A 72,089-nucleotide genomic window follows, 5' to 3' on the forward strand; every position below is an offset into this window, starting at 1 on the left:
ACTCTAATATTACTAATTTTATTTGGCATTATAGATCACATAGAATTACAAAAAAACACTTATGTAGACCAAAAGAGGTCGGGGGACTTTCACTTCCGAATTTTATGTATTATTACTGGGTAGTGCATATTAAGAATATAATTTATTGGCTGGATAGTTCTACCCAACAGACAGAATGGATAAAAATGGAGAAAGAGGATTGTCGTCCTTGTAATATAGGAACGATCCTCTTCTCCCCGAAAAAACTGAATAACACAATATATAAGAAGAACCCAATTATATATGGTACAATAAGAATTTGGAAACAAATAAAATTATCTTTAAAATTAAGAAATTTATCATTGTTAATGCCAATAGCGAATAACCCTTTATTTAAACCATCTCTTATTGATAAAACATATAACCAATGGGAAAGTCTTGGAATTAGAAGGATCGGGGATATGTATGAAATGGGAAACCTACTATCATTCCAACAATTACAATTAAAATTTAAACTGAAAAACAACCAATATTTTAAATATCTTCAGATTTGCGATTTCATGAAAAAATATGTAAAAGGATATCAAAAAATAACTCCTGAATTACTGGAAGAAGCAATGAATATTGAAGCTGACTCACAAAAATTAATATCATATTTATATAATAGTATTCTAAATATAGACCTACCATTGACAGAGGTACTTAGAGAAGAGTGGGAACGGGAACTAATGATAAAAATTACGAAGGTTACATGGGAAAAGTACTTGATATATATTCACAAATGTTCGATTAATGTAAGACATAATCTAATTTAATTTAAAATTTTACATAGATTATATTATTCAAAAACAAGATTGAACAAATTTTATCCAAATATATCCCCCATTTGTGATAAATGTTTATCCCAAAACGCAACTATAACACACTCCTTAGTTTCCTGCATAAAACTTTATAGATTTTGGAGTGATATTTTCGAAATATTTACAAAATTATTCAAGATAAGAATGGAACCTAATACTGAAATGATTATATTTGGAGTAATGGAAGATGGGAATAAATTGAACACATCTCAATATTTATTTTTTAACTATGATAACAAAAAAATTAATACTTAAATTTTGGAAAAATACATCAATACCAACGCTTAAAATGTGGATTGCAAGTATGTTGGACACCGCACATCTTGAGGAAATGCGATTCCTCCTAATGGATAAATCAGACCAATTCATAACGAGTTGGTCTCCATTTGTCGTCTTTTTGGAATCATATGGTGCAACACAATTGTAAAAACTAACTGTTTCAGGACTGGACGAGGGTTGGTCAAGATTATAAACAATGATCTCCTTACCCTTTTTTTTTAATTTTATTTTTTTATGTCTTATTCTCTTTTTTTTATTTTATTTTTCTCAACTTTCTTCACTCATTCGTCTTTCTTCTTTTTCTTCACACACTATATATCTCACGCTTTTCTATCCTTTACTATCTAATTTATTTTTCGTATTCTAATGTTTCTTTAATATAACAAAAAAAATAAGAAGCTGTACATAAAATGTATTATGAAAATATATATTAGGCACTTTGGTGCCATATGATTGTACTTACTTTTAATAAAATCAAATATTTAAAAAAAAAAAAAAAAATCTCTCTCCTGGCCCAGGGTTCGCAAGTTATCAATTTGTTCCTTCTGTTCACGAGATTCATCTTGTAACATAATCAGCTTGTCTTGAACTTCCTTCAATTTGCTCGAAATTCCTTTCACCATTTATTCCAAACGGCAAAATCTTGTTTGCATTTCATTTTTCAGTTCATTGTTCATTTTCGATATTGCTTCTAAGATACTAGAGTCAGAAGCTGTGCCTTTCCCACGTTCCTTCCTTGGAGAAGCTCCTTTCCCTCTTGTCTCCATCCTTTACACGATTAAAGTGTATAAAAATGTTATCAGCACTTTAAGAAAAGTTAGACCGTGCCTTGAAGTCAAGTAATAACAAGCAACATTGAAAGAGTGGTATGTAAAAGTTAATAATTAAAAGATAAGGGAGCAAACAAATTTGCAACCTTACAGCATGCCGCCACTAGGAGAGTCCGCATGTTACCTTATAAGTGAAAATTGGTTCAACTATCCCAACACTTCTTGACAAGATGATGTGCAAGTTTCTGTACTGAATGTATGGAATCAGCAGAGAGACCTTGCTCCTGTTTCCACTGGTGGGAGAGCAGTGGAGAGCCAAGAGATAGCTGCAAGCTCCTTGGCGCACTCACCTCTGGTGATCTATACGGTACGATAGAACTTTATTCATCCCCAGAGGGAAATCGGTCTGGCGACAGTCACAACACACAAGGTACACAAAAACTTGAAATTATAATTTAATTAAATTAAAAAGACAAGCGACTGCTGACTGGCGGCCGTGTGCACGGCATCTGCTCCGGAACGAAGATTTATGCCCTGGGCAGAGGATTCTAAACTAGAGTGCCCCCCCCCCAACACACACCAGTTCCCCTTTGTTCTCCCGCCGTCCCTCACGGTGGTCCCACCACGCCGGGTCCCCATTGTCTTCCCCTCCCCCCTTCAATCCTATCCAAGGCCCAGCACATTGATGCAATCACAAAGGAAGCTCATGAACGCCTCAACTTCCTCAGAGGGTTGAGGAGATCTGGCCGGTCACTGAGTACTTGTACAAGTATACAGTGACGAGCATACTGGTTTTGACAGCACCATGTTAGACTTTGCACCATTATGGTTGGTCAATGTACTTTAGTCCATGCACTGACATGGTCTAATGTACTGATACGCCAGTAACTAATAATCTATTGCCTATTTATTTTTCTTTTGGTGTCTTTGCATCTAATGTACCCATAAAGCTCCATCATGGTCTAGTTTGGAAAATCGTATGCTCAAGAACGAAGGAGACTGCAGAAAGTCATGGATATTGCTCGGTCCGCCTCGGGTTCGTACCACCCCACCATCGAAGGGATCTACAGGAAATGCCGCCTTAGAAATGCAGCGAATATCATAGTAACACCACCTTTGACATGCTTTCTTCTTGTTGTTACCATTGGGGAAAAAGATACTTTAGGAATGTTACAAAATCAAGCCTGTAATTTATCCCTTCCGATAAAGCATAAAAAGAACTTTAATTTGATACCTAATTTACTTTCATATCTTCAGTATTAAATAGGTCATGGTAATTTTCATACTCAGAATTTAGCATCTAGTTCCCTATTGCTTTTCCATTGACTTAACACAAAAGCTGTGATCGAGGATAGTCAAAAGCCCATAACTTTCTTAAAATTTAAGAGAACTGAATGAAATTTTCAGTTATTATAGATTGAAGCATTCTGAAACAAATATAAAACATCTTACTTGGATGACCTGAAATTAAAGCATATAATTAGTTAGTTACCTAATTGTAGCTAATTACAAAATTGACTGTTGTGACGGAAATAGTAATAAACACCCAGACTGTTTTGAAAATTCAAAAATGTGATATTGTCAAGGTCAGAACTTTAATATTATTGTATTATATCTGTAAGTCCGTTACAGATAGGTAAATAAATTACAATTTCCAGCAATAGACCAAGTCTTTATGGAGAAGATCAGTTTGCTAGCTGGTACATTGAGAAATCTGGTTGGCGGCGCGACAGACATTGCAGCGCCCCCTGCAGCCTGTCTGTCTTTTTTTAGTTTTTGTTCAGTTGAATGTAGTTTGTTGTGTTCTTTTTATATTGTTTTTAACTGTGTATATGTAGGGGGTGGGGGGGGGGGGGGGGGGGGGGGGGGGGGGGGGGGGGGGGGTGGGGGGAGCTTTTAAATCTCTTCCCTGCACGGGAGACCCGACCTTTTTCCTGTCGGGTCTCCGTTGTCGTTGGGGCCTAGCACCGTGGAGCGGCCTCCAGCCGAACGACCTGGGGGCTCCAGTCGTGGAGCCTGCAGAGCTGCAGACTCACCATCGTGGGGCTGGCCGGCCTTGGAGCGTGGGGAGCAGTGGTGGCTCACTGCTGCGGCCCGACTCCGGAGCTCGGAGGCTCCAGCCGCAGGTCCGGTGGACTATGACATCGGGAGCTCACGGGTCCCGGTGGGAGACCGCTTTTCAGAGCTCCGCTACGCAACTTCTCCCGCCTGTGTTGCGGGGTTGGAACGACCCGGATCGGGGCCGTACATCGTCCGGCGCGGCCTTAACTGCCGTGGGACTTACCATCGCCCGCCTGGGGCTTTAACATCGGGAGAAAATGGAACATAGGGGAAAGAAAAGACTTTGCCTTCCATCACAGTGAGGAGGAGATTCACTGAGATGGATGTTTGTGTCTTGTAGAAATTGTTTCTTTTTGTATGGCTGTAGAAACAGAGTTTCGCTTGAGCCTCATTTGAGGTTCAAATAACAATGAATATATATTGTATATATTGTGTTGTACATTGGCATATCATAATCATACTCCTGAGATTGTAGCCAATAAGCAACTCTGTACACCTTGTTTTCCTTCAGCTTTTCAATTTTGGCAATGTAAACTACAGGTTTTTGCTCTTCAAACCATGCATGACATGCCTTTCTGCCCATTACTTTCCCATTAAGAATGTCCTGTAGATCATCACATTTGGAGTCGTCCAAATTCGGATAATCTCTGCGAATGCTGTTAATGCCCTTGTCTCACTTAGGAAACCTGAACGGAAACCTCTGGAGACTTTGAGCCCCACCCAAGGTTTCCGTGCGGTTCCCGTCAACCACCTACATCCTCCGGCAACCACCTTCAACTAGCATCGCAACCGGCTTCGACTAACAAATTACCGATTTTTAAAACGGCAACCTATTTTTAGTCGCGGCCAGTTTTGAATTGTTTGAAATAATCGGCGGAACATAGAAGAAGCGGAAACCACTTTCGACCATTAGGGAGACTGACTAAAACCTCCGGGAACCGCACGGAAACCTTGGATGTGGAGCAAAGTTTCCAGAGGTTTCCGTTCAGGTTTCCTAAGTGGGACAGGGGCATAGGTGGGACAGGGGCATAAGGCAGCTACTCTACCGCTGCGCAACCTTGCCAGGTTGTGTCAATTTCCTGGCATTCTGTCTTATATGATGACATCCTCCACTAAAAATACATTCTGCTCAAATATTTAATTTGCCATAATTCTTTGCCACTGACATTTTCACCAACAATTTTTCATTCCATTAATGGAGTAATGACATAATTTATACCAGTTATCTGGATACATAGCTGCTGAAGAAGTATGAAAGAATCGATTTTTGCTAATGGGATTAGTTCATTAAGACATGCATTCATCCAGGCATTACCACAAAAATTATTCCCATAACTGTTAGTATACATCTGTATCTGAAGAAGGGACTCGACCCGAAACATCACCCATTCCTTCTCTGCAAATATTCTGGGCCGAAGTGCCCATTCCTGCACTGGATGTACTGCTCTCGTTCTATAATCATAAGATCATCATGTGATAGGAATAGATTTAGGCCATTCGGCCCAACAAGTCTACTCCGCCATTCAATCATGGCTGACCTATCTCTCCCTCCTAACCCCATTCTCCTGCCTTCTTCGCATAACCTCTGTCACCCGTACTAATCAAGAATCTATCTATAGCTATATACACTGACGGCCTCCACAGCCTTTGTGGCAAAAAAATTCCGCAGATGCACCACCCTCTGACTAAATAAATTCTTGCTATTGAGGAAGTGCAGCGTAGGTTCCCCAGGTTAATTCCCAGGATGGCGGGACTGTCATATGTTGAGAGAATGGAGCGGCTGGGCTTGTATACACTGGAATTTTGAAGGATGAGAGGATATCTTATTGAAACATATAAGATTATTAAGGGATTATGCACGCTAGAGTCAGAAAACATGTTCCCGATGTTGGGGGTCCAGAACCAGGGGCCAGTTTAAAAATAACGGGTAAGCCATTTAGAACGGAGGTGAGGAAAAACTATTTCACCCAGAGAGTTGTGAATCTGTGGAATTCTCTGCCTCAGAAGGCAGTGGAGGCTGATTCTCTGGATGCTTTCAAGAGAGAGTTAGATAGAGCGCTTAAAGATAGCTGAGTCAGGGGATATGTGGAGAAGGCAGGAACGGGATACTGATTGTGGATGATCAGCCATGATCAGAGTGAATGGCGGTGCTGCCTCGAAGGGCTGAATGGGCCCACTCCTGCACCTATTGTCCATTGTTCTCCCCGTGACCTGCGTGGGTTTTCTCCGAGATTTTCTGTTTCCTCCCACTCTCCAAAGGCGTACTGTACAGGTCTGTAGGTTAGTCGGCTTGGTATAATTGTAAAAATTCTCCCTAGTGTGTGTAGGGCAGTGTTAATGTGCAGGGACCGCTGGCCGGTGTGGACTCGATGGGCCGAAGGGGGCTGTTTCCACGCTGCATCTCTAAACTAAACTAAACTAAACAAAGATCCCTGTGGAACAACGGGTCATAGACCTCTAGACTGAATATCCACCTTCCATCCCAACCCTTTGTATTCTATGAATAAGCCAATTTTCTATCCATACAACCAAGTCATAGTGAAACCTGTGCATCTTAATCTGCTGGATCAGTTAACCATGAGGGACCTTGTCAAAGGCCGTTCAAAATTCCATTCATACGATATTCACCACCATACTCTCATCAATCTCAATTGACACTTCTTCAAAAACTCAATCAAGTTAGTTAGACGCGAACTGCCGTGTACAAAGCCATGCTGGCTATCCCTAGTTAGCCCATTCCCGGTGTAACTCCTATCTCACTAGACAATAGGTTCAGGAGTAGGCCATTCGGCTCTTCGAGCCAGCACCGCCATTCAATGTGATCATGGCTGATCATCCACAATCAGTAACCCGTTCCTGCCTTCTCCCCATATCCCCTGACTCCACTATTTTTAAGAGAATTATTCTCTCAAATTATTCTCTCCAATATTTTCCCTACCACTGACGAGAGACTCACGGGCCAATACTTCGCCGGATTCCCTCCACTTCTTAAACAAAGGGTCAAAATTGGCCATTCTCCAGCCCTCTGGGACCTCGCCTGTGGCTGGAGCAGATACAAAGATCCTCATCAAGGCCCCTGCAATCTCCTCGCTTGCCTTCCTTAATAACCTGGGATACATCCCATCAGGCCCTGGGGACATATCCACCTTAATAGAACATAGAAAATAGGTACAGGAGGAGGCCATTCGGACCTTCGAGCCAGCTCCGCTATTCATTGCGGTCATGGCTGATCGTCCCCAATCAATAACCCGTGCCTGCCTTCTCCCAATATCACTTGATTCCACTAGCCCCTAGAGCTCTATCTAACTCTCTCTTGAATCCATCCAGTGATTTGGTCTCCACTGCCCTCTGTGGCAGGCAATTCCACAAATTCACAACTCTCTGGGTGAAAAAGTTTTTCTCACCTCAGTCTTAAATGGCCTCCCCTTTATTCTAATGTTCTTCAAGAGCCTCAACACCAACGCCTTCTCAGTCACAAACTGCCCTAGCATATTTGTATTAACCACACTGATCTCACTGGCCTTCAAGTCCTTCTCCTTGGTGAATATAGATGCTAAGCACTCATTTAACACCTCACCTACATTCCCTGTCTCCGAACATAGATGTTTCCGCAATTTCCTCTCTAGTTTCCCACAATGTCCTCGGATAAATCAGATCAGGCCCTGGAGATTTGTTTACCTTCATACACAACAAGTACTTCGGTACTTCTTCGACAGTAACCTTGACTGCTCTCAAGCCACTTCCAGTGACTGCTCCAATTTCCGCCGTCCTTCTGTCTTTCTCCTCGGTAAATACAGAGGAGAAATACTCCTTGAGGACCTTGCCCATCTCCTCAGGCAGGTTGTTCCACACACCCACCACCCTTTGTGTGAAAACGTTACCCCTCGGATTCCTATTAAATCTTTTCTCCTTCACCTTGAACCTATGACCTCTGGTCCTCGATTCCACTACTCTGGGCAAAAGACTCTGTGCATCTACCCGATCTATTCCTCTCATGATTTTGTACACCTCTATAAGATATATATCCTCCTGCGCTCCATGGAATAGAGACACAGCCTACTCAACCTCTCCCTATAACTCACATCCTCTAGTCCTGGTAACATCCTCGTAAATCTTTTCTGAACCCTTTCAAGCTTGACAATATCTTTCCTATAACATGGTGCCCAGAACTGAACACAATACTCAAAATGCAGTCTCACCAACTTCTATACTGAATACTCTGACTGATGAAGGCCAATGTGCCAAAAGCCATTTTGATCACCTGCGACTCGACCTTCAAGGAACCATGCACCAGTAATCCTAGATCCCTATGTTATTCCACTTTCCCATCCACTCCCTACACACTAGGGGCAATTTACAATCTACAAATCCACACATATCCCAGGGAGAACATGCAAACTCCACACAGACAGCACCCAAGGTCAGTATTGAACTCATGTCTCTGTGAGGGGACCATCACACAACTACAGAGCTTTTCAGCTGAGCCACATTGGCCGAAGTATAATATATATATTTTTAGAAGTTTCAATAGTTCTTGCCATAAAACCGATAAGACAATGGGAAAAAAATCCTTAGAACTCCAATGAAACTGCGCTATCAGATTGAACGGGATCAAAATGGAACATGCAGAGTTTCCAGCGCCTTGGAATTTCATATCATGGAATGAAGCAACAAATTTATCAAATTATGTAATTGCTGGTTTCCTGAAAGCACTACCTACTTAGCTTCTGCACCAAAGTTCACAAAGGGATGGAGTTACTCAGCAGGTCAGACGGGCATCTCCAGAGAACATGGATACGTGACGTTTCGGGTCAAGAACCTTCTTCAGATTGAAAGATGCCCAAAACGTCATTTCTCCATGTTCTTCGGAGATGCTGCCTGACCTGCTGAGTTACTGCAGCACTTTGTGTCCTTCTGTTTATTAATCAGCATCTGCAGTTGCTTGTTCATACTTAGTTTGCATCCCTGATTCATATATTGTTGTTAATATTCTGCAAATTATTTAATGCTTTCAATTCAGTCTGAAATATCCAATTACTCAAATTGATCCCGATGTGTCAAAGTTCACCAGTAAAAAGTGAAATATATAATTTAAATTTAGGTCACCCAAATGCGCGCAAACCTTTGAATTTAATTTTTATAAAGTTTAAGATCTTTACAATTGTTTGCATTTTAATTTTCTTTTCTAGGCAATTTGGAAGGAAAAGTCGACTCGTGCAAAGGAGATTATGGAGGTCCTTTAGTCTGTAACGATGAAAGAAATAATGCCTATGTGTGGGGAATAGTTAGCTGGGGAAAAGAATGTGGGGCACAAGGATTTCCTGGTGTTTACACAAAAGTGTCCCATTACTTTGAGTGGATATCCAGTAATGTTGGTAGACATATTATTAGTAAATATAACGTTTGAATATTTTCGTGTCAACTTCAGTTACAGTGGCACATGTTTCCTGCATCTAATTCATACTTTGCGACTCATGGTTTCATCAGAAAGATTATTAAAACCAAAAATTAAGCACCATTCAAAAAACAGTCACAGTCACAATCGGTTCTGTGATATTAGGAAGGAGAAAAGATATTGAGATATAGAACCTGCTATATATTAACATTCAGTACTGCAAATAAATACGTGTCCTCGCAACATCTTTGTCATCTTGAAAAAATATAAATATTTTCAATATTAGGAAATAAAATCTCACCAGATTAGTACAAATCAAAATCCAAATCCATTTGAAACAAAAGTTGGATCAAGATTAAACAGTAAACTTGCAAGCGTTCTCTCCCTCCCTCATCTTACACTCGTCAAGTATTTTGCTGAATGATCATGGATCAGAGAGTTTTGTAGGTATGTTACAAAACTTACCTTCAGCGGCGCTGCAGTTCTGTCACTGCCCGTGTGCGTGACTTTGCTGCCTTTGAGAGGGGGGGGCGTGATTAAAATGCCGTTTTTTCCCAGCCTGTTGAAATCGATTTTTGTCAGGCTGTTTAGCTGCTGAAGAATAATCGCTCCAACACCGGTTTTATTAAGTTTTTTTTAAACTGCACTGGATATTTTAATAACAGAAATAATTTAAAAATCAACTTCTAAAGCCGTCAACACTGACAACGGGGACGGATTTCACATACGGGACAGGTAAAGGAAAGCCGTTTATTTTACATATAAATGTGCTTCTTAGGATGCCTTTAATCAAAATTTTACGTTGCGAAAATGTGACTTAGGACCCATACGAACCTGCAGTATTTTTCCTGCCGATATGGGGTTCAAATTCACCGCAAACTGCAACGTTCCAATCGATCGGGTACCACAAAATCCTACTCGCAAGATGATTCAAATGGCCATTAATTTACGGGAATTAAACACTAAATTCCTTCCATTTGGCCTATAAAATCTTGACAATGAGATTTAAAAATCATGTTATATTGTGAATTCTTGTGTGAATGTTATTTGAACACTTAGGCTATTTAAAAATGTTAACCTTTTCATAAGAAATTGATAATAATAATAATAATGGATGGGATTTATATAGCGCCTTTCTAGCTACAATTAGGTACAATTAGGTAACTAACTAATTATATGCTTTAATTTTAGGTCATCAAAGTAAGATTGGTTCATATTTGTTTCAGAATGCTTCAATCTATAATAACTGAAAATTTCATTCAGTTCTCTTAATTTTTAGGAATGTTATGGGCTTTTGACTGTCCTTGATCACAGCTTTTGAGTTAAGTCAATGTAAAAGCAATAGGGAACAATATGCTAATTTCCAAGTATGAAAATGGCCATAACCTTTTTAATACTGAAGATATGAAAGTGAACTAGGTGTCACATTAAACTTCTTTTTAGGCTTTATCTAATAGCAGACTTGATTTTTAAAATCTCAAAATGTTGTAACATTGCTAAGTTTTGTATTACTAACAGGCCTTAACGTTCATCCATGTAAAGTTTATGCTGAATAATGTCTTCAATACATAAGCAAAGTCATAGCCTCGGAATTAAAGGACGTTCCTTTAGGAAGGAGATGAGGAGGAGTTTCTTTAGTCAGAGGGTGGTGAATTTGTGGAATTCTTTGCCACAGAAGGCCATGGAGGCTAAGTCAATGGATACTTTTAAGCCAGAAATAGATAGATTCTTGATTAGTACGGGTGTCAAGGGTTATGAAGGGAAGGCAGGAGAATGGGGTTAGGAGGAAGAGATAGATCAGCCATGATTGAATAGCAGAGTAGATGTGATGGGCTGAATGGCCTAATTCTGCTCCTATTACTTATGACCTTATGACCATTGAATGTATTTTATCTGCACACTTCTTCAGAGTCTGGGGAAGGGATACGAGAGTTCTAGGCAGCGATATAGAGAGATACTAGACTAAGTGGGGCCCGTTGGGTCCCATGTTCACACGGGAGGACTGGTCTGCCGACGCAATATTCCACCTCTCCACCAATTCCAATATTGGTGGCCAGTGGGGGGGCTTTCTGGAGCGCTGGTATGGGTTCATGGGGTGGCAGCTCAGTCCCTCAAGCCTGATGTGCTGGCAGCTCACCCACGGCTGGTAGGTTGGCAGTTGACTCATGGCTATTCCTTGAAATTCAATTTGAAGCAGGGTGCAAAGCCACCAAATTCGAGTGCAGTTTCCTGCCACTTCAAGCAGGGTGCAAGGCCACCGAATTCAAGTGCAGTTTTCTACCACTTCAAGCACGGTGGAAGGCCACCAAATTCAAGTGCAGTTTCATACCACTTAAAGCAGGTTGCAAGGCCACCAAATTCAAGTGCAGTTTCATACCATCTCAAGCTGGATCCACGACCACCAAATTCAAGTGCAGTTTCATACCACTTTCAGCAGGGTGCAAGGCCACCAAATTCAGTGCGGTTTCATACCACTACAAGCAGGGTGCAAGGCCTCCAAATTCAAGTGCAATTTCATTCCACTTCAAGCAGGGTGCAAGGCCACTAAATTCAAGTGCAGTTTCATACTATTACAAGCAGGGTGCAACACCACCACATTCAAATGCAGTTTCATACCATTTCAAGCAGGGTGCAAGGCCAACACATTCAAATGCAGTTTCATACCATTTCAAGCAGGGTGAAACCACCATAAAACCACATAAAGCACCAAACTCACATTTCAGTAGACATTCAGTGTGTTCAGTTGATTCACAGCTCAGACAGAGTCGTGACCTCTCCCTCTCCATCATGCAGAGACTGAGCCACACCAACAATTCCGGGTTTTATAACCGCTCCCCCTCCCACCGGAAAAGGTGAGGCCTTCATGGCATGATTGACAGGAGAGAGATTCTCAACATTTTTTAAACATTAATAACACTTTTATTTTTCATTGATGGGAAGAATCCTCTGCACGTGCTGAACGGAGGGGGACTGAGTAGGATGGCCAAAAATCACAGCCGTAAGTGTTAGCGTTTTATCTAAAATCAATATACAGTGCAAACAGGAAGTTACCCAAAGCACCCAAACCACCATTTGCAATAGTGCCTTTTAACTTCAGGCCAAAGCACCCAAATCACCATTTGCAGTAGTGCCTATTAACTTCAAGCCAAAGCACACAAATTACCATTTATAGTAGTGCCTTTTAACTTCAACCCAAAGGACCCAAACCACCATCTGCAGTAGTGCCTTTCTACTTCAACCCAAAGCACCCAAACAACCATTTGCAGGCAATGCCTTTCTACTTCAAACCACATTAAGGGGACTCACAGTTGAGTAGACATGTGTTCAGTGTTATTCAGAGCTCAGAAAGATGTGACCCTCTGGCTTCCTCCATCTTGCAGAGACTGAGTGAGGCACACCACTTCCGGGTTTTATAGTACCTCTCCCCTCCCACCAGCAGGGGCAGCAGAGAGAATGGCATTTTATCATTAATATCTCTCTGAATTTTCATCGATGGGAAAAATCCTCTGGTCCTGGAAGGCGGAGGGGGGCTCTGAATGAGGTGGCCAATAATGACGGACTTAGATGGCGGCGTTCTCTCGGCAATCGCAGCACAGCGAGCCAAAAGCGGTCAAGAACAGACTTTTAGTAATATAGATAGAATAAAGAAATGGAAGACATTCACAAAAGTAACAATTTTTCGCCACTTCCAACAGGTTCCCATCACAGCTTCCTATCTCCATCCCTTTCCACCTTCCGCAGTGACCGATCCCTCCACAACTCCCTGGTTAGCTCACCCCTTCCCACCCAAACTACCCCCTCCCCAGGCAACTGCAGGAGATTTTCCTATACCTCAAGTAACCCTTGCATCCTTCTCTCTCCATCCTTCCCCATTCTAGTTGTTGTACTAGTTTCACTGGTGTCCTGGTGAGCTTCATTGTCTGTATAACTCATTATTAATTAGCCCGCAGCCAACAATAGACCATTTCCATGATCATCGTTACTTTTTTGCAGGCCTTTCATTTCTTTGTTTTATATCTTTCTGTATCGCCATCTATTTCTCTTGTTCCATTTCCCCTGATTCTCAGGATAAAGAAGGGTCTTGACCCAAAACGTCACCCTTTCCTTCTCTCCAAAGATGCTGCCTGCCCCGCTGAGTTACTCCAGCACTGTGTGTGTGTCTTTGGTGTAAACCAGCATCTGCAGTTCCTTCCTACACAGGTCAAAGCAGACAATGTTCAAGGAAATGTAGAATGGTTCATTGTTGGCTGAGGGGAAGGTGACAAGGAGGCACACAATCAGTAAAATTAATCAGGACAGTGAAACTAGTAGGATAACTAGGTTGGGAGAGAGAGACTATGCAAGGGTTACTTGAAATGAAAGAAAACAGTATTCATACCTCTGGGTTGTAAGCTGCCCAAGCGAAATGTGAGATGTGTTCCTCCAATCCCTCCACTACCCATAGTTCTTTGACTAGTTTCACTGTCCTCTTGATTAATTTTACTGATTGCGTAGGAAGGATCTGCAGGTGCTGCTTTACACCGAAGATAGACACCAAATGCTGGAGTAACTCAGCGGGACAGGCAAGATCTCTGGAGAGAAGGAAAGGGATCATGTTTCGCATCAAGACCACTCTTCAGGCATACTGATTATATGCCTCATTGTCACCTTCTCCCCAGTTTACAATGAACCATTCTACCTTGATCACTGTCTGGTTTGAACTGTCGTTTTCACACCATACCCTTCCATATCTCTAGCCTCCCTCTCCCCTGACTCTCAGTCTGAAGGAGGATCTCGACCTGTAACCTGTCACCTTATTCCTTCTCTTCAGAGATGCTGCCTGTCCCACTGTTAGAAACATAGAAAATAGGAGTAGGCCCTTCAGCCCTTCGAGCCAGCATCTCCATTCATGGCCGGTCATCCAAAATCAGTACCCTGTTCCTGCTTTTCCTCATATCCCTTGATTCCGTTAGCCCTAAGAGCTAAATCTAACTCTCTGTTGAGTTACTCCAGCATTTTGTGTCTATCTTTGGCTTAAACCAGCATGTGCAGTTCTTTCTTACACACTGTCATCTTATTCCTTCTCTCCAGAGATACTCATTCCTTCTCTCCAGAGATGCACATTCCTTCTCTCCAGAGATGCTCATTCAGAATTAGTACCTTGTTCCTGATTTTACCCCATATCCCTTCATTCTGTTCGCCATCTATCTATATTTTTAAAAGTAAGATCTTGACCGCTTTTGACTCACTGCGATGTGATTTCCGAGAGAACGCCGCCACTTACAGCCATCATTTTTGGCCACCTCGCTCAGAGCCCCCCTCCGCTGGACTGGGCCAGAGGATTTTTCCCATCGATGATAAATCTGAGAGATATTAATGTTTCAAATAAATTCGCCATTCTCTCTGCTGCCCCTGCTGGTGGGAGGGGGAGGGGCTATAACATCCGGATGATGTTTGCCTCACTCAGTCTCTGCAAGATGGAGGAAGCGAGAGGGTCACATCTCCCTAACCTCTGAATAACACTGAACACATGTCTACTCAACTGTGAATACCTTAATGTTGTTTGAAAATGAAAATATGGTTATTTTGAAGTAAAAAGGCACTGCAAATGGTTGTTTGGGGGTTTTGGTTTGACGTAAAAAGGCACTGCAAAAGGTTGTTTGGGGGTTATGGGTTGAAGTAAAAAGGCATTGCCAAGGGTTGTTTGGGGGTTTTGGATTGAAATAAAAAGGCACTGCCAAGGGTTGTTTGGGGGTTTTATGTTGAAGGAAAAAGGCACCGCAACGCGTTGTTTGGGGGGTTTGGGTTGAAGTAAAAAGGCACTGCAAAGGGTTGTTTTGGGTTTTTGGGGAAGTAAGTAGGTACTGCAAAGGGCTCTTTGGGGGTTTTGGGTTGCAGTAAAAAGGCATTGCAGGTGGTTGTTTGGGGGGTTTGGTTTGAAGTGAAAAGGCACTGCAAATGGTTGTTTTGGGTTGAAGTAAAAAGGAACTGTAAAGGGTTGTTTGGGGGGTTTGGGTTCAAGTAAAAAGGCACTGCAAAGGGTTGTTTGGGGGGTTTGGGGTTGAAGTAAAAAGGCACTGCAGTTGTTTGTTTGGGGTTGAAGTGAAAAGGGACTGCAAATGGTTATTTGGGGATTTTGGGTTGAAGTAAAAAGGCACTGCAAATGGTTTTTGAGGGTTTTGGGTTGAAGTGAAAATGCACTGCAAATGGTTATTTGGGGATTTTGGGTTGAAGTAAAAAGGCACTGCAAATGGTTGTTTGTGGGTTTGGGGCTGAAGTAAAAGGCATTGCATATGGTTGTTTGTCTAAACTTGACAACTTCCCGTTTGCACTATATTGATTTTAGATAAACGCTCCCACTTACGGCTGTGATTTTTGGCCATCTTACTCAGTCCCCCTCCGCTCATCAGGTGCAGAGGATTCTTCCCATCAATGTAAAATATAAGTGTTATTAGTGTTTAAAAATTGTTGAGAATCTCTCTCCTGTTAATCACGCCATGAAGGCCACACCTTTTCCGGTGGGAGGGGGAGGGATTATAAAACCTGGAAGTGTAGGTATGACTCAGTCTCTGCATGATGGGGGAGGGAGAGGTCATGACTCTGTCTGAATCAACTGAACAAGCTGAATGTCTACTGAACTGTGAGTGTGGTGTGTTGTGGTGGTTTTATGGTGGTTTCACCCTGCTTGAAATGGTATGAAACTGCATTTGAATGTGGTGCCTTGCACCCTGCTAGAAATGGTATGAAACTGTATTTGAATTTGGTTGCCTTGCACCCTGCTTGAAGTGGTATGAAACTGCACTTGAATTTGGTGGCCTTGCATCCTGCTCGAAGAGGTAAGAAATTGCATTTGAATTTGGCGGCCTTGCACCCTGCTTGAAATGGTAGGAAAATGGATTTGAATTTGGTGGCCTTGCACTCTGCTTGAAATGGAATTTCAAGGAATAGCCGTGAGTCAACTGCCAGCCCACCAGCCGCGAGTGAGCTGCCAGCACATCAGGCTTGAGGGACCGAGCGGCCACCCCAAGAATCCATTTGGCCCACAATGTCCATACCAGCCCTCTGGAGCCCAGTAGTCCCTGCAGCCAACAACACACATACCAGCTCTCCAGAAAGCCCCCCACCCCACTGGCCACCAATATTGGAATTGGTGGAGAGGTGGAATATTGCGTCGGGGGACCAGCCCTCCCGTGTAAGAGCTCAATCTAACTCTCTCTTGAGTTACTCCAGCATTGTGTGTCTGTCTTGCTGACTGACAACCAGTGGGCCAATTGTTGCCAGAGAGGCGGGGAGAAGAGGTGGGTGGGGGCAGAACCTCGGCGTCCCTGGAAGTGGCTTCTCCGACTGGGACAAAGGACAAGTGTGTGTAGTGTGAACTGTGCAGGTGAAGGGAGCGGAGAGGCACCGAGTCCCGGCTTGGAATCATGGCAGACGCGACCAAAGGTGAGGGTGAGATCCCTTGTAGCATCTGGGGGCGGCTGGGTTCATTCACCGGGGACAAGTAACAGCGGCTATTTTGTGTGGTTCACACCGAAGGCAGACACACAAAAATGCTGGAGTAACGCCGGACACACAGTGAAGTTGTTTGGCAAAAGAAACAAACGTTTTTCTTTTTGCACATTCAAAAGGCTACTGAAAGGAAAGAACTTGGGCAATGGGTGGAGTGGTGGACTATCTGGATTGTTCCTATGTCTGAAGAAGGGTCTCGACCCGAAACGCCACCCATTCCTTCTCTCCAGAGATGCAGCCTTGTCCCGCTGAGTTACTCCAGCATTTTTGTGTCTATTTGCCCTCCTCAGTAACCTTTGGACATAGTTGATATGTTATTTTGCGGCACAATATGTCTCAGTCTGAACATCCACTGGCCCCTTTGCCTCCACCTGTGTGCAGCCTGAGCCGCTGAATTCTTCCTGCGGGTTATTGTAGGCACCAGACAAAAAACAACATGATCACTCGGGAGACCGGGCAAGGCACGCCTCCCCACCTGGGTCTATCCAAACAAAGGACTGCCTTCAAATGCGCCCCCCCCCCACCCCAGCCTTGCCCCATCCTGATAGACAACAGGTGCAGGAGTAGGCCGTTCGGCCCTTCGAGCCAGCACCGACATTCAATGTGATCATGGCTGATCATCTACAATCAGTACCCCGTTCCTTCCTTCTCCCCATATCCTTTACTCCGCTATCCCTAAGAGCTCTATCTAACTCTCTCTTGAAAGCATTCCAGAGAGCCTGCCTCCACCGCCCTCTGAGGCAGAGAATTCCACACACTCACAACTCTCTTTGTGAAAAAGTGTTTCCCTCATCTCCGTTCTAAATGGCTTACCCCTTATTCTTAAACTGTGGCCCCTGGTTCTGGACTCCCCCAACATTGGGAACATGTTTCCTGCCTCTAGTGTGTCCAAACACTTTATAATATGATATGTTTCAATAAGATACCCTCTCATCCCTCTAAATTCCAGTGAATACAAGCCCACTCACTCCAATCTATCAACATGACAGGCCCGCCATCCCGGGAATTAACCTTGTAAACCTACGCTGCACTCCCTCAATAGCAAGAATGTCCTTCCTCATCTTCCTCAGTGATGGGAGCATCACTGTGTATTATCAGTGAACAAAGCTTTGAAACACATTCAAACACATCATCCTCAACCGCCTCCCACTGCCCACAGCAATCACTGTGTAACGAGGGAAGGCTGGAACTCCAATTGATGGCCACTGCTACGGGTACTGTAAATCTAAGACACCAAACAAATGTATCTTTGCAGCAAATTAATAATATGCTGACCAGTTAATGCAAGTGTTTTGTGGAGGAAGGAACAGCAGATGCTGGTTTACACCGAAGAATTTTAAAAATTGCTGTTTTTTTTCCCTTTTTCCTTCCGCCCACAATATTTAATATGAAAAAGAATATGTGATTCTGTTACATTCTGTTTGTAGTTTGTTTGGTTTGTTTGGTTTGTTTGTCTTTTTGCACAAAGTCCGCGAGCATTGCTACTTTTCATTTCACTGCACATCTCGTATGTGTATGTGACAAATAAACTTGACTTGACTTGACTTGAGATGGACACAAAATGCTGGATTAACTCAGCGGGACAGGCAGCATCTTTGGAGAAAAGCAATAGGTGACGTTCCGGGTCGAGGCCCGTCTTCAGACCGAGTCAGGGGAAAGGGAAACGGGAAATATAGACGATGATATAGAGAGATATAGAACAAATGAATGATAGATATGCAAAAAAGTAACAGTGATAAAGGAAACATTGTTAGCTGTGTGCTAGGTGAAAATGAGTTACAGACAATGAGACTCAACAAGACGACTTTGAAGCTGGTACAACTTGGGTGGGTAGGGATGGAGAGAGCGGGAATGCAGCTGCAGGGGTTACTTGAAGTTAGAGAAATCCATTTTTATACCACAGTGTTGTAAGCTGCCCAAATGAAATGTGTTCCTCCAATTTGCGTTGGGCCTCACTCTGACAATGGTGGAGGCCTAGGACCGAAGGGTCACTGTGGGAATGGGAAGGAGAATTAAAGTGTTTGGCAACTGGGAGACCAGGTAGGCCGAAGGGTCGAAGGTGTTCAGTGAAACGATCGCCCGGTCTATATTTGGTCTTGGCGATGTATGAGAATCCACATCTTGAACAACGGATACAGTAGATGAGGTTGGAGGAGGTGCAAGTGAACCGCTGCCTCACCTGAATGGACTGTCGGGGTCCCTGGACAGAGTTGAGGGAGAAGGTGTAGGGACGGGTGTTGTGGTTGCAGGGGAAAGTACCCGGTGGTTTGGGTGGGAAGGGATGAGTTAAGCAGGGAGTTGCGGAGGGAACGGTCTCAGTGGAAGGCGGAAAGGGTTGTAGATGGGAAGATGTGGCTGGTAGTGGGATCCCGTTGGAGGTGGCGGAAGTGTCAGAGGATTATGTGTTGTATACGATGGCTGGCGGGTTGAAAGATGAGAACTAGGGGGACTCTCTCTGTCCCTGTTGTGACGAGGAGGAGCAAGGGCGGAGCTGCGGGGTTCCGAGGAGACACGTGTGAGAGCTTTCTCACTTGTTCTGTCCATAATTGATCCGGAATGTACCCCACTTTTTTTATGTTCGGATGATTTATAATTGAATACATAAAATTATATTTAGAGTCATACAGCATGTAAACAGGCCCTTGGCCTTCTTTATGTTCAAATGTTGCTCCTCGGGTTTCTATGAAATCTTTCCCCTCTCAATTAAAAGTTATGTCCTCTGGTTCTTGATTCCCCTACTCTGGATAAAAGACTATACATTTGCCCAATCTATTCCCCTCGTGATTTTATACACCTATAAGATCACCCCTCAACCTCCTACACTCCAAGGAATAAACTCCTAGCCTCCCCAGCCTCTCCCTATAGCTCAGGCCCTCAAGTCCTGGCAACCTCCTTGTGAATCTTCCCTGTTTCGTTTAGTTTAGCTTAGAGGTATAGCGTGAAAACAGGTCCTTCGGCCCACCGAGTCCGCACCGACCAGCGATCCACACACATTAACACTATCCTACACACACTAGGGCCAATTTACACTTATACCAAGCCAATTAACCTACATACATGTACGTCTTTGAAGTGTGGGAGGGAACCGAAGATCTCGGAGAAAACCCACACGGTCACGGGGAGAACGTACAAACTCCGTACAGACAGCACCCGTCGTCAGGATCGAACCCGGGACTCCGGCGCTGTAAGGCAGTAGCTCTACTGCGTCCGCCCTCTTGAAGGCACAATAAGATGATCATTCTGCCCACCTATCAGATCCAATAATAATTGAATTGTTTTGAATATCTAAATTAGAATTGAGACAGAAGGTCGAATTAGTCAATATTTCGTTTCATTTATTGAGCGAAATGGAAAGTAATATTTTCTGCTGCAATTGTTCAGGTTAAAGGAAACATAAGTATTAGTTGCTGCTTTGTTGGGATTTATTTTCAAAAGCTATTTAAAGTATTTGAGGCAGATAAATACTAAAACAAGTGTACATGACAAAGCAGTGCATGCCCCAGAGCTGATGTGGCGATATGTGTAAAAGGCATGAGTGTTATTATGAGATATTATGTTACCCTAATGGGCCTGTCCCACTTAGGCGACTGCAGGAGACTCTGCGCTCGCCTCATATTCGCCACATGTTCGCGGGTGGTTGCCTGGGGAGTCGACTTCATGGTCGTGAGGAGTTCCCGCATTCTGGGTACTGGTCGCGGCCTCATTATGGTCGCCGTGAATTTTTCAACAATTTCAGAAATTAGCGGCGACCAGAATGAAGCCGCCATGAAGAGTAGTGAGAATTCTCGTGCCGTAGGTGGGTCGCCAGGAGGTCCTAGTGGGTTGCCAGGAGGTCAAAGGTTCTCGTAGGTTGCAGCCGGTGCTAACCGGTGAATTTCTTTGGCTTATTGGGAAAAAAAACATAAACAGTAGTTTTCAGAACCAAGGATAACCGACCGGTAATGTTAATGTCCGCCGAACTTCACAGCCGTGAATCTCTGGCTTCTTAAAAGTTGTCTCCACTCCCTCTTCCCACCCTGTCACTCCCCCTCTTTTAAAGGACTAAAGTGACCCTTCCCGTACACTGTGCTTTCACCGTCTTAATTACAGCGCCAACCTTCCTGTTCATCGCGGTGTGTGTCTGTATCACATTGGCTTTGCACCGTGTGAATTTCACTCAGACAGCGCTCCCCCCCCCCCGCTTGCCCTGTCCCCCGCCTGCATAACTGGCCGGTGAAGGAAGTGATGTGTGTATGTGTTCCACTCTGACAGTCGCCGTTCCAGTCGCCAGTTTTTCAGCGACCTGCTACGACATGACAGTCACCTGAAAAATCGCTCTAGTGGGCCAGGCCCACAAGGAAAGTGTGCAGTTCAACTCTCATCTTGTCAATTTGTCTTTTCCATCCTCTTTTTTTACACAAATTGATGGAACTGTTGCAGATAAACAAGATGCGCCCCATGATATCTCATCTAGGTATTTTACAATCATGTAGAAACAAGGAACTGCAGATGCTGGTTTACAAAAATAGACACAAAGTGCTGGACTAACTCAGCAAGTCAGGCAGCATCTCTGGATAACTTGGATAGATGATGTTTTCGGATCGGGACCAGTCTGAAGAACGGTCCTAACCTGAAACATCACTTATCCATGTTCTTCAGAGATGCTGCCTGTCAATTTGAGTTACTCCAGCACTTTGCACCATTTACTAGCTCACAATGTAGATCATTCCCAACCGTTTAGGACACTAGGACAATCATAGAAAGTTGGCAATTGTAAATACAACAAAGGAAAGGGGAAATGCTGAATATAAATGACGTTTAAAAATTGTTCAGCACTGATTTAAAATGGGGAGAAAAGTGACTCAGTGTACCAGAATCACGTCATTCCTATAGTGTTGTGACCAGAATTGCTCTCAATGTTTCATTGTGACATAGTTGATATTGCCGGATGGAAATTAGTGGTGACGTTGATGAAGTCTGTGAGTTTTGCATGGGTGCAGGAGATAGCACCGATGCAGTCGTCAATTTAGTGGAGGTAGAGTTCGGGGATAGGGCCAGTGTACGCCTGGAACAGGCAATCCCCAACCTCTACCTCCGCTACATTGACGACTGCATTGGTGCTACCCCCTGCACCCATGCAGAACTCACTGACTTCATCAACTTCACCACTAATTTCCATCTGGCACTCAAATTCACCTGGACCATCACCGACATCTCCCTACCGCTTCTAGATCTCACCATCCCCATCACAGGAAACAGACTATTGACCGACATCTACTACAAACCGTTCCCTCCAAAACTCCCTGGTCAACTCGTCCCTTCCCACCCAAACCACCCCTTCCCCAGGTACTTTCCCCTGCAACCGCAGGAGATGCAACACCTGTCCCTTTACCTCCCCCCTTAACTACATCCAAGGACCCAAACAGTCTTTCCAGGTGAGGCAGAGGTTCACTTGCACCTCCTCCAACCTCATCTACTGTATCCACTGTTCCAGGTGTCAACTTCTCTACATCGGCGAGACCAAGAGCAGGCTCGGCGATCGTTTCGCTGAACACCTCTGCTGATTCCGTCTTAACCTACCTGATCTCCCAGTGGCTCAGCACTTCAACTCCCCCTCCCATTCCCAATCTTACCTTTCTGTCCTGGGCCTCCTCCATTGTCAGTGAGGCCCAGCGCAAATTGGAGGAACAACAACTCATATTTTGCTTGGGTAGTTTACACCCCAGCGGTATGAATGTTGACTTCTCCAATTTCAGATCGTCGTTGGTTTCTCCCTCATCCCCTTCCTAGTTCTCCCACTAGTCTTACTGTCTCCGACTACATTCTATCTTTGTTCCGCCCACTCCCCTGACATCAGTCTGCAGAAGGGTCTCGACCTGAAACATCGCCCATTCCTTCTCTCCAGAGATGCTGCCTCACCCGCTTGAGTTACTCCAGCATTGTGTGTCTACCTTCGATTAAAACCAGCATCTGCATTTCTTTCTTACACATACGTGTTTGGATACTGTTGCAGGGGAATTGTCTCTCAAGGGTAAACAGCAACAACAGTCTAATTAGTGGCACTACAATTGACTCTGCTGTAACTCGGGATAGGGCAAAGTCTACCTGAGCAGTAGTGAAGGGGATTCTGTAGTCAAAGGCACAGACAGGCATTGTTGTTGACTTGACCTGAAACAAAGCTTTGCCTCCTAGATGCCAGGGTGTCTCTGAGTGAGCACAGAACATTCTGAAATTGGAGGGTGAGCAACCAGAAGTTGTAGGTTATTTAATGGTATAAAATGACAGTGAAAACACTACTCTAAGGAGACATCTATCTAAAATAAGGAATATACATATAAGTACATATACAAACAAAAACGTTGTTACGTTCTTCTAATAAGCACTCGAGCATCTGCGGTGCCCAGCGGTCCCAACAAGGGGCCATGGTGCCCGTGGACACCACGTGCTCCCTCTCTAGGGACTCCCGGGTCACAGACAAAAGCCAGAAAGAGGGACCGGAGTGAAGCACTCAGTTGCCCACTGCCTTGACCCATGAATGGCCAGCTTGGCCAGACCCAGCAGCATATTGACCAAAAGATCCCCCGACTGACCTACCCCGTCCACGCCAGTTGCCCAAATATCAGAAGTGCGGGGGCTGGAGTGTGACCAGAATGTGAGGAGTAGCCCCTTCAAATAGGAACAGGCACACTTGGACCATTGCGTACAGACTGGTCACCCATCTGCAGGAAGGATGTCATTAAACTAGCAAGATCGGAGAAAAGATTCACGAGGATGACACCATGACTGGAAGCTTGGGTTCGAAGTAGAAACTAGATAGGCTGGGTTTTCTGGAGTGAAGAGCATTGAGGAGTGACTTTGTAGAGGTGTATAAAATCAGAGGTGTATATACGGTGGATGGTCTCTGATTTTTTTTTTCTCTCCGAGCAGAAGAGTCTAAATCTAGCGGGTGTAATTTAAAGTGAGAGGAGAAAGATTTAAATGGGACCCGAGGGGAAATGATTTCACACACAAATTGTGCTACCATTGGCAATGGTGTAGGTGGGTATAATGATATTGTTTACAAGACATTCAGACAGGAACATGGATGGGAAAGATTTAGAAGGATATGGGTCAAATGCAAGCAAATAGGTCTTGGAGGGCATGGACAATTTGGGCCGAAGGGCCTATTTCCACACTGTATAACTAATTCTATGACTACCCATGAATTTAACCAGTGAGGCAGAGACTCACTTCACCTGCACCCCTTCCATCCTTGTTCACTGGATTTCAATACTCACAATGTGGCCTCTTCTACATTAGTGAAAGCAAACATAGACTATGTATGGTGATCATTTGTGGAGTAGTAGGCCCACACAATGCATCCTAGTTTGCAGGTGATGTGTGGTCGGATGCAAGCCTGGGCTATGTCATATGGAGGACAGGCTGTTGCCCATGCAGCACGTCCCCCCTCTCCACGTCACTGATCGATCCAAAGGAACAGCAGACCTGTTACAGTTTGGCACCAGCGCCATCGCAGGAGCTGCCAGAGTGAGGTTGTAGACAACGACGAACTGCCTTAGGGGCTCCGACTCTGGATTTTCTTGAGGTTTACTCCAGGAGCCTTTTCCATGACTGGATATGGCCACAAGGCAGTGGAGGTTTTAAATCAGAGTTTTCCTTCTCGTAGATGGACTGCCTTCCCAGGGTGACGAGCCCCATCTGCCCGAGACAAGGGAGCGTCTACCTTCCCGTGCAGGTCTATAGCACCTGCCCACTGCCCATTTGTGAAACATCTGCATTATCTCTGCAACAGCCCCCACGGACTTTTGTTTGTAATTTTAACTCTACTTCCCACTCCCACACAATCTTGTCCTTTGGCCTTTTTCATTGCTGCTGAGAGGCCGAATGCAAGTATCAGTATCAATTAGAACAATTAACATATGATGAGCGTTTGACGGCACTGGGCCTGTACTTGCTGGAATTCAGAAGGATGAGGGCAGACATTAAAATTAACCAAATATTGAACGTCCTGGATAGAGTGGATGTGGAGAGGATGTTTCTACTAGTGGGAGAGTCTGGGACCAGAGGGCACAGCCACAGAATAAAAGGACGTAACTTTAGAAAGGAGTTGAGAAGGAATTTGTTTAGTCAGAGGGTGGTGAATTTGTGGAATTCATTGCCACAGACAGCTGTTGAGGCCGTCAATGGATATTTCTTAAGGTGGGGATAGATATATTGTTGATAAGTACATGCATCAGGGATTATGGGGTGAAGGCAGGAGAATGGGGTTGAGAGGGAAAGATGGAACAGCAATGATTGAATGGTGGAGAAGAGTTGATGGGCCGAATGGTCTTGCTTTGCTACTGGAACTTATGACATGAATATCTCTTGTGCAACACAACAGTATGAACAATACATTTTCTATGTTCAAGTAACCCTTAAGGGCCTGTCCCACTTTCCCAAGTTACTCACGAATTCTCCCGAGTTTTCCCCTTGATTCAAACTCGGAGAATGTCCGTAGCAAGTCCATAGGAGGCCGTAGGTGTCCGTAGATATATCGTAGCGGCTCGTTATGCCATCCGTAGGTACTCGGGGAATCAGGTAAGTCGGGACGTCTTTTCCAGCTTGACAAAAAAGTTCACGAGTAAAAAGATAGTCGGGAGGAGTTCGTAGATCACAAAAATCTTGGGGGGTTTTTTAAGGTCCTTTCAACTCGGCAGAGGACTCGGGGAAAGTGGGACAGGCCCTTTACCCCTGGTGTTTTTCTCCCACACACACTCACTTCTCCACCGAGTTTCTCTCCATTTTGTTTCCCATCCATCACCCACCAGTCCCATCTGGCCATTATAGACAATAGACGATAGACAATAGGTGCAGGTGTAGGCCATTCGGCCCATCAAGCCAGCAGCGCCATTCATTGTGATCATGGCTGATCATCCATATTCAGTACCACGTTCCTGTCTTCTCACCATATTCCCTGACTCCGCTATCTTTAAAAGCCCTATCTAATTCTCTCTTGAAAGCATCCAGAGAATTGGCCTCCACTGCCTTCTGTGGCAGAGAATTCCACAGATTCACAACTCTCTAGGTGAGAAAAAGTGTTTCCTCATCTCCGTTCTAAATGGCCTACCCCTTATTCTTAAACTGTGGCCCCTGGTTCTGGACTCCCCCAACAACGGGAACATTATAGAAACATAGAAAATAGGTGCAAGAGTAGGCCATTCGGCCCTTCGAGCCTGCACCGCCATTCAATATGATCATGGCTGATCGACCATCTCAGTATCCTGTACCTGCCTTCTCTCCATACCCCCTGATCCCTTTAGCCACAAGGGCCACATCTAACTCCCTCTTAAATATAGCCAATGAACTGGCCTCAACTCCTTTCTGTGGCAGAGAATTCCACAGATTCACCACACTCTGTGTGAAAAATAAATGTGCTACGGGTGCTGTCTGTACGGAATTTGTACGTTCTCCCCGTGACCTGCGTGGGTTTTCTCCGAGATCTTCGGTTTCCTTCCACACTCCAAAGACGTTCCATTTGTTGGTTAATTGCCGGGTAAATGTAGAAATTGTCCCTAGTGTGTGTAGGATAGTGTTAATATGCGGGGATCGCTGGTGAACGCGGACCCGGTGGGCTGAAGGGCCTGTTTCCACGCTGTATCTCTAAACTAATCTAAAACTAAAATTTCCCTACCATAAACCTTACCTGTCCTATCTCTGCTGAGTTTTATGGAAGGGAAATTCTAGTTTTAGTTTAGTTTAGAGATACAGTGTGGAAACAGGCCCTTCAAAAACCAAGATTTCCTATCCTCCAGTCTTGTACCCCACTGTTAGGCGCTCCCCCCCTGGTGAATGCTATGTACTTACCTTTCTCTGTTTCTCTCCCGAGTACAGGCCTCGTGGCTGTGAGTCTGGAATCAAGGGGTTAAAAGGCTCCTGTACCTGATTGGCCAAGCTGCGTCAGGTGACGGGTGACTCATCTGAAGCTTAAATACCAGAGTTTCCCAGGATTCTCTCTCTTCTTCGTAGACCCTGACTTGTGAGCAGCCTGCTGGTGTGAGCTGAGGAAGGCCTGGCCACATGGCATAGAACTTTGTGTACTTTCACCATTACTTGTTAACAAATATTGAATTGGGACGGATAAGGGCTGACCTTAGTGTTTTCGGGTATTTTGTTTGAGGGTTATATCTCTTTAGGCAGGCTTTAGAGTCTCCGGTTCGACGGCCCATTACGTGGCTGGCTGGAGCACTGTTTAATTGTTTGTTAGTCCACCCTGACTGGGTGTTTGAATCAGGTTTGGGTTTTGTGTTCCATTGAAAAATTTAAACTATTTTTGAACTTGAACCTGGTTTTTGAATTATGTTACGCGGCTCTGAAGTACCTGCATTCGGGAGTCTTAACACCCACTTGTGGTTAAAGGTGATGTCTTTATGACCCCAACCATATGCTTTTTATTTTTAATTAGCAGTAGACCAAGTGGGACCCGTTGGGTTCCATTCCCCCAACGCAATATTCCACCACTCACCCATAGCCCCGAACTATGCAGGCGCGGCTGAGGAGTTCCTGTTGTGATGCCTGAGATCCCCGTTGTGATGGCAGCCCTCCCCAACTGTGCCTCGCCATCCCTCTTCCTAACCCTATCCACCTCCATTCCCCTTCATCCCCCAGCACTCCCTCCTCCTCCTCTTCACCCTCCCTCTCCTTCCCCTACCCTCAGTCACTTCTTCCCTCCCTCCATAGCCCCTCTCCCCTCCCTACCCCTTCTCTCCCTCTACCCCCCCCCCTCCTCCCCCACTCTCCCTCCTCACCTCCCCCACTCTCCCCTCCCTCTCCCTCCCTATGCCCTCCTCTCCCTCAATCTCCTCATCTCCACAGGATCTCGATGTAAACCACCACCAGCCCCGTTTTTTCGCGAGCGTCCTGGAGCGGGGGAGGGGGAGGGCTTGAGATGGGGGCTGTCGGTGGGGGATGAGCGTCCTGGGGAGGGGGAGGGCTTGAGATGGGGGCTGTCGGTGGGGGGGCGAGCGTCCTGGAGCTTGGGGAGGAGATGGGAGAGGCCAAGGGTACCCCGCACTGCCTCTCCCCACCCCCAGTCCCCACACCGGCTCCAACCTCCCCAGCCCAGGGTCAGGGGGGGAGGGGGCAGAAATTAACATAGAAGGAAACTTACCCGTGGGTCTGTGATCGCCTTTGTGATGGGAAAATTAGATGGCGGTCTGAAATTGTGCAAAGGCCGCACTGAGGACCAGTGAGGCGTCCTTTGTGACGCCTGTCTAGTAAAGACAGCAAGTGGGGGCCCTATTTTTTTTTTTTTTACTTTTAAACGTCAATAACTTGTAAAATATACCATCAACCTGAAAGAAACATGTTTAATTTACATCACAGGACAGGGTGAGTAAGATGGGCCAAAAATTGTAACGCTACTGTGTACTGTTTTTGCGCAAATACAAATCGGGCAAACAAACGGGCAAACAAACAAGATGAGAGTTTTAGTAATATAGAGATAAAGAACTGATAAATTGTTTGTATCTTGACTGCTTTATTATATTAAAATCTGCACAGATGACTATGGGAGTTAATGGATTCATTACCACACCAATTAGTAAAGATTGAAGGAAACAAAAGAAGGAAAAGTTTGTCCTTGGTTTCGTCTTAGTTTTAGAGATGCAGTGTGGAAACAGCCCGCCGAATCCGCACCAACCAATGATCCCCTGTACTCTAGTTCTATCTTACACACTAGGGATAATTTACGGAAGCCAATTAACTAACAAACCTGCACGTCTTTGGAATGTGGGACTAAACCGGAGCACCCGAGAAAACCCACGTGGTCGTAGGGAGAATGTACAAACACCATACAGACAGCACCCACGATCAGGATCGAACCTGGGTCTCGCGAGGTAAGGCAGCAACTCTACCGCTGGGCCACCGTGCTGATAGTAAATACTTTTATTTTTCAGATACCAGTGAAGTTGACTTTCCGACAATCTTTCAAAGGTTTGTGATGGTTTTAATTATAACTATTTTAATGATGTGTATCCCATATCGTGGACATCAGTCCATTCTCCAGCTGGACTTGCCAATGATAATAGGAAATCGAACAAAAATCATCAACTAAATTGAATGACTTTTGTTTGTTGGAAAAAAGTTTACTATCTCCAATATTATTAATAATACAAAAATGTTGGGAAAAAAGGGGGGGGAAAACACTATTGTGTTTGTGTCCCTAAAATATTCTCTCCTGCTGCTGTAGCACAATCTGCAGTGTATAGGTGGCACGTGGCAATCTCGCAGCAGTAGAAAAGTTTTGCATTAAAAGCTGTAAATCAACCATTTATGATCTGGATCATAAATGACAATTTAGTGATGTCAATTCAGTCTGAAGATGGGTCTCGACCTGAAACGTCGCCCATTCCTTCTCTCCAGAGATGCTGCCTCACCCGCTAAGTTATTTCAGAATCTGAATCAGAATCACACTTTATTCGCCAAGTATGTTTTGCAACATACGAGGAATTTCATTGGCCAGGTCAGTCATACAATTAAAAGTAACAGATCACTCAAAAACACATTTTAACATGAACATCCACCACAGTGACTCCTACACATTCCTCATTGTGATGGAAGGCGAAATAAAGTTCAAGTCCTTTGTGTCTACCTTCAATTTTGTGTCTACCTTCAATTTAGTAACATATACTGATCATAAAGCTACCAAAGTAATTGAAGATTATAAATATGAATATGTCTGATGGCCTCTACCTACCAAGCTCTCCTGATTCGGTAAAAACTATTTTTGTTCTTCGTGTGAATTTAAAATGTTATTGAATTCTCGTGACTTGATAAGTGTGGCCCGATCTCCGTCCAGTTGATTTCATTTTCCATTGAATCCTTTTTTTAGAAGCTCATCTTCTTTCTGGGTCTTTAGTTTAGAGAATGGGGTGGGAACAGACCCTTTGGCCCAGCGAGTCCACGTCTACAGCCATCAATCACCATACACCACTTCAATGTTATCTCACTTTCGCATCCTACACACTCGGGGCGATTTACAGAAGCCAATTAAACTACAAGTCCACATGTCTTTGGGATGTGGGGGGAAACCGGAGCACCCGGAGAAAGTCCACGCAGTCACGGGGAAAATGTACAAACTCCGCAGAGACAGCACCCGTAGTCAGGATTGAACTCTGGCTCTGTGAGGCAGCAGCTCTACTGCTGTGCCACCCTGTTACCCTGTTCAGTTTAGTTTAGTTCAGAGATGCAGCTTGGAAAAGGGCCGTTTGGTTCACCAAGTCCGCGCCAACCAGCGATTACCCGTACACTAGTTCTATCTCTGGGCCCATAGCAGAAGCATCCACGTGGCGGGGCTGGAAACTGGAAATATCCTGAGCTAACTCTGCTACCACCATCATCTATTGCGACAATTGACGGCTCCCACTGATTGTCGCCGGAAGGACGGACGATGACAGCGAAGCCAACATTTGTAACAAGATGGACATGGAAAGAAGAAGAAAAGTTCTATCCCTCACGTTCCGGACAATTTACCGAAACCCTGCACGTCTTTGGAGTGTGGGAGGAAACCGGAGCACCCGGAAAATACCAACCCGGTCACGGGGGAACGTGCAGACTCCACACAGACAGCACCCGTAGTCAGGACCAAACCCGGGTCTGTGGCGCTGTAAGGGCAACAACTCTGCCGCCGTGCCACCTGATAAAAGATGATGGACAAAAAGGAAGGGTGCATCTGAAGATTTCAGCTGCCTATCTATTATAGTTATTTTCAGAGTCTGCATTGATAAGAATAGAAAACAGTCATCAAAACTAACAACATTTTGCATGTTTATATCTTGTCCAAATTATAAGGAATGTGAATGGAAAACATAAACCAGAGCAGTTAATAGCTCAGTGACAGCAGTAACTCTGCAATTGCAACACTTCTTCTTTCGTATGGCGTGCACAGCCTAAAGTTGTTGGACAACTTGTTCTATTTGATCTTCTGTTTGTACACGTCGAGTTGATTGCATTAGTCAAAACAGGGCGGACCACGTGAAGGTTGCAATCTTCCACCCCAATTGGAACATGATAAAATGGACAATCATTATTGTTCTTCAAGCACGGAATATTTTTCTTACTCCTCAATTCAGAAGCAAGATGGCCTTAAATGTTGGAGGACCAAGTAGTTTCAATTGGAGCTTGAGTATGTGTAAATATAAAGCCGGATGGGTGGCAGGTTCCAGGGAAAGGGGAAAGAGGGGGGATAAAAGTGAAATGGGGAAAAGATCATACAGCATGGAACAAGCTCTTTGGTCCAACTTGCCCAAAGCTGCCAACATGTCCCATCTGTACTAGTCCCACCTGCCTGCATTTGTCCCACATCCCACTAGACCTGTCCTATCCATTTACCTGTCTAATTGTTTCTTAAATGTTGTAGTAGTCCCTGCCTCAACCACCTCCTTGGTCAGCTTGTGCCAAACACCCACCACCATGTGTGTATAAAAGTTACTCCTCAGAATCCCATTAAATATTTTCCCCTACATCTTAAATCTATGTCCTCTGGTCCTCGATTAACCTACTCTAGGCAAGAGACTTTACACGTCATTTCCACTCTTGATTTTATACACCTCTATAAAATCACCCCTCATCCTCCTGCACTCCAAGGAATAGAGTCACAGCCTGCCCAACCGCCCCCTATAGCTCAGACCCTCGACCCCTGACAACATCCTCGTAAATCTTCTCTGGCCCCTTTCCAGCTTGACAGCATCTTTCTTATAACATGGTGCCCAGAACTGATCACAATACTCTAAATGCGGCCTCACCTCTTATACAACTCACCGCAGCGCAACAGTAGAGTTGCTGCCTTACAGCGAATGCAGCGCCGGAGACCCGGGTTCGATCCTGACTACAGAGTTTGTACGTTCTCCTGTGTGGGTTTTCTCTGAGATCTTCGGTTTCCTTCCACAGTCCCGTAGTCAGGATCGAACCTGGGTCACCGGCACTGCAAGCGCTGTAAGGCAGCAACTCTACCGCTGCACCATTTTGCTGCCTATAAGATGAATAAAATCATATATGGAAAACATTTTTATTATGTAAACTACAGGAACGATCCATTAGCATTATAGAACATCAGAAAAGTCTGAAGAAGGGTCTCGACCCGAAACATCACCCATTCCTTCTCTCCAGAGATGCTGCCTGTCCTGCTGAGTTACTCCAGCTTTTAGTGTCTATTATTAGAAAAGGGTGATCCGGATGGCGTTTGTGATGGAAGGCTGTAGTTATAAGCAGAGATTGAACAGGCAAGGTTTAATTTCATTAGAACATAGGAGAATCAGGTCCGACCTTTGAAAGAATGTATATTATTATGAGGGGCATAAATCGGGTCGATTGTCAGATTTTTCTATCCTATGAGTTAGAGGGGAATCGGTAAAAGGTGAGAGAGGAGAAATTCTAGAGACATGCAGAACAGGTTTTCTCGTGGTGGCTAATGACGATAAGGAATGAGCTGCCAGAGGCAGTATCGAAGGCAGATACAATTACAATGTGAAAGATATTTGGACAGGAAAGAAGTAAAGAGAAACTGGATTCAATGCAGATCGAGATGGACGTCGAGCTAAAGTGCCTGTTTCTAAGCTGTATTAGTCTAAAACATTTATTTTCCTAAAAAGTCATTTCCATACAATGGTTAAATAATAGAGTAGTTATTTGAGATACCAATCGTTTCAAAATTGATTGGTATTTCAAAATTATTGATTATTTCAAAAAAATTCTAAATGATCAGTATCTCAAAATGATTAGTGCACTTCAAAATGTGCTTTTCAGATGCTTCTAGCGACTTTTACGAAAAACATGAATTAATTCATAATTTCTGTCATCACGTGTTGTCTGATCTTTGATTACATTTCTCTTCCTTTGCTTGGTTTCACTTGCCATGGGTGTTTATTCCATCCAGTCAGATGCACTTTGTTATTTTTATCGAGTCTGACCCACTGTTTTTTGTCACAGTGTTGATGCAATGGATCCAAGTGCCAAATACAACATGAAGCACAGCAGGCGAGGTGTTGCCCTGATCTTCAACCATGAGCACTTTTACTGGTATCTGGGATTGCCCAACAGAGGAGGCACAAACGAGGACAGAATTAATCTGGAAAGAAGGTATATCAGCAGACATTTTACAGTTCTTCTCATTTGGTGATCCATTGTGGTTTAATGTTTTATGTGTCGTTCCTAACTGTCACTGTATGTCATTTGAGGAAGGACATTCTTGCAATTGAGGGAGTGCAGCGTAGGTTTACAAGGTTAATTCCCGGGATGGTGGGACTGTCATATGCTGAGAGAATGGAGCGGCTGGGCTTGTACACTCTGGAGTTTAGAAGGATGGGAAGGGATCTTATTGAAACATATAAGATTGTTAAGGGTTTGGACACGCTAGAGGCAAGAAACATGCTCCCGATGTTGTGGGAGTCCAGAACCAGGGGCCACAGTTTAAGAATAAGGGGTAAGCCATTTAGAACGGAGACGAGGAAACACTTTTTCTCACAGAGGGTTGTGAGTCTGTGGAATTCTCTGCCTCAGAGGGCGGTGGAGGCAGGTTCTCTGGATACTTTCAAGAGAGAGCTAGATAGGGCTCTTAAAGATAGCGGAGTCAGGGGATATGGGGAGAAAGCATATCTCCTTCTGATCGGGGATGATCAGCCATGATCACATTGAATGGTGATGCTGGCTCGAAGGGCTGAATGGCCTACTCCTGCATCTATTGTCTATTGTCTATTATCGTGTTGTCACTTGTGGGCGGAGCACCAAGGCAAATTCCTTGTATGTGAATAAATTTATTCAATCATTTATACTTGTTCAGCACAACAGTGAACTTTCATGTGCACTGTTTAAATATGTTATTGTTGCTTATTGTTCCTCATTGAAACCTACTGAATAGTGAAAGCCATGGATAGAGTGGATGTGGAGAGGATGTTTCCACTAGTGGGAGCATCCAAGACCAGAGGTTATAGCCTCAGAATTATAAGATGCTCCTTTAGGAAGGAGATGAGGAGGAATGTCTTTAGTCAGAGGGTGGTGAATCTGTGGAATCTTTGCCACAAAAGGCTGTGGAGGCCAAGTCAATGGATATTTTTGAGGTAGAGATAGATAGGTTCTTGATTAGGACCGGTGTCAATGTTTATGGGAAAAATATAGGAGAGTGGGGTTAGGAGGAAGAGATAGATCACCCATGATTGAATGAGACTAGACTTGATGGGCCGAATGGCCAAATTCTGCTCCTATCACTTGTGACCTTATGAAGAACCCACACCGCCCAGGATACGCTCTCATTTCACTCCAACCATCGGGAAGAAGGTGTAGAAAATTGTAACGTCCAGGTTCGGGAACAGATTCTTCCCAACAACCATTAGGTTAGACACTGTGAACTCCATATAAACTACAAACAGCCTGGGTTGTACAAGGATCTTTGGGCTCTGCTTGGCTTGACAATATATATATATACATTTTTTAATTTATGGAACTTTTTTCTCTTTGAATACTGTGTTTACAAACTTGTTGTGTTGCTGCTGCTAGTAAAAATTTCATTATTCCATTTTGGAACATTTAGCAAAAAAACATTCTTGACTAAAATTAAGACACCTATCATTTGTAAGTGTATTTAAAATTGCAATTTATTGTTAAAGATCATAACTGATTTATGAGATTAACCTAAATGAGCACACTGATGCCCTTGCTGTGGTGAAATTTCTATTTTTTAAATCGCCAGATCGAAGTAATTTTTAAACGCACTATATGTTGATTATTTTTATTGTTTGACTGGGTAGAAATATACAGTTTAGTAAGTGATTGGCACCAATTGCAGGGTAATGTCATTGAATATTATCCTTCTGTAAGAGTGGTAAGTTCTTGGTTTGATCTAACTAGTTTTCCTACAGTTGCCAATGTTTAATTGTTCCTTAGTGATACAGTGTGCAAACAGGCCCTTCAGCCCAACTTGCCCACATGTCCCAGCCACACTAGCCCCACCTACCCGCGTTTGGTTCATGTCCAAACCTGTCCTATCCATGTACCTGTCTAACTGTTTCTTAAATGTTGGTATAGTCCCAGCCTCAACTACCTCCTCTGGCAGCTTGTCCAATACACCCACCACCCTTTGTGTGAAAAAGTTACCCCTCAGATTCCTATTAAATTTTTTTCCCTTCACCTTAAACCAATATCCTCTGGTCCTCGATTCACCTACTCTGGACAAGAGACTCTGTGTATCTGCCCGATCTATTCCTCAGATGATTATATTGTACATGTTTAGGTGTCCTTGAGACTCTTGAAAGGCGCCCATAAATAAAATTTATTATTATTATTATTACATCCTCGTCAGGGATTACTGTAGGTAATAACCATCCTTACAGCATGTTTGTTCTTGACTGGGGATTGTTTACAACAAGGAAGATCCTATGGGGATGACTTTGTTAAAACGAATCTACATGAAGGCCACTATGAGACACTCAGCATATACCTTATGTGTTTTAATAGGTTACGAGATCTCGGTTTCGATGTGTCTGTGTACGACAACCTCAAATCAATGGAAGTGTTGGAGACCATTCACAAAGGTAACACTTGAGCTTCAGTCACATTTGAACGGGCCATTGTATAGGGCTCTGGTAAGACCACATTTGGAGTATTGCGTACAGTTTTGGTCTCCTAATTTGAGGAAGGACATCCTTGTGGTTGAGGCTGTGCAGCGTAGGTTCACGAGATTGATCCCTGGGATGGCGGGACTGTCATATGAGGAAAGATTGAAAAAACTAGGCTTGGAAGGATGAGGGGGAATCTTGTAGAAATATATAAAATTATAAAAGGACTGGACAAGCTAGATGCAGGAAAAATGTTCCCAATGTTGGGCGAGTCCAGAACCAGGGGCCACAGTCTTAGAATAAAGGGGAGGCCATTTAAGGCTGAGGTGAGAAAAAACTTTTTCACCCAGAGTGTTGTGAATTTGTGGAATTCCCTGTCACAGAGGGCAGTGGAGGACAAATCACTGGATGGATTTAAGAGAGAGTTAGCTAGAGCTCTATGGGCTAGTGGAATCAAGGGATATGGGGAGAAGGCAGGCCTATTGATTGGGGACGATCAACCATGATCACAATGAATGGCAGTGCTGGCTCGAAGGGCCTATTTTCTATGTTTCTATAACACGGCTTTCAGCATTTTACAATTGTAGGGATTTATAGACATCCCAAGGATTTATAGACATTACAATTGCGGAAACTTTCCTTAATCCCGGATTGAGTGTTTAATTAATTAAGCACAATGACCTGGGCTTGCGGTGATACAATGAAGAAATATTTATAAAAGGAGATTTAATCATTATATTGAATATTGGAATTGACAGTTGCGAGTATTTGTCTCGTCATAAAACATAGGGTTGGAGTCCATTTCGTAGAACCTGTGGTGTCGGGGACAAAGCCAGGTTTGGCAGGGATCGCACCGACACTCACAGTAGGGTGAACCCGCGTGTTATGTTTCATTTACAGAGACGGGAAAGTCCATGACCACATGGGGGCGCTGTCCCTCGTCATCCAGGAGCTGGCCATCTTGTGTTGTCCCGGCTGTTCATCCTTGCCTTGAGAGCTCATCCTGGCGGCTCAGCTTTGGGCTTGAAGAGGTGGCACTGGCAGTCTCTGGGTTATCCTGGCAGCTCAGTCTTTGCCTCTGTGTGTGGGCACAGTCCCTCGCTGTCCATGGGCAGGAAGAGACACTGGCATCTCAGGCTTGTCCCGGATATTCAGTCTTAGCCTCAGCCTTGACCACACAAATGATGCCGATGTTCTCAGCTTTGTCCCAGTGGCTCAGTCGTCCTCAAAGCTGCGATGGGAAAATACAGCAAGCAGGGAAGCTTCCCATGATCTCTCCCTTCTTTTTCCCCCTCTGGCTAAAATGCCTGGGTTTTATGAGTAGGAAGGAACTGCAGATGCTGGTTTAAACTGAAGATAAATACAAAATGCTGGAGGAACTCAGTGGAACAGGCAGCATCTCTGGAGAGAAGGAATGGTTGACGTTTCGGGTTGAGACCCTTCTTCAGACTGAGAGTCAGGGGAAAGGGAAACGGGAGATAGACTGATGTGGAGAGACAGAAACATAGAAAATAGGTGCAGGAGTAGGCCATTCGGCCCTTCGAGCCTGCATCGCCATTCAATATGATCATGGCTGATCATCCAACTCAGTATCCTGTACCTGCCTTCTCTCCATACCCCCTGATCCCTTTAGCCACAAGGGCCACATCTAACTCCCTCTTAAATCTAGCCAATGAACTGGCCTCAACTACCTTCTGTGGCAGAGAATTCCAGAGATTCACCACTCTCGGTGTGAAAAATGTTTTTCTCATCTCGGTCCTAAAAGATTTTCCCCTCATCCTTAAACTGTGACCCCTTGTTCTGGACTTCCCCAAACATCAGGAACAATCTTCCTGCATCTAGCCTGTCCAACCCCTTAAGAATTTTGTAAGTTTCTATAAGATCCCCCCTCAATCTTCTAAATTGTAGCGAGTACAAGCCGAGTCTATCCAGTCTTTCTTCATATGAAAGTCCTGACATCCCAGGAATCAGTCTGGTGAACCTTCTCTGTACTCCCTCTATGGCAAGAACGTCATTCCTCAGATTAGGAGACCAAAACTGTACACAATACTCCAGGTGTGGTCTCACCAAGACCCTGTATAACTGCAGTAGAACCTCCCTGCTCCTATACTCAAATCCTTTAGCTATGAATGCTAACATACCATTCGCTTTCTTCACTGCCTGCTGCACCTGCATGCCTACTTTCAATGACTGGTGTACCATGACACCCAGGTATCATTGCATCTCCCCTTTTCCTAATCGGCCACCATTCAGATAATAGTCTACTTTCCTGTTTTTGCCACCAAAGTGGATAACCTCACATTTATCCACATTATACTGCATCTGCCATGCATTTGCCCACTCACCCAGCCTATCCGTCACCTTGCAGCCTCCTAACATCCTCCTCACAGCTAACACTGCCCCCCAGCTTCGTGTCATCTGCAAACTTGGAGATGTTGCATTCAATTCCCTCGTTCAAATCATTAATATATATTGTAAATAGCTGGGGTCCAAGCACTGAGCCTTGTGGTACCCCACTAGTCACTGCCTGCCATTGTGAAAAGGACCCTTTTACTCCTACTCTTTGCTTCCTGTCTGCCAGCCAGTTCTCTATCCACATCAATATTGAACCCCCAATTCCGTGTGCTTTAAGTTTGTATACTAATCTCTTATGTGGGACCTTGTCGAAAGCCATCTGAAAGTCCAGATATAACACATCCACTGGTTCTCCCTCATCCACTCTACTAGTTACATCCTCGAAAAATTCTGTAAGATTCGTCAGACATGATTTACCTTTCATAAATCCATGCTGACTTTGTCCAATGATTTCACCACTTTCCAAATGTGCTGCTATTCTATCTTTAATAACGGACTAGCAGTTTCCCCACTACCGATGTTAGACTAACTGGTCTGTAATTCCCCGTTTTCTCTCTCCCTCCCTTTTTAAAAAGTGGGGTTACATTAGCTACCCTCCAATCCTCAGGAACCACTCCAGAATCTAAAGAGTTTTGAAAAATTATCACCATTGCATCCACTATTTCTGGGGCTACTTCCTTAAGTACTCTGGGATGTAGCCAATCTGCCCTGGGGATTTATCGGCCTTTAATCCATTCAATTTACATAACACCACTTCCCGGCTAACCTGGATTTCACTCAGTTCCTCCATTTCTTTTGATCCCCGGTCCCCTGCTGTTTCCAGCAGATTATTTATGTCTTCCTTAGTGAAGACAGAACCAAAGTAGTTATTCAATTGATCTCCAATGTCCTTGTTCCCCATGATCAATTCACCCATTTCTGACTGCAAGGGACCAACATTTGTTTTAACTAATCTTTTTCTCTTCACATATCTTTAAAAACTTTTGCAGTCAGTTTTTATGTTCCCTGACAGTTTTCTTTCATAATCTATTTTCCCTTTCCTAATTAAGCCCTTTGCTGGACTCTGAATTTCTTCCAGTCCTCTGGTAGGCTGCTTTTTCTGGCTAATTTGTATGCTTCATCTTTTGTTTTGATACTATCCCTGATTTCACTTGTTATCCACAGATGCACTACCTTCCCTGATTTATTAATTTGCCAAACTGGGATGAACAACTGTTGTAGTTCATCCATACAGTCTTGAAATGCCTTCCATTGCATATCCACCATCAACCCTTTAAGAATCAATTGCCAGTCTATCTTGGCCAATTCACGTCTCATACCCTCAATGTTACTTTTCTTTAAGTTCAGAACCCTTGTTTCTGAATTAATTATGTCACTCTCCATCCTAATGAAGAACTCAACCATATTATGGTCACTCTTGCCCAAGGGGCCATGCACAACAAGACTGCTAACTAACCCTTCCTCATTACTCAATACCCAGTCTAGAATAGCCTGCTCTCTCGTTGGTCCCCCTACATGTTGGTTTAGAAAACTATCCCTCATACATTCCAAGAAATCCTCTTCCTCAGCACCCCTGCCAATTTGATTCACCCAATCTATATGTAGATTGAAGTCACCCATTATAACTGTTTTACCTTTGTTGCACGCATTTCTAATTTCCTGTTTGATGCCATCCCCAACTCCACTACTACTGTTAGGTGGCCTGTACACAACTCCCACAAGCGTTTTCTGCCCCTTAGTGTTTCGCAGCTCTACCCATATCGATTCCACATCCTCCAAACTAATGTCCTTCCTTTCTATTGCGTTAATTTGCTCTCTAACCAGCAACGCTACCCCACCTCCTTTTCCTTTCTGTCTATCCCTCCTGAATATTGAATATCCCTGGATGTTCAGCTTCCAGCCTTGGTCACCCTAGAGCCATGTCTCCGTGATCCCAACTATATCATAGTCATTAATAGCTATCTGCACATTCAACTCATCCACCTTATTACAAATGCTCCTTACATTGAGACACAAAGCCTTCAGGCTTGTTTTTACAACACTCTTACCCCTTATACTATTATGTTGAAAAGTGGCCCTTTTAGATTTTTGCCCTGGATTTGCCTGCCTGCCACTTTTACTTTTCACCTTGGGGGCAGGAACATTGAATTCTCCCAATTTTGTTAGTCCTTGCTGTCTCCTCCCCTTCCTCAGCCCTCCTGCTGTCTCCTCTCATCCCCCAGCCTTCGGGCTCCTCCTCCATTTTCCTTTCTTCTCTCCGCCCCCCCACCCCCCATCAGTCTGAAGAAGGGTTTCGGCCAGAAACTTGCCTATTTCCTTCGCTCCATAGATGCTGATGCACCCGCTGAGTTTCTCCAGCATTTTTGTGTACCTTGGGAATTAAAGTGTTTGGCAGGAAGATCCAGGTGGACTAAGAGTTCAAGAGTTCAAGAGAGTTTTATTGTCATCTGTCCCTGATAGGACAATGAAATTCTTGCTTTCCTTTAGCACACCAGAACATAGTAGGCATGAATACAGAACAGATCAGTGTGTCCATATACCATTGTATAAATATATACACACATGAATAAATAAACTGATAAAGTGCAAAAACAGATTATTGACTATTAATGTTCAGAGTTTTGTTTGAGCCGGGTTTAATAGCCTAATGGCTGTGGGGAAGTAGCTGTTCCTGAACCTGGTCATTGCAGACTTCAGGCTCCTGTACCTTCTACCTGACTGTAGTGTGGAGATGAGTATGTGGCCAGGATGATGTGGGTCCTTGATGATGCTGGCAGCCTTTTTGAGGCAGTGACTGTGATAGATGCCCTCGATGGACGGGAGGTCAAAGCCGATGATGGACTGGACAGTGTTTACCACTTTTTGTAGTCTTTTCCGCTCCAGGGCGCTCAGGTTTCTGAACCCAGCCACAATGCAACCAGTCAGCATGCTCTCTACTGTGCACCTGTAGAAGTTAGAGGGAGTCCTCCTTGACTTACCGACTCTGCGTAATCTTCTCAGGACTGAGCGAAGGTGTTCAGCGAAACAAACACGTAGTCTACGTTTGGTCTCGCCAATGTACAAGAGTCCACGGAGTTCATAGGTCAATGGAGGATGCGATCTCACTGGCTCTCTACTCCGCACTGGACCATTTGGACAATAAAAACATTTACTCAGGCTGTTGTTCATAGACCACAGCTCGGCGTTCAATACCATCATCCCCTCCAGGCAGTTTTGTTTTTTACTGTACCGTATATATTATTTTAATATTTGAATAAATTAATTGAATTTTTTAAAAAGCTGGTTACCAAGCTCATGGAACTGGGTCTCTGCGCATCCCTCTGCAATTGGATCCTCGACTTCCTCATCCACAGACCACAGTCTGTTCAAATTGGCAGAAATACTTCTTCCTCATTAACAATCAGCACGGGAGCACCTCAAGGCTGCGTGCTCAGCCCCCTGCTCTACTCACTCTATACTCATGACTGTGTAGCCGGACACAGTGCGAACTCCATCTTGAAGTTCGCCGACAACACCACCGTTGGGGGACGAATTACAGATGGTGATGAGTCAGAGTATTACCATGTTTACTTATTCTGTTGTGCTGCTGCAAGTAAGAATTTCATTGTTCTATCTGAGACATATGACAATATGACACTCTTTACTCTTGAAGGATCATCTTGAAGGAGTAGGCTGACAGGATTCAGGTGGCCATTCCAACATCAGCTAATCGGTTGTAACTGTTACGAATGATGCTCTCTCCTGAGCTGTCTGCCAGTGATAAAACTCAGGGCAGCATCTAAGGGTGATCACAGGACTCTGCATTTAAAAGATACTTATCATATTTTGCTTGGGTAGTTTACACCCCAGCGGTATGTTGACTTCTCCAATTTCAGATAGCCCTTGCTTTCTCCCTCCTTCCCCTCCCCCTCCCCCTTCCTACTAGCCCTACTGTCTCCGCCTACTTTCTATTTTGTCCCCACCCCCGACATCAGTCTGAAGAAGGGTCACCCATTCCTTCTCTCCATAGATCTCACCCGCTGAGTTACTCCAGCATTTTGTGTCTACAATCGTTTAAGGTAGTGGATTTTTGATCTGGACTACTCCTGGTGAAACATTTTTTCCCCTCAATTTTACATTCCCCCCTCAATTAACTGCCTTACTAATGGGGAACCGATCAATCTCCACTTTAAAAATACCCAAAGACTTGGCCTCCACAACCATCAGTGAATTCCACAGATTCACCAGCCACTGGTTAAAAAAATCCTCCTCATCTCCTTTCTATAGGTACATCCTTTTATTCTGAGGCTCTGCCCTCTGGTCCCAGACTCTCCCACTAGTGGAAACATCTTTTCACGTTCACTTTATCCAGGCCTTCATTATTCGGTAAGTTTCAATGAAATCACCCCTCATCCTTCTAAAAAGCTTAGGATGTGGGAAAGGAGTCTGACAAGAACAGTAAAGGTCTCTGGAGAAAAGGAATCAGTGCAGTCTGAAGAAGGGTATCGACCCAAAACCCGTCACCCAATCCTTCTCTCCAGAGTTGCTGCCTGTCCCGTTGAGTTACTCCAGCATTTTGTGTCTATCTTTGGACAAGACTTCATTTCTGTGGATGGGAGACAGGAAAGATTTTCTGAAATGGTCCACTGATTTGTGATGTTTACCAACCGATATTTACTTGAGGAGTAATTTGCAGAGAGTAGATTGAGATGACATTTAGGCAGAACATGCATAGATATTAATGGAGATGTTGAGGCTTGATAGAAGCACCCACCCCAGTGAAATTATGAAAGTTGGATAATATCTTTACGGGTTGGAAAGTTGGGGAGAATCTAGGCCTTGTAACAACTGCATGCATCAATAACATTTTAGGTAGACAGAAAATGCTGGAGAAACTGAGCGGGTGAGACAGCATCAATGGAGAGAAGGAATAGGCAACGTTTCAGGTCGAGACCCTTCCTCAGACTGATGTCGGGGGGGGGCGGGTAAAAAGAAAGGAAGAGGCGGAGACCGTAGGCTTTGTGGGAGAGCTGAGAAGGGGGAGGGGAAGGAGGGAGAAAGCAAGGGCTATCTAAAAGTAGGGAAGTCAATGTTCATACCACTTCTGATGCGGGGTCTTGACCCGACAAAATCAACCATTCCTTTGCATCCATACATGCTGCACAACCCTCTGAGTTCCTTCAGCAGATTTCTTTTCATCCTGAACACATCACGTTGATCCATGTATGAGTGGGTTGGGTAAAATCCCATTTCAAAAGGTATAGTAAAGACGTGGATCATTTATGACTAATGGCCTTGAGTTTTGCTGCTTATTTTAAATCAGATATTCTTTTTTCCCTTCACAGTGGCCACTTCAGATCATTCTGATGCCGATTGCTTCTTATGCATCTTTCTCAGTCATGGGGAGAACAATCATATCTATGCTTATGATGGAAAGATAAACCTGCAAGAATTAACTGCCCGCTTTAGAGGAGACAAGTGTTCTTCTCTCGTGGGGAAACCTAAAATATTCATAATTCAGGTAGTGAATCTGCGGATTTTGTAAAAGTGTAAAGGGCCTGTCCCACCATGCGAGTTTTCCCAAGACCTCTCCCGAGTTTAAAAAAAAATCAAACTCGTGGTAGGTACGTAGAATGTACGTAGCGGGTACGTCGGAGCTCGGGACATCTCTTAGCGGCTCGTAATGCTAACGGCAGTTACTCGGGAAACGCGGTAAGCTCGTGAAGTTTGTTCGACATGTTGAAAAATGTCCACGAGAGTCCAGAGTACCGACGAGCGGCTATTACCGTAATTCTCCGAGTTCGGATCAGGGGAAACTCGGGAGAACTCTTGAATTCCCTCGTACAGTGGGACAGGCCCTTTAATATTTGAAACTTCCTGTTTTTCTTAAGGTATTATTGATTGTATTTTTGAAGTATTAATGCTGTGTTTGTGAAGCTGAATTGATATTAGTTAAATGAGAGAATTTGGAGTACTATGTCTATCAAGTTAGGGACCTAGGGTTGAGATTTTTGATTGGAGAAAGGCTAACTTTGAGGAGATGCGAAAGGATTTAAAAGGAGTAAATTGGGACATTTTGTTTTATGGGAAAGATGTGGAAGAGAAATGGAGGTGAAATTTTAAGAGTACAGAATCTTTATGTCCCTGTTCGGTTGAAAGGAAATAGTAAAAATTGGAAAGAGCCATGGTTTTCAAGGGAAATTGGACACTTGGTTCGGAAAAAGAGGGAGATCTACAATAATTATAGGCAGCATGGAGTAAATGAGGTGCTTGAGGAGTATAAAGAATGTAAAAAGAATCTTAAGAAATAAATTAGAAAAGCTAAAAGAAGATATGAGGTTGCTTTGGCAAGTAAGGTGAAAGTAAATCCAAAGGGTTTCTACAGCTATATTAATAGCAAAAGGATAACGAGGGATAAAATTGGTCCATTCGAGAGTCAGAGCGGACAGCTATCCGCAGAGCCAAAAGAGATGGGGGAGATATTGAACAATTTCTTTTCTTCGGTATTCACCAAGGAGAAGGATATTGAATTATGTGAGGCAAGGGAAACAAGTAGTGTGGCTATGGAAACTATGAGATTCAAAGAAGAGGAAGTACTGACACTTTTGAGAAATATAAAAGTGGATAAGTCTCCAGGTCTGGACAGGATATTCCCTAGGACATTGAGGGAAGTTAGTGTAGAAATAGCAGGGGCTATGACAGAAATATTTCAATTGTCATTAGAAACGGGAATAGTGCCGGAGGATTGGCGTACTGCGCATGTTGTTGCATTGTTTAAAAAGGGGTCTAAGAGTAAACCTAGCAATTATAGACCTGTTAGTTTGACGTCAGTGGTGGGCAAATTAATGGAAAGGATACTTAGAGATAATATATATAAGCATCTGGATAAACAGGGTCTGATTAGGAACAGTCAACATGGATTTGTGCCTGGAAGGTCATGTTTGACTAATCTTCTTGAATTTTTTGAAGAGGTTACTCGGGAAATTGATGAGGGTAAAGCAGTGGATGTTGTATATATGGACTTCAGTAAGGCCTTTGACAAGGTTCCTCATGGAAGGTTGGTTAAGAAGGTTCAATGGTTGGGTATTAATGGTGGAGTAGCAAGATGGATTCAACAGTGGCTGAATTGGAGATGCCAGAGAGTAATGGTGGATGGTTGTTTGTCAGGTTGGAGGCCAGTGACTAGTGGGGTGCCACAGGGATCTGTGTTGGGTCCACTGTTGTTTGTCATGTACATCAATGATCTGGATGATGGTGTGGTAAATTGGATTAGTAAGTATGCAGATGATACTAAGATAGGTGGGGTTGTGGATAATGAAGTAGATTTTCAAAGTCTACAGAGAGATTTATGCCAGTTGGAAGAGTGGGCTGAAAGATGGCAGATGGAGTTTAATGCTGATAAGTGTGAGGTGCTACATCTTGGCAAGACAAATCAAAATAGGACGTACATGGTAAATGGTAGGGAATTGAAGAATGCAGGTGAACAGAGGGATCTGGGAATAACTGTGCACAGTTCCCTGAAAGTGGAATCTCATGTAGATAGGGTGGTAAAGAAAGCTTTTGGTGTGCTGGCCTTTATAAATCAGAGCATTGAGTATAGAAGTTGGGATGTAATGTTAAAATTGTACAAGGCATTGGTGAGGCCAATTCTGGAGTATGGTGTACAATTTTGGTCGCCTAATTATAGGAAGGATGTCAACAAAATAGAGAGAGTACAGAGGAGATTTACTAGAATGTTGCCTGGGTTTCAGCAACTAAGTTACAGGGAAAGGTTGAACAAGTTAGGGCTTTATTCTTTGGAGCGCAGAAGGTTAGGGGGGGACTTGATAGAGGTCTTTAAAATGATGAGAGGGATAGACAGAGTTGACGTGGATAAGCTTTTCCCACTGAGATTAGGGAAGATTCAAACAAGGGGACATGACTTGAGAATTAAGGGACAGAAGTTTAGGGGTAACATGAGGGGGAACTTCTTTACTCAGAGAGTGGTGGCTGTGTGGAATGAGCTTCCAGTGAAGGTGGTGGAGGCAGGTTCGTTTTTATCATTTAAAAATAAATTGGATAGTTACATGGACGGGAAAGGAATGGAGGGTTATGGTCTGAACGCAGGTGTATGGGACTAGGGGAGAATACGTGTTCGGCACGGACTAGAAGGGTCGAGATGGCCTGTTTCCGTGCTGTAATTGTTATATGGTTATAAGTTCTTCTTGAGAAGTATTTCATCTTCATTGTGTACAAATCTCTACACAAACATAAAATTATCATTTATATTACACTGCTCTCTAAGGAGAAGGGTTATAATCAGTAAAACAGCAATCATGTAAAATTTGAACAATAAAAGTCAATGTAACTACTTATCAATCAGCAGATTTTTTAATTAGCCTCTTTCAGTCGAGTTATAAATATTTTATGTTAAATAATTTGTAATTGCTATAGACTGTAATGTGGAGAGATAAGAACAATGAAAGATATGCAAAAAGTAGCGATGATAAATGAAACAGGCCATTGTTAGCTGTTTGTGGGGTGAAAATGAGAAGCTAGTGCGACTTAGGTGGGGGAGGGATAGAGAGCGAGGGAATGCCGGGGCTACCTGAAGTGAGAGAAATCAATATTCATACCACTGGGCTGTAAGCTGCCCAAGCGAAATATGAGATGCAGTTCCTCCAATTTGCGTTTAGCCTCACTCTGGCAATGGAGGAGACCGAGGACGGAAAGGTCTGTGTAGGAATGGGAAGGAGAATTAAAGTGTCCGGCAACCAGGAGATCCTTTTCATTCATTCGGGCTGAACGAAGGTGTTCCGCGAAACGATCGTCCAGTCTGCGTTTGGTCTCGCCGATGTATAAGAGTCCACATCTTGAACAACGGATACAGCAGATGAGGTTGGAGGAGGTGCAAGTGAACCTCTGCCTAACTGTCGGGGTCCCTGGACAGTCGAGGGAGGAGGTATAGGGACAGGTGCAGTTGCAGGTCGTGAGTAGTCTCCTCGTCACCCAAAGAGTCGTACAGGTGCACAACCTTTTATCGAAAGCTTGGGACCAGACACTTGTCGGATTTCGGAATTTTTCGGATTTCCGAATGAAGATTTTTAGCGTAGATTGGGTACGGTAGCGCGGGCGGCTTGAAAAGTCTGGAGCGGCTGCCTCCTCCCGGAGAATCATTGCATAAATGTTATTCAGTTAGTTTGGAGGGATTTATGTGGTGGGGGGGGTGAAGGGGGAACTTAATTCTAGTCCCCTACCTGGTCGGAGAGGCGGGGAGCGGGCAATGCCTACCGGGTCGCCGTGCAGTAAGCTCCGGAGCGCTGTGGCCGCCGACTCCCACATCGCGGAGCTGGGGGCTGCGGGCGTCCCCGGCCGCGGGGCGGCGCCGGTTGGAGCTCCGACCCCGGAACTCTACCCCTGGCTGCGCGGCGCTCAAAATCCAGCGCGGCCCCAGCCGCCGCGAAGTTGGGAGTCGGCGGCGTCGCAGCGCTGGGATACCAGCGCCGGACGCCCGCAGCCCCAGCTCCGCGATGTTGGGAGTCGGCGGCCACAGCGCTCCGGAGCTTACTGCACGGCGACCCGGTAAGGCATTGCCCGCTCCCCGCCTCTCCGACCAGGTAGGGGACTAAGAATTAAAGTTCCCCCTTCACCCCCCCCCCATCACATAAAAACCCTCCAAACTAACTGACTAACATTTAAGCAATGATTTACAGATGTTTAAGTGTCTCCCCGGTCTCCGGGGAGGAGGCAGCCGCTACAGTAGTACAGACCTGGGTTGACCGTGGGTCGTTTCGGGTCAAGTTTGGCGCCAAACGCGAGCTTTGGTGTGCAGACGACATCCTGGAAAAAATGTACGGTTTTCGGAGCTTTTCGGTTTCCGGAACTCCGGATAAAAGGTTGTGCACCTCTACCTTATTTAACAAAAGATTAAACACATTGCAAGGACTAATGTCACAGAGTAAAAAAATGGATCTGATCTGTGAATAAAGTAAGTTGTGCTAAAAAGCCGAACATTTTCAACATGTTTAAAATCCAGCGGTGCCCACTGACCAAAACAAGGTACGACTCTTTGGGCGACTACTCACAACCATACAGGCTTCTCCCCGTGCTTGTATGGTCGTGAGTAGTCTCCTCGTCACCCAAAGAATCGTACCTTGTTCTGGTCGCCGCTGGATTTTCAACATGTTGAAAGTTTTCGACGACCTATGACGGGGGCCGGCTTTCGCCGAAAAAGTCACGTAAGAGGGACAGGCCCATAACATTTTTTTTTTAAGTGCATGACTGGATATTTTTTAAATATCTTTATTGAGAATTACTCTTTTGGTTTAAGCCAGGATTAATTATCATGCTTTTGTTGATGATTTTTTTTAGGCATGTCGAGGAGATAAACGTGATGATCCAGTGATGCCCAGAGATGAGGTTGATTCAAAGATGAGTGAAGATTCAGCAGTGAACGAGGTGGTTGTTGATGCAGCAACTGTACCCACACTACCAGCTGGAGCTGACTTTGTAATGTGCTATTCAGTAGCTGAAGGTAACAAAATGCAGCAGATTTTTTTTGCATGGGGCGGCACGGTGGCGCAGCGGTAGAGTTGGTGCCTTACAGCGCTTGCAGCGCCGGAGACCAGGTTTTGATCCCGACTACGGGTGCTGCCTGTACAGAGTTTGTACGTTCTCCCCGTGACTTGAGAAACATAGAAAATAGGTGCAGGAGGAAGCCATTCGGCCCTTCGAGCCAGCACCACCATTCATTGTGATCATGGCTGATCGTCCCAAATCAATACCCCGTGCCTGCCTTCTCCCCATATCCCTTGATTCCACTAGCCCCTAGAGCTCTATCTAACGCTCCAAATCCATCCAGTGATTCGGCCTCCACTGCCCTCTGTAGCAGGGAATTCCACAAATTCACTCTCTGGGTGAAAAAGTTTTTTCTCACCTCAGTCTTAAATGGCCGCCCCTTTATTCTAAGACTGTGACCTCCGTGGGTTTTCTCCGCGATCTTCAGTTTCCTTCCACACTACGATTGTAGATTAATTAGCTTGGTATAAATGTAAAATTGTCCCTGGTGTGTGTAGGAAAGTGTTCGAGTGCGGCGATCACTGGTCGGCGAGGACTTGGTGGGCCAAAGGGCCTGTTTCCGCGCTGTATCTACGATACGATATGATAGAACTTTATATATCCCACGAGAGAATTTGATCAAAAATTCTCTAAACTAAACTTATTTTATTTTGTTTCATTTGTCCATCCTTCTGTGCTATTTGTAACTTTTCAGACCACAAGATGAACACATAATGGCAGTATCTCACCAAAAACATGTCAAAAGGAGCTGAATTAGGCCATCAAGTCTACTCCACCATTCAATCATGGTTGATCTATCTCTCCCTCTAAACCGCATTCTCCTGCCTTCTCCCCATTACCCCTGACACCCAAACTAAATCTAAGTACATAAAGATTGCATTACTGTCTTTTTTACCCTTTCCTCTCCCGAACAGAAACAAAAGGGCTCATTGGGGGAAGATCCCAGTTCTAGATTTGCATGAATGTCAAGGAACATGAATGTCAAGAATAAAAAGGGAACAGCATAGATTCCAAGAGTTCAACATTATAGAAAGCCTGGTGGAGAAGGTGCAAGGTTGAAAATGTAAAAATAAATTGGGAAATTAAAGAGATAACAGAAGTAAAACAAACAAAAATTGTAAACACATGGATTGAGGATTAAATATGAAAGTGGGGAATGAATATTGTGCCTTTGCAAAGGAGAGTAATGATTGAGATTGTAGGAGAATGTTAAGTATTGGAAATTAAGTTGCCAGCTCCAAAACATAGAGCAGTACAGAATTCAAGACCAACATGTTCCTGTGAGGAAGAAAGACAAAAGATGGCACGGTTTGTGAAGAGTCAAAGTGCTGGAGTAACTCTGCAGGTCAGGCAGCATCTCTGGATGGAATGGAGAAGTCTGAAGAAGTGTCCTGACCCAAACATCACTATAGTTCCATCTGCGGTTTCTTCTGTCCACTCCTTGAATATTGTATGCTGCAGGAACTATCTAATATTGTATGCTGCAGCGATTCTTCCCCACCCCCACTGTTTAAAATATGACTTTTTACTCCATGAAACATAGTTGATTTTAATGATGTGCACTTGGTTACACATCCAACTGAAAATTGTGCATCAATTCTTGGAAAAGAATAGATCGTGCATTTTGAGTGTATAGTCCTAATTGTTTAGTTTAGAGATACAGCGCGGAATCAGGCCCGTCGGCACATCGAGTCTGCACTGATCAGCGATCCCTGCACACTAACACAATCCTACACTCGGGACAATTTTTACATATATACCAGGCCAATTAACCTACAAACCTGTACATCTTTGGAGTGTGGGAGGAAACCGAAGATCTCGGAGAAATCTCACGCAGCCACGTGGAGAACATACAAACTGTACAGACAGCACCCGCAGTCAGGATCGAACCCGGGTCTCTGGCGCTGCAAGGCTGCAACTCTACCGCTGCGCCATCGTGCCGCCCTTTACGTGTTTCCATAAATTAAACCCACGATCTGGCCATTGCTCAGAATAAAAGTGTAGTTTCACTTGTCACTGTGACAGAAACAAATGATTTAAAAAAAAATTACCTATGGAATGCAAACACAGTTGGCAAACTGGCATTGATTGCCTATTCCCCACATGCCCTCGACTGGAGTGGTAAAGCCTCTGCCTTGAATTACTTCATTGACTGTAGACTGAGACCAAGGCCCTTGCATTTTGATCCTGTGAAGACTCCTGCCCATCACAGCGGTGAACCCTATTCCCCAACTACACTTCAGGAGTTGGCCATTCTGCATATTTTGCAGTAGCAATATTACAAAATGTTGAGATTTTAAAAATCAAGTCTGCAATTTATCCCATCAGATAAAGCATAAAAAGAAGTTTAATTTGACACCTAATTCACTTTCATATCTTCAGTATTAAAAAAAGTTATGGCCATTTTCATACTCGGAAATTAGCATCTTGTTCCCCATTGATTTTCCATTGACTTAACACAAAAGCTGTGATCGATGACAGTCTAAAGCCCATAACTTTATTAAAAATTAAGAGAACTGAAAGAAGTTTTCAGTTATTATAGATTGAAGCATTCTGAAACAAATATTAACCAATCTTGCTTGGATGACCTGAAATTAAAGCATATAATTAGTTAGTTACCCAATTGTACTAATTCCAAAATTCAATTACTAGATCTACACAGCTATCCATTTCTTAAGGAAAGATTAACATTTTTAAATAGCCTAAGTGTGCAAAGAACATTCACACAAGAATTCCACAATAAAACATGATTTTTAAATCTCATTGACATTAATTTATAGGCCAAATGGAAGGGATTTAGTGTTCAATTGCTGTAAATTAATGGCCATTTAAATCAGCTTGCCAGTGGGATTCTGCGGAACGCGCTGGTTTAGAACGCTGCCATTGCGGTGAATTTGTACCCCATGTCGGCATGAAAGATACTGCGGGATTGAATGGGCCCCCAAGTCAGCTACTCGCAACATAAAATATTGTATAAAGGGATCTTAAGAAGCCCTTTTTAATGTAAAAATAAACAACCAACCTTGCCTTGTCCCCTACATGACATCCGTCCCGTTGTCGGGGTTCGCGGCTTTAGAGGATGATTTTTAATTTACTGCAACAATTAAATAACCCAATTTAGTTTAAAAATACCTGCAGCGAACGAATTTCGCAGCGTTTTTCGTCAGCAATGAAGTAGGCTGAACAACATGGATTTCCACAGTCTAGAGAAAATCGCGTTTTAAACCCGCCCCCCTCTCAAAGGCGCCAAAGTCGCGCACACGGGTAGCGGCAGAACTGCAGCGCCGCTGAAGGTAAGTTTTGCAACATACCTATTTACAGCCTTTCACTTTGGAGCTGCCAGGTAATAATGGACTCGTGGGTTTGGTTTATCTATCATAGTGTGGCAACGACACAAATACCTCAAGAAAAGTGTTTACAAGCAATCTATTGTAATTTAGTTCGTACTTGTCAACTGTTCAAATTTTAAAAAAACAAGAAAAGGAAATTGATAGAATTTGCTGCTAAAACTACCATTTCCGTTTAAACCTCTGCTTTTGAATATAATTTGTTTCTTTTAAATTAAATCTTTGTGGTCTTAATTTTAGGTTTCTACTCCCATCGTGAAATTATAAATGGCTCTTGGTATGTTCAGGATCTCTGCAAGTTACTCGAGAGCTATGGCTCACAGCTCGAATTCACGGAGCTCCTGACGCTGGTGAATAGGAAGGTCTCATGGCGAAGTGTGCTTAACTTTGCTGATCGTACTGCAATAGGGACGAAACAAGTCCCCTGCTTTGCCTCGATGCTGACAAAGAAACTGTATTTTGAACCAAAGACTTCATAGTAGTTCATAACTTGCTTCCTTAGCTGTCTGGTTTATTGGGACAAAGCAGTTTCTAAAACAAAAACAGATTGAATCGTTATTAAACACAGATTCTAAATGTGAGCTTTTGTAGAACTATTTTTTTTAAATTAAAGGACTATTGGAAGTTCAACTGTAAACATTGAGCAGTGAGCAGCAAAACTAGCATTTGTCAACTTGTATTTGGTACATTTTGACCATAATGGTAAATGCTTTACTGTACAATCATAAAATATGGTTTACATAATTGGTTAACCAAAGGCTATCTTACTCTTCTGTCCAATTGTTGAGTTTATATCTGGAATTATGTGCAACTTTAAATAAAAAATCAAAATCACATGGTTCTACCCTTTTGATTAAACTTGATTAGTGTGTTGCTCAAATGGTCATATGCTCCAATTAACTTTAGAAGAAGTCTTCCATACTTATGAAGGGCAATTAAATACCAGCTTTTGATAGGTTTAAGAAGGAACTGCAGATGCTGGAAAAATCAAAAGTAGCCAAAAAATGCTGGCGAAACTCAGCGGGTGAGGCAGCATCTATGGAGAAAAGGAGTATTGAGGCCGTGGGGGTCGGTGGTATCGGTGAGTCAGTGAAGGTCGGTGGCAGCGGCCTTCAGTCTGAAGAAGGGTCTCGACCCAAAACGTTGCCTACTCCTTTTCTCCATAGATGTTGCCTCACCGCTGAGTTTCTTCAGCATTTTTTGTCTATTTCAAGCTTTTGATATGGTCATGTAGGATCCACATCTACCTATGTTAATTAAGTTCATTTAAAAAAGGAACTAAGGGTTTTTTAAATTAAGAAAAGGTGTTTTTCTAGTTATATTCTTTTCAGATCTGGGGCTTTTAGTACTGGTGCTCATGTTATTTTCTTCCCCCCAATACTCTTGAGTGCAGCACGAATCAACTCATTTGGTCACGTATGTGACTTTACCTTGGTGTGAGTTTTGCTGGTTAGGGAACCATTCTGGTGCAGGATCTCAGGCAACCTTTCTGTCCCACATTCATTTTTCCTTACTCTTTGTAAACATTTGTGAGGAAGATAAAGCCTTGAAACCAATTTCAAAGTAAGTGAACTTGGAATTAATGTGAAGTGTATTGTGTATTTTTGTTTAGTTGCAAGTCAGACATATTGTGAATGTTGGTGTGTTTCACGTGTATAATCTTGAACAATTTTAAATAAACGATGGATCAATCATCTTTGATATTCAATCACAGTTGCATCTTTTAAAACAAACTACAAATCAAAAGCGGAGAGGATGTTTCCACTAGTGGGAGAGTCTAGGACCAGAGGTCAGAGCCTCAGAATAAAAAGACCATCCTTTAGAAAGGAGATGAGGATGTACTTCTTCAGTCAGAGGGTGGTGAATCTGTGGAATTCATTGCCACAGACGGCTGTGGAGGCCGTTAGAGGATATTTTAAAGGCAGAGATAGATAGATTCTTGATTAGTACGGTAGTCAGGGTTATGGGGAGAAGGCAGGAGAATAGGGTTAAGAGGGGAAGATAGATTAGCCATGATTGAATGGCGGAGTAGACGGTGGACCCAATGGCCTAATTCTGCTCCTATCACTTATGAACATGAAATGTCAGATACTCTGGAAAGCTTCAAAAGTAATAAGCTAAATTTTGGGAGAACATCCGTTGTAGGTTATGAAGTTAGATGGTATCCTTGCATGGGACTATATCCTAAAGGGCCTGTCCCTCTATACGAGTTTACCCAAGAGCTCATCCGAGATATTTTAAAAAATCAAACTCGTGGTAAGTACGTAGAATGTACGTAGCGGGAATGTCGGAGCTCCAGACGTCTCTTAGCGGCTCGTAACGCTAACGGCAGGTACTTGGGAAACGCGGTAAGCTCGTGAAGTTTTTTCAACATGTTGAAAAATGTCCACGAGAGCCCCGAGTACCTACGAGCGGCTATTACCGTAATTCCCCGAGTTCAAATCAGGGGAAACTCGGGAGAACTCTTGAATTACCTCGTACAGTGGGACAGGCCCTTTAGAAAGCTTTGTCCGAGAACCAAAATAACCTAATCGGGTTTATAGTTCATTGGCACAAGCCACCATTCCAAATAGTAGCAAAGAAACAAAGACCACTCAGGCCCCATTGTGCCTAATCGCTATTCATCAAGGTCGATCCCTATCGATCCCCCAAGGTCATCAATCCCTATTTTTCTGCACAATTCCGATAATCCCTTGATTCCCTTAATGCCCAGAAATCCAACCATCTCCATTTTGAATAAACAATGACTGTAGGAGAATTCCAAAGGCTCCACCCTCAGTAAAGAAAATTCCCTGTATTGAGACAGTGAATCCTGGTTCTAGACTTCAGCCAAGGAAGTGTCGAACCTGTTGAGTCTTGTTAAAAAGATTAGGTTTCAATTAGTTAACCTCTCATTCTCCAGGGAACACAGGCCTCATTTATGTAGCCTATCCTCCTGGGCAAATAGGTCATCCTTTTTGAATCTTTGCTTCATCTCCTCTATGGGTTCTCATGGTCATGGTTACACAGTGTAGAAAAATACCCCCTGATCCCTTTAGCCACAAGGGACACATCTAACTCCCTCTTAAATATAGCCAATGAACTGGCCTCAACTACCTTCTGTGGCAGAGAATTCCAGAGATTCACCACTCTCTGAGTGAAAAATGTTTTTCTCATCTAGGTCCTAAAAGATTTCCCCCTTATCCTTAAACTGTGACCCCTTGTTCTGGACTTCTCCAACATCGGGAACGATCTTCCTGCATCTAGCCTGTCCAACCCCTTAAGAATTTTGTAAGTTTCTATAAGATCCACCCTCAATCTTCTAAATTGTAGCGAGTACAAGCCAAGTCTATCCAATCTTTCTTCATATGAAAGTCCTGACATCCCAGGAATCAGTCTGGTGAACCTTCTCTGTACTCCCTCTATGGCAAGAATGTCTTTCCTCAGATTAGGAGACCAAAACTGTATGCAATACTCCAGGTGTGGTCTCACCAAGACCCTGTACAACTGCAGTAGAACCTCCCTGCTCCTATACTCAAATCCTTTTGCTATGAATGCTAACATACCATTTGCTTTCTTCACTGCCTGCTGCACCTGCATGCCTACTTTCAATGACTGGTGTACCATGACACCCAGGTCTCATTGCATCTCCCCTTTTCCTAATCGGCCACCATTCAGATAATAGTCTACTTTCCTGTTTTTGCCACCAAAGTGGATAACCTCACATTTATCCACATTATACTGCATCTGCCATGCATTTGCGCACTCACCCAGCCTATCCAAGTCACCTTGCAGCCTCCTAGCATCCTCCTCACAGCTAACACTGTCCCCCAGCTTTGTGTCATCCGCAAACTTGGAGATGTTGCATTCAATTCCCTCGTCAAATCATTAATATATATTGTAAATAGCTGGGGTCCCAGCACTGAGCCTTGCGGTACCCCACTAGTCACTGCCTGCCATTGTGAAAAGGACCCGTTTACTCCTACTTTGCTTCCTGTCTGCCAGCCAGTTCTCTATCCACATCAATACTGAACCCCCAATACCGTGTGCTTTACGTTTGTATACTAATCTCTTATGTGGGACCTTGTCGAAAGCCTTCTGAAAGTCCAGATATAACACATCCACTGGTTCACCCTTATCCACTCTACTAGTTACATCCTCGAATAATTCTATAAGATTCGTCAGGCATGATTTACCTTTCATAAATCCATGCTGACTTTGTCCAATGATTTCACCACTTTCCAAATGTGCTGCTATCCCATCTTTAATAACTGACTCTAGCAGTTTCCCCACTACCGATGTTAGACTAACTGGTCTGTAATTCCCCGTTTTCTCTCTCCCTCCCTTTTTAAAAAGTGGGGTTACATTAGCTACCCTCCAATCCTCAGGAACTACTCCAGAATCTACAGAGTTTTGAAAAGTTATCATTAATGCATCCACTATTTCTGGGACTACTTCCTTATTACACATATTGTGTAAATATATTATAGAAATCATATCTTATATATATTAATGATTTGGAAGAGGGAATTAGGAACAACACTAGCAAGTTTACGAATGACACAAAGTTGGGTGGCAGTGTGAATTGTGAAGAGGATGTTAGGAGGTTGCAGGGTGATCTGGACAGGTTGAGTGAGTGGGCAGATGCATGGCAGATGCTGTATAATATCGATAAATGTGAGGTTATCCACTTTGGTGGCAAAAACTAGGGGGCAGATTATTCTCTCAATGGGTTTAAGAAGGAACTGCTGATGCTGGAAAATCGAAGGTAGACAAAAGTGCTGGAGAAACTCAGCGGGTGCAGCAGCATCTATGGAGCGAAGGAAATAGGCAACGTTTCGGGCCGAAACCCTTCTTCAGAAGTTATCTCAATGGGGTTAGGTTAGGTAAGGGGGAGGTACAGCGAGACCTGGGTGTCATTGTACACCGATCACTGAAAGTTGGCGTGCAGGTACAGCAGGCAGTGAAGAAAGCTAATGGAATGTTGGCCTTCATAACAAGAGGATTTCAGTATAGGAGTAGAGAGGTTCTTCTGCAGTTGTATAGGGCTCTGGTAAGACCACATCTGGAGTATTGCGTACAGTTTTGGTCTCCTAATTTGAGGAAGGACATCCTTGTGATTGAGGCAGTGCAGCATAGGTTCACGAGATTGATCCCTGGGATGGCGGGACTGTCATATGAGGAAAGATTGAAAAGACTAGGCTTGTATTCACTGGAGTTTAGAAGGATGAGGGGATATCTTATAGAAACATGTAAAATTATAAAAGGACTGGTCAAGCTAGATGCAGGAAAAACATTCCCAATGTTGGGCGAGTCCAGAACCAGGGGCCACAGTCTTCGAATAAAGGGGAGGCCATTTAAGACTGTGAGAAAACACTTTTTCACCCAGAATGTTGTGAATTTGTGGAATTTCCTGCCACAGAGGGCAGTGGAGGCCAAATCACGGGATGGATTTAAGAGAGAGTTAGATAGAGCTCTAGGGGCTAGTGGAATCGATGTGGGGAGAAGGCAGGCACGGGTTATTGATTGGGGACGATCAGCCATGATCACAATTAAGGGCCGAATGGCCTCCTCCTATGCCTATTTTCTATGTTTCTATGTAAACTCGTTAAGAAAAACATATTTTTAAAATATGGAAAAAACTTCCAATTTTCCTAGTAGTAATTGTCCAATCAAAGCACCTTTGACATTGAGTCGGACGTCTATTGACCAATCACGCGGTTTGTTTCAGGGTAGCGACCAGTCCAAGACATGATTATTATTGTGAGATTGTAGTGTTTACTTTCGTGCATCACGTGTACTAATATAAGATTGTTAAGGGTTTGGACACGCTAGAGGCAGGAAACATGTTCCTGATGTTGAGGGAGGCCAGAACCAGGGGCCACAGTTTAAGAATAAGGAGTAAGCCATTTAGAACAGAGACGAGGAAACACTTTTTCTCACAGAGAGTGGTGAGTCTGTGGAATTCTCTGCCTCAGAGGGCGGTGGAGGCCGGTTCTCTGGATACTTTCAAGAGAGAGCTAGATAGGGCTCTTAAAAATAGCGGAGTCAGGGGATATGGGGAGAAGGCAGGAACGGGGTACTGATTGGGCATGATCAGCCGTGATCACATTGAATGGCGGTGCTGGCTCGAAGGGCCGAATGGCCTACTCCTGCACCTATTGTCTATAAACAAATAAAAATGCAATGTTTCTGTTTGTAAACTAGCCATTCATGACATACCCACCTATAAAATCTAAACCAAAAGATGGGGGAAATAAATGATTATATACAGTCTACTTTTGCAGTTTAGTGTGTCAAATTAAGTGTTACTGAGTTTATAAACTTCCATTAGCTGTTGAGTCTGGAACAAGATGTTAAATTCTTTTTTTTATCAACTCAATTCTTAACCATCTGCTGTGTATTTCTGGTTTATGACAATCAATAAACGTGCCAATCCCACTTCAAAGAACAAAACACATTTTAGTCTTACATCAACAACATATTGCTCTAGGGAGCTGGATATTGCTCTAAGGAGCTGGATATTGCTCTAGGGAGCTAATATTGCTCTATGGGGAGCTGGATTCCGTGCGGCAGTCTATTTATTTTTCTGTCTAAGGGAGATTACATAACGGGGAGGTGAGAGGGCCCGGGACGGAGCAGCCAGTCTTCCGCCCAGTGACTACCCACCAACCAGCACCTCCACCAATTCCGCTGTCCGGTCCCAGCAGCCGCTCGCAGCCACCCGAGCTTTCCAACGAGTTGGTGGAGAGTTCCTTTCCACAGCGTGTGGGGAGTCTGACCTGGGTCAGCACGGCCTGGGCTGCACAAAGTAGTAAACTTGGCTGGGCCGCCAGGGGTAAAGTTGCGGGGAGGGCAGGAGCGTTGAGAAGGAGGGGGCCGGGGATCATGCCAGCAACCCACTCACTCACCGCTGCCGCGGCGCGCCGGGCGCAGAGCCACCGCACTGTGGCCGGGGGAGGGAAGCATCTCGGGTGCCGGGAGCGGCCGCCGGGACCGAACAGCGGAACAGGCCGCCACCTCAGCGCCTTCTGCTGGCTGCTCCGTCCTGAGCTCGCTCTCTCTCCCTCGCCTTCTCTCTCTCGTCCTCCCCCCCCCCCCCTCGTTATGTGATCTCCCTGAGCCAAGAAGTAAACAGCCCGCGGCACGGAATCCAGCTCCCCATAGAGTAATATTAAGCTACCTGTTATTGAGCACAAGAACACTGTTACTTTTTCTAATAGATTTTCTAATTATTTTAAATAATTAGTGTGCAACTTTTGGCACTGACGAGTTACAAAATGATATATTTTTTAAATATGTGCCAAATTTCAGGTAGATACCAGACATGGGCCACGAAAGTTAAATTCTAGACACTTTTTCGATGCTCGGCCCACGGCCTGTAAGTCACTCCAGCATTTTGTGTCTTCCTTTGTATCAATCCTATCTTCTAATACTAGATTCATAGCCTTCTGTGCCAAGGCAATTCAATGCTAATCTAGATATTTAAATGTCAGCAACTCAGCTTCCACCATTCCGTCAGTCGGTTCTGGTCACCCAGCTATTGGCAATATGTCATTGAGCTGGAGAGGATGCAGAAAAGATTTGCATGGATGTTACCAGGACTGGAGGATTTTTATAATAAGAAGGTTTGTTGGTTAATTGGCCTCTGTAGATTGCCCATAGAGTGTAGGAAATGGATGAGAAAGTGGTACAACATATAACTAGTGTGAACAAAATATACCCTAATCACCTTCAATCTATATCCCCTATTAGTTTTTACTCTCCAAGGAAATAGTTTTGATCTACTGTCTATAAACATAATTATATTAAACTCTCTGCTATCCAACCTCCTCTGTTCCAAGGAGCACAAACACAGCTTGTGATCTATCTATATATTAAAGTCTTTTGTGACTAGGAAAGAATGTTGCTCACAAACCCACCACTGGAGATTAAATAGTATTACTAGTTTAGTTTAGTTTAGAGATACAGCACACACAGGCCCTTCGACCCACTGAGTCTGCACCGCCCAGCGATCCACGCACATTAACACTACCCTACACACACTAGGGACAAATGACACTTATACCAAGCCAATTAACCTCAAACCTGTCAAATTATCAAATTACTGCATTAAAAACAACCAAGTATAGAAATATAATTAAAGTCATGACGCCGAATACCATATCATCTAGAACAAGACGCCGGCTCACAGCTTGTGTGATAATGGGAGAGCCAAAATATTTCTTTCACAAACTAGAAAAATTAGGAAAGAGCAAGTCAGACAGTGCAAAATTATCACTTTTATTAAGTTTCTTTCTATTTCCACTAATATGAAGTTCCAGCAATGAAACCACCCTCACAATTATTTTACTGCTATAACGTAATCTTTATTTCAATGCATTTCAAAGTATTAAGAAACTGATAATCTTTAATAAACATGTATCAAACATATCCTCATTACCTTCCAGTATCATGGAATAATAGCACTGGCAAGTCTTATTTGTATTTCTGATTCAGATGAGCCTTTTTTTTCCTGAAAAATGAATCGGAAAGCTTTCTCAAACATCCAACCCCCTGCTTTCCTGGAAAGAAAAGCTGATACCCCAATATAGTGCTTAAAATATAAAAGTAAGCATTACTTGGTCAAGAACTCTGAAAGAAAGAGATAGATGTCAAGAGATACTGAGGGTTTAAGAAGGAACTGCAGATGCTGGAAAATCGAAGGTACACAAAAATGCTGGAGAAACTCAGCGGGTGCAGCAGCATCTCTGGAGCGAAGGAAATAGGCAACGTTTCGGGCCAAAACCCTTCTTCTGACTGATGGGGGGTGGGGGGGTGCGGGGAGAAGAAAGGAAAAAGGAGGAGGAGGAGCCCGAGGGCTGAGGGGGAGATAGGAAGGGGAGGAGACAGTAAGGGCTAACAAAATTGGGAGAATTCAATGTTCATGCCCCCAGGATGCAGACTCCCCAAGCGGAATATGAGGTGCTGTTCCTCCAGTTTCCGGTGTTGTTCGCTCTGGACATGGAGGCGACCCAGGACAGAGAGGTCGGATACAGAATGGGAGGGGGAGTTGAAGTGCTCAGCCACCGGGAGATCAGGTTGGTTAATGCGGACCGAGCGGAGGTGTTCGACGAAACGATCGCCAAGCCTCCGCTTGGTCTCACCGATGTAGATCAGCTGACATCTAGAGCAACGGATGCAATAGATGAGGTTGGAGGAGATGCAGGTGACCCTCTGTCGCACCTGGAACGACAGGTGCGACAGGTGTTCCAGGTACGACAGAGGTTCACCTGAATCTCCTCCAACCTCATCTATTGCAGCCTAAAGTTGTAGATGAAGCGTAGACGTCCAGGCCAGGACAGCATCAGTTACTGGGTGAATGGCTTTGATGCCACCAGGGAAGAGCCTCAGTGAGCAGTCATTCATGATGTGTGGGGTGGTCTGGTCTGGATGTCTGCAGTCGCAAGCAGGTGTCTGTCATCCGCCACTTATACAGGTGACGCACTGTTCCTGCATGGAGGGTGCGGATTCTGTTCAGGGTTAGCCATTGCTTGCGATGGAGGCCAAAACCCGGTGGTTTCACTATTGGGTCTGTGATGACCTCTCCGTTGTTGGTGTTGGCATCTTTCCAGGCTCTGTGCCACTCAGTCTTGGAGTCAAAGTCTTACAGAGATTTAACGGAAGAGATGGCAACCTTCAAGTGGTCCACCCTGTTTCACCTAATGCGATCAACCCGACGTGCACTAACAAATAGATGTAGGGTTTTGGTGTCACTTTTGAACATGCCACTAGTGACTCGTAACCCAAACAGCCCTTCCCAGCATCGGGAAATCTCTACTCATTTACCAGCTAGAGTTGAGTATAGGAGCAAAGAGGTCTTTCTATAGTTGTACAGGGCCCTAGAGAGACCACATCTGGAGTATTGTGTGCAGTTTTGGCCCCCTAATTTGAGGAAGGACATTCTTGCTATTGAGGGAGTGCAGCGTAGTTTTACAAGGTTAATTCCCGGGATGGCGGGACTGTCATATGCTGAGATAATGGAGCGGCTGGGCTTGTATACTCTGGAGTTTAGAAGGATGAGAGGGATTCTTATTGAAACATATAAGATTATTAAAGGTTTGGACATGCTAGAGGCAGGAAACATGTTCCCGATGTTGGGGGAGTCCAGAACCAGGGGCCACAGTTTAAGAATAAGGGGTAAGCCATTTAGTACGGAGACGAGGAAACACTTTTTCTCTCAGAGTGTTGTGAGTCTGTGGAATTCTCTGCCTCAGAGGGCGGTAGAGGCCGGTTCTCTGGATACTTTCAAGAGAGAGCTAGATAGGGCTCTTAAAGATAGTGGAGTCAGAGGATATGGGGAGAAGGCAGGAATGGCGTACTGATTGGGGATGATCAGCCATGATCACATTGAATGGCGGGTGCTGGCTCGAAGGGCCGAATGGCCTACTCATGCACCTATTGTCTATTGTCTAAATGTGGAAGAAATGTCCAGGGCAAAGAATGAATACATCTCAAGATCTGCTAAGGACCTTAATGCTGATGTCCGCCTTCTACAAGAGACGCACATCGCTGATACCTCATGTGCTTCCAAGCTGTGAAGTGACTTGAGGGTGACTCAGATGCTGAGATGATGCTTTCGATCATGGGAGTCATAGAGTGATACAGTGTGGAGACAGGCCCTTCGGCCCAACTTGCCCACACAGACCAACATGCCTCAGCTACACTAGTCCCACCTGCCCACATTTGTCCATATCTCTCCAGACCTGTCCTATCCATGGACCTGTCTGGGATGAGGCAGAATTATTTCTTCTGGAGGGCTGTGCATCTTTGGAATTCTCTACCCAAGAAAGCCGGAGGCTGAATCACTGAACCAATTTTAGGCGGCAACTGACCACTGTAGATATGGTGACCTTGAGCTATGGTGGATTCAAAGGTTATGGGGATCAGCCAACTAAAATGGAGGCGAAGCCAAGATCAAATCAGCAATCATATCATGGAACGGTGGGCAGACACAAGCACCACATGGCCTATCAGTCACTACTGTTCATGTCTCTTCTACTGTGTCATCAATTCATTTGTAAAGGCCCTGATCAACTCCGCTTCCGTTAATCTGACATCCAGGGTTCCATAACTATTCCTTTGCTTGGAAGTTTTTCCTCAATATCTCATATCTTGTCATGTGATAGGAGAAGAATTCGGCCCATCAAGTCTCCTCCACCATTCATGGCTGATCTATCTCTCGTAACCCCATTCTCTTACCTTCTCCCCATAACCCCTGACACCCGTACTAATCAAGAATTTATCTCTGCCTTAAAAATATCCGTTGACTTGGCTTCCACAACCTTCTGTGGCAAAGAATTCCACAGATTCACCACCCTCTGACCAAAGAAAATCCTCCTCATCTCTTTCCTAAAGGAACGTGCTTTAATTCTGAGGCTATGACCTCTGGACGTAGACTCTCCCACTAGTGGAAACATCCTCTCCATATCCACTCTATCCAAGCCTTTCACTATTTGATAAGTTTCATTGAGGTCCCATCATTCTTCTAACTCCAGCGAGTACAGGCCCAGTGACGTCAGACGCTCATCATATGTTAACCCACTCAATCCTGGGATCATTCTTGCAAACCTCCTCTGGACCCTCTCCAGAGCTAGCCCATCCTTCCTCAGAAGATGCTAATAGGTGTCCCCACTCCTTGGTCCATCATCAATGGGAACAGCTTCCTTATATTTAAGCTTTCAAAACCAGTCCTGATCTTGTATACCTCTATCAAATCTTTTCTCAACCTTAGTGTGCTGGACAACCCCACATTCACCAGTCTGATCTTGCAGCCCAAATCCCTCAGCCCTGGGAAAAAGTGTAGTCAATCTATTACATTTCCCCTCTTGGACCCTCGCATTGCAAAATGAGGTGACCACAACTGGAAGCTGTACCCCACTTGTAGCCTAATCCGTGTTTTGTACTGATTCAACACAACACAACTTTGTGTTTTGTGGAATGGTCTTGTGGAATGGTCTTGACGAAACGATTAAACAAAGTATGAATATAATGCAATTTAAAAAAATGTACAAAAGATATATCTTTGAAAGTACAGTAATGAGGAAAGAGAATGTAAATCTCACAGATGTTAATGGTGCTTGTTCTTTTTGTTCTTTTCTTTTTTTGTTCTTTTTTTCTTAATAGCTTGATTGGAGTAGTTTTATTTGAATTGTCTGTTTAGTTTATGCCGCTGAGAGGACTCTCCCGACGCCGGAACATCATCACCCGGCCAGGACGGCCTGGAACATCGGGCCTCCGTAGAGGCAACTGTGGAGGCCTCAATAGGCCCGACTATGGGTGGACATTGGGGATGGGACTGGACTTTGTGCCTTCCCCCATAATGGGAACCATTGTGGGGGGATGTTTTTATGTTAAAGCTATTTATTATTGTTATGTTTGTATTCTTTTTTATGTGCTGCATTGGCAAAAGGAATTTCACTACATCTAGGTGTATGTGACAATAAATCAACCTTTGAACCTTTGAACCTTTGAACCTTTATTGAATTTTGCATTTGTTAATGGTGAAGAATGGGGGTAGGACTTGACAAGCATAGGCTTCTTCCTATCCCTTTTCGAACGAGTCTAATGTGTATTATGTTGAAATTGGCTTTTGATATTTTAATTTATGTATGTACATCTATGTTATTGTTACGACTCCCGAATGCAGGTACTTCAGAGCCGCGTAACATAAGTCAAAAACCAGGTTCAAGTTCAAAAATAGTTTTAATTATTCAATGGAACACAAAACCCAAACCTGATTCAAACAACCCAGTCAGGGATAGGGATGGACTAACAAACAATTAAACAGTGCTCCAGCCAGCAACGTAATGGGCCGTCAAACCGGAGACTCTAAAACCTGCCTAAAGAGATATAACCCTGAAACAAAATACCCGAAACCACTAAGGTCAGCCCTTATCCGTCCCAATTCAATATTTGTTAACAAGTAATGGTGAAAGTACACAAAGATCTATGCCATGTGGCCAGGCCTTCCTCAGCTCACACCAGCAGGCTGCTCACAAGTCAGGGTCTACGAAGAAGAGGGGAATCCTGGGAGACTCTGGTATTTAAGCTTCAGATGAGTCACATGATGCAGCTTGGCCAATCGGGTACAGGAGCCTTTAACCCCGTGAAGGCCTGCACTCAGGAGAAAACAGAAACAGGTGAGTACCCTATAACACCAGCAGAGGGAGCGCATAACACCCCCACCCTAAGATACTGAATAAGTTTCTGAAAATGAACTAAAAAACACCACCAAATTTCAGCAACTATTCAGTAGCACAGACATCACTGGCGCGACAATGCATCAGCCAAGACATTATCTTTGCCACGGATATACATATATATAACATATAACAATTACAGCACGGAAACAGACCATCTCGACCCTTCTAGTCCGTGCCGAACACATAATCTCCCCTAGTCCCATATACCTGCTCTCAGACCATAACCCTCCATTCCTTTCCCACCATATAACTATCCAATTTATTTTTAAATGATAAAAACGAACCTGCCTCCACCACCTTCACTGGAAGCTCATTCCACACAGCTACCACTATCTGAGTAAAGAAGTTCCCCCTCATGTTACCCCTAAACTTCAGTCCCTTAATTCTCAAGTCATGTCCCCTTGCCTGATCTCCAGGTTGTAATCTTGCAGCTGCAAACTCCAGCTCATTAACCGCCGGTTCTTATTCTTCATTCTCTGCAAAAATACCAAAGGATTGTGATCCGTGAGTACGATGACAGGGACATTCGAGGAGCCAACATAAACCTCGAAATGATTCAGAGACATTAAAACAGCAAGGGTTTCTTTCTCAATGGTGGAGTACCACTTCTGATGACGATTAAACTTCTAGGAGAAGTACGAAACTGGATGCTCCACCCCATCTGAATCATCCTGTAGAAGAACTCCACCAACCCTACGATCACTAGCATCCACTGCCAGCTTAAGTGGACGCTCAAAATCAGGTGCCGCAAGCACAGGTGCGCGCACCAGAAGACTTTTAGTATGATCAAAGGCTTGTTGACACTCTGCGGACCACACAAAAGCTACCTTCGGACTCAGCAAATCCGTCAAAGGGGCAGCCACCGCAGAGAAGTTTCGACAGAATCCTCTATAGTACCCAACCATAGCCAGATACCTACGGAGTTCAGTCCTAGTGGTTGGAGCAGGAAATGCGACAATATGCCCCACCTTTTCCTCGAGAGTGCGAATCTGACCCCGGCCCACTACCTTACCCAGATACGTTACCGTGGCCTGGCCAAACTCACACTTCCCCAGATTGATCGTTAGGTTTGCCTCCGCTAGACGATGAAGTACCTCCTTCAGATGACCGATGTGTTTGATCCACGACCTGGAGCACACAACCAAATCATCAAGGTATGCCTCACAGAAGGACAAACCAGACAATACAATGTTCACCAACCGTTGGAAGGTTGCCGGCGCATTGCGCATCCCAAATGCCATTACCGTGTACTGAAGAAAGTCATCAGGCGTAACGAACGTAGAGATCTCCCTCGCCCGCCTAGTCAAAGGGACTTGCCAATAGCCTTTTAACAAGCCCAACTTAGACACAAAAGATGCACTTCCCACACGATCCACGCAATCCTCCATCCGTGGAAGAGGATAGCAATCCGGCTTAGTTACACCATTCACTCTCCGAAAGTCGGTGCAAAACCTGTCCTCCCCATTAGCCTTCGTAGCCAGTAGACACGGAGAACTCCACGGACTACAACTAGGTTCAGCAATGCCATGCCGCCGCATATAGTCAACCTGACTCCTTAGACAATGACGCTTGTCAGGGTTGACCTGATACGGATGCGGTTTAATTGGCGCAGCACCGGCCACGTCAATGTCATGCTGCAGCACAGACGTCTGAGAAGGCACATCCGAGAACAGTGACCCATTTGACTCTACCAAAGCAAGCAGATCACCCCGCTGACTTTCAGTCAAATGAGACAACCGCAAGGGAAGCGACTCCAAAGCCTCAGAGTTACACAGCTTTCCCTGCGTCACTGCCACAGACAACCGTGTCTCACCCACATCACCACCCGTGTCAGGGGGCAGCACCACTGCAGCCAAAACAGGCTTAGACGAAGGACACAGCTCAATATCTAACAACTTCATTACCTGACCAAAAACCTTCGACATGAAGTTGGAACCTTGGTCACTCTGCACAACCTTGGGCAAACCGAAAAAACGAAAAAAACTTGGTGAGAGACTTCACAATGGTAGGGGCAGTAATTCTGCGCAAAGGGACCACCTCCGGAAAGCAGGTAGATGCACACATAATTGTTAATAAAAACTTGTTGCCCACCCTTGTCCGAGGTAGAGGACCCACACAATCAACTAGTATCCGCTCAAACGGCTCACCGACCACAGGGATTGGATATAAAGGCGCAGGAACAATCGATTGGTTCGGCTTCCCTGCCACCTGGCAAATGTGACAACACCTTTCACGTCCTTTTTCAACCCTGGCCAAAAAAAATTCCGTAAGATACGGTCATACGTCTTATTGACCCCCAAATCCTGAGGACCATCATGAGCCAAACAGAGTATCTCGTCCCTATACCGACGAGGTATCACAATCTGATCAACCACGCTCCAATCATCATGCCCAGATATATCCAAGGGAGACCACTTTCGCATCAGTAAGCCATCCCTTAGAAAATACCCCTTTGCTGTGGAATCCATATCCCCCTCAGGCACCGCGCAGTCGAACAGATCAGATAAACCTGGATCACTCTTTTGCTCCTCAACCAGCCGGTCACGTGACAGCGACACCGGCCCATTTCCAGACACTACCCCATCTTGAGATGTAGAAACACCCTTCACAACACAGGATCCATCATCCTGATCCCCAAAAATGCTCTCACTCAGGTCCACCACATCCTCAAACTTCGCCTGGCTCTTAGCCATAGCCCTCGTGACAGCACAAGCTGCAAAGACCCTCGGATGCTGCATAGCCAATCTATCAGGACTCTGCACCATCGGAACAGCCATCACCTCAGGAGTAACTAAAACTCTACCTCCTGCCAAGTCATTCCCCAAAATAACAGAAACTCCCCCAACGGGAAAACACGGCCGTAACCCAACAGTTACCCGGCCTGAAACCAACTCGGGCTCGAGACTCACGGTATGCAAAGGCACTACCATGTCATCCATCCCGAATCCTACCACTGGGACACTTGACCCAACCGATGATTCCCCAGAAAACGGCAGTACACTATCCAATATAAAGGACTGAGTAGCACCAGTATCACGCAAGATGGATACTGGAACTCTATCACCCCCATCCTCTAGAGAAACAAAACCATTCATGATGAACGCAGAATAATTCCTACACTCATCAGACTCAGGCACCTCAGGAACCACAGGTGTCTTCTGTGTACTCACCAAAGCCACAGGCTTTGCATCCTTCTTTTTCAGCACGGGACACGACTTTAACATGTGCCCTTTCCCTCTACAATAGTAGCACACAGGACCTTCCTTAGTCCTCAAATTTCCGTCAACCTTATCAGCTTGGACCTCCCCCTGTATCAACGTGCTGCCACTTGTAGGCACAGAAACAGCTTTGACACTGCCACCGGCGACACCACCACGATCGACCGGCCGTGCACCAAAACTATAGGATCGCCCAACAAAATCAGATTTATGAGTCAATACATACTCATCTGCCAACGCCTTAGACACCTCATTCACCTTCTGCTCATTAAGGTAAATAGCAACCCTCTCAGGGAGACAGTTCTTAAAGTCTTCCATAATCATCAAGGCTCGTAGTAGCTCAAAATCCTTCACTCCTTGAGAAGCGCACCACCTGTCAAAAAGTGCCTCCTTCTCCCTAGCAAACTCCACATAAGTCTGACTATCAAACTTCCTAAAGCGCCGGAACTTCTGCCGTGCGCCTCTGGAACTAATTCATAAGCCCTTAATACTGTAGACTTCACACACTCATAGTCCAGACTGCTTTCAACAGATAAAGATGAGTGCACCTCCCGTGCTTTACCCACAAGGACACACTGCAATAGCAAGGTCCACACGTCCCTAGGCCACTTCAAGGACAAAGCCACCCGTTCAAACACTGTGAAATACTTGTCCACATCCTTCTCACGAAACGGGGGAACCAGGCGGATGTTCTTCCTCATATCAAACTCCCGTTCCCCAGAAGAAACCCGGGAATTATCTATTTCTTTTTCCCGCAGCTGAAATTCAGCCTTTTTGGTTTCCGCCTCAAGCTCAAGTCGTTTCATTTTAAGAACATGCATGAGCTCATCCTTTTTCAAGGCTATTTTCTGTGCCTCAAGCTCCATCTCCTTCAACCTAATGACTGCCTCCATGTCCTGACCAGGCTGTATCGAAGATGGACGACTGACTGTACAACCAGGCAATACCTCACTTTTCACCAAAGCAGACCATAACACCATCTTTATAGACTGTTTCTTCGAATGCTTATCAATAGACACGCCATAGTTATCCGCCAGCAAAATCAAACTCTCCTTAGTACACCTATCAAACAACTCCTGACAAGGAGCCTCAACAAATTCTTGCACCTTAAATTCCATATCAAATGTAGCACCAAACCACCAGCTAAACTCTGGGCACAAATGCTACCACAAACAGGGAAGAAAACATTCCCTCACAACACACAGACTTCCTCAGTCACCAGAAGCCTACCAAAAAAAACCCCATAAACGTCTAGGGTCCTCAAAGCTTAGGACGAGCCCCCATTTTGTTACGACTCCCGAATGCAGGTACTTCAGAGCCGCGTAACATAAGTCAAAAACCAGGTTCAAGTTCAAAAATAGTTTTAATTATTCAATGGAACACAAAACCCAAACCTGATTCAAACAACCCAGTCAGGGATAGGGATGGACTAACAAACAATTACTCCAGTGCTCCAGCCAGCCACGTAATGGGCCGTCGAACCGGAGACTCTAAAACCTGCCTAAAGAGATATAACCCTGAAACTAAATACCCGAAACCACTAAGGTCAGCCCTTATCCGTCCCAATTCAATATTTGTTAACAAGTAATGGTGAAAGTACACAAAGATCTATGCCATGTGGCCAGGCCTTCCTCAGCTCACACCAGCAGGCTGCTCACAAGTCAGGGTCGACGAAGAAGAGGGGAATCCTGGGAGACTCTGGTATTTAAGCTTCAGATGAGTCACATGATGCAGCTAGGCCAATCGGGTACAGGAGCCTTTAACCCCGTGAAGGCCTGCACTCAAGAGAAAACAGAAACAGGTGAGTACCCTATAACACCAGCAGAGGGAGCGCATAACAGTTATGTATATGTGTATGTGTGTATATGTGTATATGTATGTATGTATATATGTACATGTATATGTATGTATGTGTGTATGTATTTATGTATATATATATGTATATATATAATTTTCCTTTTATTTATTCTTCATCTTTTCTTTTCTTCTTTTTTTTTTTAATCGTTCGAAATAAAAGATGTCATTCATTCATTCATTCATTCATTCATTCATTCACAACCCCTATTCATTTGACTCTATTTATGAATCCCTGGATCCCATATGCTGACCAATTTAGTTTAGTTACAGTTGAGATACAGCACGGAAATAGGCCCTTCGGCCCACAGGGTCCGCGCCGACCAGCGATTCCCACACATTAACACTAACCTACACTCACTGGGGACAATATTTACATTTACCAAGCCAATTAACCTACAAACCTGTACGTCTTTGGAGTGTGGGAGGAAAACGAAGTTCTCGGAGAAAAGCCACGCAGGTCACGGGGAGAACTTACAAACTACGTAGTCAGGATCAAACCCGGGTCTCCGGCGCTGCATTTAACCTGTAACTGCATGGGCTTCCTCTGGGTAGTCTAGTTCACTCACACATTCTGAAGTCTGCTTCAGTCTGAGCACTTCAGTCTGAAGAAGGGTCTCGACCCAAAGTCACCCATTCCTTCTCTCCAGAGATGCTGCCAGTCCCGCTGAGTTACTCCAGCATTTTGTGTCTATCTGCACTGGCAGATTGGTTAGCTATTGAATTGGCTACATGTCAAAATAAGCGAGTGGTAGAATCAGTTGATAAAATTGTGGGGAAGAATTGAAATATGAGATTTAGGTGTCGAATTAGGGTGATGGTTGATGTGAACTTGGTGGGCAGGAGGGACTGTTTCCATATTGTATCTTTTGTACAACTCTTGCTATCTCTACAATGTCTTAATACAATGCTGAATGTAAGCATGCAGGTACAACACGCTTACATTCAGTGACGAAAGCAAACGGCATTTTAACCTGCATAGCGAGAGGATTTGAGTATAAGAGCAAGGAGGTCCTACTGTAGTTGTACAGGGCCCTGGTGAGACCACGTCTGGGATATCATGTGCAAACACAGACCACAGGCTGTTCGAATTGGTGGAAAAGTGTCAGCCTCAATAACAATCAGCACGGGAGCACCTCAAGGCTGCGTGCTCAGCCCCCTGCTGTACTCACTCTATACTCATGACTGTGTAGCCGGTCATAGTGCGAATTCCATCATCACGTTCGCTGACGACACCACTGTTGTGGAACGTATCACTGATGGGGACGAGTCAGAGTATAGAAGTGAGATCGACCGACTGACCAAATGGTGCCAGCACAATAACCTGGTCCTCAACACCAGCAAAACCAAGGAACTGATTGTGGACTTTGGAAGGGGTAGGATGGGGACCCACAGTCCTGTTTATATCAACGGGTCGATGGTGGAAAGGGTCAAGAGTTTCAAATTCCTTGGCGTGCACATCTCTGAAGATCTCTCCTGGTCCGAGAACACAGATGCTATCATAAAGAAAGCACCTCAGCGCCTCTACTTCCTGAGAAGATTACGGAGAGTCGGTATGTCAAGGAGGACTCTCTCTAACTTCTACAGGTGCACAGTAGAGAGCATGCTGGCCGGTTGCATCGTGGCTTGGTTCGGCAACTTGAGTGCCCTGGAGAGGAAAAGACTACAAAAAGTAGTAAACACTGTCCAGTTCCATCATTGGCTCTGACCTCCCTACCATCGAGGGGATCTATCGTAGTCACTGCCTCAAAAAGGCTGGCAGCATCATCAAGGACCCACATCATCCTGGCCACACACTCATATCCCTGCTACCTTCTGGTAGAAGATACAGGAACCTGAAGGCTGCAACTTCCAGGTTCAGAAACAGCTACTTCCCCACAGCCATCAGGCTATTGAATTCAACTCAAACAAAACTCTGAACATTAATATCCCATTATCAGTTTATTTGCACTTTATCTGTTTTATTTATTCATGTGTGTATATATTTATACAATGGTACTGTATATGGACACACTGATCTGTTTTGTATTCATGCCTTCTATATTCTGTTGTGCTGAAGCAAAGTAAGAATGTCATTGTCCTGTCTGGGACACATGACAATAAACTCTCTTGAATCTTGAATCTTGATTTGTCTCCTAATTTGAGGAAAGACATTCTT

General features: G+C 44.3%; 2 protein-coding genes across 2 annotated transcripts in view; one reads left to right on the forward strand and one right to left on the reverse strand.

Annotated features, from left to right (window-relative positions):
* Positions 1-16,636: 16,636 nt before the first annotated feature.
* On the forward strand, positions 16,637-53,339 carry LOC116972050 (caspase-6-like). Its single transcript, XM_033019343.1, has 7 exons — positions 16,637-16,766; positions 28,748-28,784; positions 32,778-32,927; positions 35,298-35,374; positions 43,078-43,253; positions 48,083-48,245; positions 51,877-53,339. Exons 1-7 carry the CDS (start codon positions 16,748-16,750, stop codon positions 52,113-52,115), a joined length of 861 nt encoding a protein of 286 aa, XP_032875234.1. The 5' UTR covers positions 16,637-16,747; the 3' UTR covers positions 52,116-53,339.
* Positions 53,340-69,798: 16,459 nt separating this feature from the next.
* The window catches only part of LOC116983367 (calcium uniporter regulatory subunit MCUb, mitochondrial-like), a gene marked incomplete at its 5' end in the record, with an annotated part of 18,648 nt that continues 16,357 nt past the window's right edge, over positions 69,799-72,089 (reverse strand). Inside the window, 1 exon segment of the mRNA XM_033037419.1 lies at positions 69,799-69,852. Coding sequence (XP_032893310.1) covers positions 69,799-69,852 — 54 coding nt within the window.

The sequence above is a fragment of the Amblyraja radiata genome, chromosome 1, assembly GCF_010909765.2.
Source record: "Amblyraja radiata isolate CabotCenter1 chromosome 1, sAmbRad1.1.pri, whole genome shotgun sequence".
In the NCBI taxonomy this organism is placed as follows: Eukaryota; Metazoa; Chordata; class Chondrichthyes; order Rajiformes; family Rajidae; genus Amblyraja; species Amblyraja radiata.

Bases quoted from the DNA above. Each gene is read 5' to 3' on its own strand.
- LOC116972050 (XM_033019343.1), top strand. The intron at 28,785-32,777 runs GTTTGTGATGGT...TTTTTGTCACAG, and splicing joins TTTCCGACAATCTTTCAAAG to TGTTGATGCAATGGATCCAA. The intron at 32,928-35,297 runs GTATATCAGCAG...GTGTTTTAATAG, and splicing joins AGAATTAATCTGGAAAGAAG to GTTACGAGATCTCGGTTTCG.